This window comes from Amblyomma maculatum, chromosome 3 (genome assembly GCF_055883805.1).
Source record: "Amblyomma maculatum isolate TAMU_Amacu chromosome 3, ASM5588380v1, whole genome shotgun sequence".
NCBI classification, from domain to species: domain Eukaryota; kingdom Metazoa; phylum Arthropoda; class Arachnida; order Ixodida; family Ixodidae; genus Amblyomma; species Amblyomma maculatum.
The window spans coordinates 209,563,018-209,630,870 of record NC_139346.1 but is presented as its reverse complement, the minus strand read 5'-3'; the positions used below and the strand labels follow the sequence as shown (position 1 = coordinate 209,630,870).

General features: G+C 45.4%; 2 protein-coding genes across 4 annotated transcripts; one reads left to right on the top strand and one right to left on the bottom strand.

The window, feature by feature from the left end:
- Window positions 1-37,164: 37,164 nt before the first annotated feature.
- On the bottom strand, window positions 37,165-43,456 carry LOC146197592 (uncharacterized). Of its 3 annotated transcripts, XM_084599501.1 has the most exons (5): window positions 43,323-43,456; window positions 40,033-40,157; window positions 37,542-37,818; window positions 37,365-37,462; window positions 37,165-37,301 (listed from the first exon to the last, which is right to left on the bottom strand). In XM_084599501.1, the coding sequence occupies exons 3-4, from the start codon at window positions 37,716-37,718 to the stop codon at window positions 37,370-37,372; spliced, it is 270 nt and encodes an 89-aa protein (XP_084455627.1). In that variant the 5' UTR covers window positions 37,719-37,818; window positions 40,033-40,157; window positions 43,323-43,456; the 3' UTR covers window positions 37,165-37,301; window positions 37,365-37,369. The 3 variants fall into 3 exon arrangements, with proteins under 3 accessions (XP_084455627.1, XP_084455628.1, XP_084455629.1); XM_084599502.1 differs by lacking the exon at window positions 40,033-40,157; XM_084599503.1 differs by lacking the exon at window positions 40,033-40,157 and having other exon boundaries at window positions 43,310-43,454.
- Window positions 43,457-44,019: 563 nt separating this feature from the next.
- Window positions 44,020-67,381, top strand: LOC146197591 (chromatin assembly factor 1 subunit A-A-like). The gene is made up of 7 exons (XM_084599500.1): window positions 44,020-44,327; window positions 46,533-46,642; window positions 51,549-51,662; window positions 58,134-58,316; window positions 58,936-59,293; window positions 63,433-63,646; window positions 67,163-67,381. The coding sequence occupies exons 1-7, from the start codon at window positions 44,294-44,296 to the stop codon at window positions 67,236-67,238; spliced, it is 1,089 nt and encodes a 362-aa protein (XP_084455626.1). The 5' UTR covers window positions 44,020-44,293; the 3' UTR covers window positions 67,239-67,381.
- Window positions 67,382-67,853: the final 472 nt, after the last annotated feature.

The following is a 67,853-nucleotide window of genomic DNA, read 5'->3' as shown; positions in this document are numbered from 1 at the left end:
CATCAAAACACGCGGGGTGGCAGGCGTGGCAATCTAATGATGAAACAAAAATAGAAAAAAAAATCCGTAGTTACAAGGTTCCATGCTCGCTTCCCACAAGAAATTTCCGGGTTAGTACTCGCTCCACTACATCGTTTAGGATGGTGCTATATTCCTTTTGATATTTTTTATTTGTGGTTTTCCCCTTTTGCCGCACCCTTAAAATTGCGCCAATAAAATTCGCTTTTATTTCGGCTTGCTTTTGTGGCACATTTTCTGCATCTGTTATGCGAGTGAAAGTGAAGAAAGCATCTTCCTCTTGTGGTGATTGGGACGTGGATGACGGTTGGCGTTGAATTAATATTTAAGTGGCGTTACGGAGCAGCAATTGCCGGCAGAACCCGCAAGGCTAACCTCATCTGTAACCAGCAATAACTCAATCTCTGTAGGGCAGCTGGCTCTCCCATCTCGTCTTTGTTTTCCAATGAGCCGTGACTTGTTTGTTCCGCTGTTGCATGGGCTTCTGTTTAATGGAGCCCTTGTTGAGGGTGGAGGCGGGTGGACCGCTGGTGGTGGATGACGTTTGCTGGATGGTAGCGCTCACTGGCAGATAGTGGAAACCGCTTCGGGATAGGGAAGGGGTGCAGAGGTAACGCCAAAAGGTGGCTTCGGCATCCCAGGCCGGCGTTTTCGAGCAGTTAAAGTACTAGCATAGATGTATACCGGTTTACTGGACGCTTCCTGCGCGCGTGCACTAACGTAAGAGTGCGAACATGTCCATTAAGCGTGTGCAGCGGGCATCCGGCCAACCAGTGTGTACATCTACACTAGTACGTCTCTGGTTTCTTAAATGTATCTAATAGCACTTATTACACAGTAGCGTGGCTCCGAGAACCACCTGTGTTGAAATGCATAACTTTGGAAGTATTCGCAGGCGATAAAGTGAGCTCGCGTGTGCACACTACAAACGTTTGATAACTTTAAAACTCTATATTTTAGGAGTGTCTAATATTAGACAGTTTTAGTTTCACGTGCGTACAGAGTTACGTACGCAAACGTGAGAAGTCTACGTGCGCTGCGCGCATTTCGCCAGGACTACTTTTAGTTTCACGTACGTGGTGTACGTGAAGCAAAACGTATGGACCTTTCACACAAGCCTCGAAAAACTGTGCGTACGTGTTATGCCGCGCCATCTAGTACAGATGAACCAAACTAATTTTGTTTAGTCGAGCTGCCTTGAGCCGAGCCACGCTGCGGCCGTAGCCAAGAGTCGGTCGAATTGGAAATTGCTGTTCTCACCGTCGTTGCTCTACAGTGAACAATTAGCAAGACGCATACCTATATGCGTCCACCGCACAGCGTGTCGCATGCAGTCTTCGAATGGATTGCATTCTCTCACGTCGCGAAGCATATCCAGATCGTCGCTTTTGGAAAAGCGAATTCGCTGGGCAACAGAACCAACAGAACTCATGCTTACAACTTCACAACCTTCCCCCTACAACGGATTGGCTCTGGTTGGCTGCCGGCTTGCATCTGGCACTCTAGCCACTTCTCGCTCAACTCTGGTCTGGCGTGACCTCGCGAGATCGTTGCTATGACGACGACAAACGCTTCTGCGTCAGGCTTAGCAGCTGAAAAATCGTCCTTCTATCTAAAAAGAAAAGGCTATTTGTCACTTGAAACTTTACGCGAGGGTAAGATTGGGTAAGCTTAAAGCGAATACAACAGTTTAGAACACGATATCGTGCCGAGGAATTAGCGGCGAAGCTGTTATCGCTGTGAAGCGGGCGGGCAGGGCGTCGCCATGTTGTCAACTCTACGTACGCCAGCAACGTGAAGACGCCAACGTGAAAATCCGAATCTCACGTACGTCCGTAAAACTCCCGCGGACTCTTTACGTTCTGCGCATGCGCACTGGTCATACGTAGGCGCTTCACGTACGTGAAGCTCCCACGTACGTGAAACTAAAACTCTCTATTATAAACGCCGTAACGTAGCCTACAAGCCGTGGCAGTAACCAAACGCCCGCAGCGAAGGGCCTGAAAACGAAGTGCGACTACAGTAGGACATCGCATTGTGACCTTCTTTCAAGGCGTCGGTTCCTCGTGCTTTTCGGGAAAGAGGGGGGGGGGGGGGGGGCGATGCCTCGCAAATGCACTGCCGCTTCCGTTGGCAGCGACACCTCTCTATCGTCCGAGGCCCGTGACAGCTGTGTACTTCTCGTTATCTTCGACCGCTCGCCTTTGGGTCGGACCGGACAACCGCGCCGTGTGAAAGGGGAGTCCTAGTAGGGCTCCTCTCGGGATGGTTTTTACACCCGCAGAGAAAAGCGTGGAGAGCCCCTTCCGGGCGGCGACGCTCCTCGGCCGAGCGGTGGTGGCGGCGACTTGTGTCGCCTGCTGCGAGAGTCCGCCGAGCCCATTGGCACGTCCTGTATCTATCCTCTTTCTTTGTCCCTTTGTGCTACTCGCACTCTCTCAGGTCCTTCCGCCCCGCGAGCATCTCGCCTTTGATGTTGTTGTCCGGAGTCGACGCTCATGGTGCGCCCGCAACCCCCCGCCTGAAAAGACATCTTTAACAGATATCTCTTTTTCTTCCCTCTCTGGCACAGGGGAGCTACCTGCCATGCGTCTTGCGCGCACTTGGTATACCACCAGTGGTTTCTTGCGCTTTCATTTCCTTTCGCCTTTCTTACTTTTGCCTTCGCGCCTGTCCGCCTCTATCCCGCGTTCGTCAGTGGCTGAGTGAGTCGAATGCCTTCTCGAAGCCCTTCTTCTCCATACGACGTGTCGGCCTTCCTTCGTAGCTAACCCTGCGCGACTCCCCACCGCTCTCAGGAGCTTCGTTATAAGGTGCAGGGCAGCGTGAGCCCAATGACAAAGCCCTTCCATGTTGAGGTATCCGAGTTTGCTGGCCAAGAGAAAGTCCTTCAGAACAAAGGAGGGCTGCGCCACCTAGCTTCACACGCTTGCGCGTTCTGGCCAGCTGTAAAAAGGCGGCAGCAAATCCTCGCTATATATCCTTAGCTGCGCCAACGGTGAGTCGCTGAACGCGAATTTTTTCGCGAGCACACAGTGATCGTGCGTCACCGTGGCTCGTTACGCTTGTTCTCAAAGAGTGAACGGCAGATCTCCGCAGCGCTGCACATAACACGACACGGCAGCAGCGACGCGCGCGCGCTCGCTACCGCGGGTGGGGGCTTCGGCGGGCCGCGCGGTCGGCGACGAGGGCGGGAAAAAGAAAGGTGCCGCTTGGCAGGCGAGAAACAGTGTGCAAATGAAGCGACGTTTACGAGGCCGCACGTGCGGAGCCCCGCGCTTATTTACGGCGGCGCACCTGCTGCCGCCGCCGACGCTTCTCCGGCTTCTTCCCAACTCGCGCGTTGCCTGCTATCGCTCTTGCGCTGGGGCCACGCATAATCGCGGCAACAACCGGTTCGATCTCGACTCGAGTCCCGCCACGATAGCTGCGAAGACAGCGCAGAGGGAGAGAGCGGGATGCTCCCCTCCTTTGTCTTGGAGGTCCCGAGCGTCCAGTGCCGGCCGAAGCCGCTTTGGGGACGACGGCGACAAAGGGACGCTCGTCAATTACGGGGGCAGGTGAGCGGACAAAAGCGGGAGAGCGAAGCGCCATCTGTCCGGCGGTGGCGGCGCGATTGTGGCGCGGACGTCTCATTCTGCGCGGGGCGCTGATGAAGCGATCAAAGCGACGCTCCCCGCCGCCTTTTGCAAAAGGACGGATTATGGCGTCCTCGGCATCGGCGAGAGGGGAACACTGGGGTGTCCTCCCCTCCCCCCATGAAATGGATCTTCAATTGGATTCCGGCGCAGTCCGCTTGCTCAAAGGGCGCCAACCTTCGCGGCTCGGGACAATAGGGAAGCCCGGCGTGATGCGCCTCCGCCGGCCGCTTTTCAGGGCGCGCCCCCGGCGTTCCCACGAACTCCCTCTCCTCCTTTCGGTCTTTTCAATGGAGGGGACGACACCGCACGAGGAGCAGCCCAACGGACCCAGGAATGTCCGCGCCGTGAGGGCTTTTCCAGAGCACTCCGACAAGAAAGGGCTTAAGCGGAGGCGACGTCAACGTGACGACTCTATTCCTCGTCCCGCGGTGCGGGGAGAGGAGAAAGAAAGGACGCCCGTCCCGAATCGGGAGAACAACGGCGAACGTTATCATGTCAGTTGACGTATGGCGCAGTGCTTAAACGCAGCCTCTTCGCCGCGGCTTCGCATTATAATGCCCGCAGCCAAAGGTCGCCTACCAACTGACCGCGTGCGCCGCCGTTTGCGTGCTGGATCAGGTCGGTGACATGGGCCGCGCATCAGACCTCCCGACTGCAGATCTCGTCCGGAAGACACGCTGTCGCGATTGATTTGTGATTTTTACCGACCGCTCATCCCAGCTCATACAAAAACTGCATACAGTTAGTCTTCAATAACGGGAGAAATGTAAAGCATGTCTGCATAGTTAACTTCGCAAGTGACATGCCATGCTCTAGTAGCGAATGGGGATTTATGTGCACAAAAGTTTCGAGAGCACGGTATAACCTACACTGGATAAACTCGAAAGCCTGAGCGTTGTTGCTGCACACTGTATATCGCGCGCACCTTGCAGAAATTTCGCTAGCCGGGCCGCGGGGCTTATTTGTGCCGCACAGTGGAAATTTTCTTTCTTTGGCGCGCTTTAGTTTCAGTGCTACATACAATTATAATTGGTTTACAGGAAATAAAAGACGCAGTATATGTCACATTTTCTCTTAAAAGTGTGAGATTAGACCGTACACCGTCGATTTAGGTGCTCAATAACAAAGACAACACACAAATTACATGCCTGTAATTCCAAGCGCGTATAACACCTTGTCACACTCTTCGAGCGAGGATTTGATGCCGAGGTATACATACAGGCAGCTTTTTCAGCATTGCGCAGAGACAGAGAGAGACCTGGACGCGGGACAGCTCCTGAAGTGTGACACTTCTGAATGGAGGCAGCGGAGCTTTGAGTCGAGAGAAGATGCGATACTGCGCGAGGTGTATGTGGAGCAATCGACGATGAGCTGGCTAACAGATTCATAGACAACCGTTTTAACCCCTTGTGTAATATGTGCGAATGACTGTGGTTCAAGGTCTATATCTTCAGAAAGTCCCTGATCCCGCGACCCGTCGCCTTCTTTATTAAAGGAAGACACTGCAAACTCTTCGCGCAGACTGCTGACACTCACTGGCCGAACGCGAACGGCTCTCGAAGACAACTACGAGTACCCAAGAGCCATTGCCGTGACATAGGCTCCATCATTTGGAATTCCCCAGGCTGCTCTTCATGCATATTAGCCGACCACGCAACATCCTCAGAAATTTCAACATCCCCGTACACGTGACATGCACATCACCCCTGCCACCCTATCTCCTTATCAACATCTTGATAACAGAGATTCTCTATAATATTTCTATGGCTCAACATTCTCAACAAAGGACTTAAAAAGGATGCTACCGACGACAAAATCATCTAAGGCCTAAGCAGGAAATATTTGGAGACGCACAGAAAGCGCCTGTGTGTACAATTACGGCTCGCCCTTGTATTCACACGTACTCGGTTTAGGTTGAAAAGTTTAACGTGTCGAAGTGACTTATACCCTAGTCACACGGTCATTTTCAAAGGCGATTGAGTCGATAGCCTTCGAGATTTTCAATCGCGATCGAACTCGAAGGAGTTATGCCGCTGCTACATGGCAAAACTCGAAGTCTATTGAAATAGTTGTGGTGTTTGGCGCCAAACTTTTGTGGCGCCACTACCGTTGCTTTCGGTTTTGCTTAAAGAACTAAAATCTCTCTATAAATGCAAAATAAAATGTAACTGTTAACTTTTTTTTAGTAACTGCAGGTGTTTAGTTATCATTCAAAGACAACTTTGTTTTTTTGTTGTTGTTGTTGTTTTTTTTTTAACTCGCTGGCGTTTATACGGCTGTGCTTTTCATTGCGTTTGCATTTCTCGGAGGCGCATGTTACAGGGGTAGAGAGTACATAAATTATTTGCTTTAAAAAGAGCGATGTTTTTCTTTTTAATTATTACGAATATTAATATTTTACCGCGTAAATTAAAGATATAAAATAACGCTTGTTCACTTTTTTGTATCGTAAACGCACTGTGCACATGTGTGCGTGACGTTCTTCGGGTCAGCGCTAGCAACCTTGCGCACGTTCGAGGGCCTTCGAGATCTCGATAGAGTTCTGGGCTGCTCCGCTGACTCGATAGAATATCGACTCAATGGTCATTGAAAACGCCCGTGTGGCAGCTTTCGAAGGCCTTCAAGACGATAGGCAGTCGTTTCGGCCTTCGAAATGCCCGTGTCGAAGTGACTCAGACTATGCGGAACGCCGTAGAGGAAAGCTCCGGATGATTCGACTACCTGGGGTCATTTACTGTGCAGTGTGCACTGACATCGCACAACACACGGTACACGACTGCCTTGCGTTTCGCCTCCATCGATACGCGGCTGCCGCAGCAGAGATCGTATGCCCGTTCCTTCCGTCCCAGTTCATAACAATAGGGACACTGCGCGTTCCCTTCATTTAGGATGACAAGTTTTTCAATGTCATCTCTGTAGCATCCTGCGAACTGCAGGTCTCTTACTCGCCAGTGGGCATGGGTATCATTTTGTCTTGAATTGGAGTAATTTCATGCTGAAGTGTGAATCGCTTCGGGAGGGTGGCTGCGTCACCCTTTTGCTCTCACTCGCCAACGCTGGGATTTGAAGAAGTGAGCCTGTATATATTGCCAAATATTTCTTGCTTTTCTTTCCTTTTCGTTTTGGTGGGGGGGGGGGGGGGGGGGGGTTGCGCCCTCTTATGCCGCAGAAAACAACTTACGCGCTGGCATGTGGCATCTTTATCCACGCGAGATAGCACGAAATCTTTATAGCATGTTGGGGAGCGTTCAGTAAGAAGACAGTAGCAGCCAAATGAAAAGAGTGAGGGAAGAAAAGGGGCAACAAAGCCGTCAAAGCGAACCGACCAAATGCTCGTTTGAGCACTGGCGGCCATATATCGGCCCTGCCAAGCGTTAGTCTTTTTAGTCATGATGTCTCCTGCATGGGCTGCAGATTGATGACGCGCAGAGTGCACGTTGGGAAGAACGCGCCAGCGTGCGGCGCCGGCAGCAACGTGGCCAGGAGCACGTGCCGGCCGCGCCTGACTAGGCAGCGTCAGCGACCCTGGCAGCATACCCCGCGGAGTGGCCGTCGACTCGAACGTATCCCTGGCGCGCGCATATATGCCCTGCGATGCAGCGAGGGTGGCCCTTCTTCCGAGTCGGGCTTCCCGGGAGGCCCACCTGCCAGCGCGGCTAATGCACTTCCGCTGTCGCGACCCGATCGAGAAGCCGTGTTCGTGCCCATCCTTTCAGGCGGCGGGGAACCCGCGTGCATACTCGACGCTGTGCTCTAGTACCTGGCTCGGGCCCCGAGAGCCGCGTGTACCGGAAAGGCAGTAATTTCCGCCGCGCGATGACCATTGATCGCTTTCCACAGAGCCGCCGCCGCTCGCCGCAGGTGTCGATCATCGAACGGCGACTCCTCTTCTGCAAGCGGTCACGCGCTACTCGCTCTACGGGAGCTGATGGAAGAGGGCGCTTCGAGCGGAGACACCCTACGGCACCCCGGGGCACACGGGCACCCCTAACGTCGATTGGGGAGAGGGAGGGACCTTGCGGTCAGAAGTCCCGCGGGTCGTTGCCGGCTGCTGGTCACAACGCGGTGCTCGGTAACTGGTTCGTCGTGTCGAAAAAAAAAAAAAAAAAAAGCAAGGAAAAGAAAGCGAGGGAAGCGAATAAGAAAACAACATAACGGAACGTCTGCTCGTGAATCTTTGACAGAATTGCAGAGTCAACTGCCGAGTGAATGCAGAGCCTTTGTCGTAGCCGAAGTGGTTCCCTCTGAGCCGTGCAACGGGGACCCCATATAGCGACAGTGGCAGTTCGATGAGATGTGCAGGCGAGTAGCAGATTGCTTCTCTCTTCTTCAAGAGGTTTTCAACGATGGTTATTTTCAAAGAGGTTACTGCTCAGCCGATTCGAACAATCCGTGCACAGGGTCAATAGGAGACTTTAGATTTTCATGTTTAAATGAGCGGGGGTATTGTGCAATTGAATAGACCTCTTCGGTATTAGCTCATGTTCAAATTACTTGTCAGCTAACATAAAGAGCATGCTACGTCAAAAATAAGCCCAAACAAATGAGCCAGCGTATTTAATTCTAAATACGCTGGCTCATTTGCATAAAAGTGTTTTTTATGCACTAACACCAACTGTTGTGACACTAAAACCATTAGTGGTAGTCAGTGAGCCTCCAGAAGAGATACTGCGTAGAACGGAAGAAAATAATTAATTGGTTCCTATACACTCAAGATGTGTTTTCATGTGGCTGCATTGCAGTAAATTACAACACATTCCTCTCTGTCTAAGTTAGACGCTTATTTCTCGCTCGCACTTCGTATCTAGGTATAGATCGAAAACTGCTACAAACATGAAGAATTTTAAATCTGCACACTGAAAGTCACTTGTGCCTCTTGGTGAGTGAAAAGTAAATAGGTGGCATGTCCGAAATTGTAACAGTTTTGAGCAGCACAATAGATGAGCAGAGCACAGAAAAGTCCTGCTTTGCTTAACTGTCCTCCCTCTAAACGCGACAAATAGCACTCAATCTCTAAAATATGGCAGCTTTTAGCTTGTGTTCTTTACTGCCTTCAGCTTTCACGAATATCGTCACGTGGAAAGCATTTTTCCTCCTCTGTCACCGCGACCTACCACCACAACCACCCCTTGGCTGGGGAAACGGAAGCAGCGATGGGTGCGCCAAAACGTCTACACGGGGAGAGACGCAATGATCCGCTCTTAAGGATCCTGTCGGCAACGCAAGCAGTCGTCTCCCACCATCTCCCACAGCAGAGGCTGCGGGAAGGGTTCTAAAGGCCCGTTCACACTTGCGACTAGCAGCGGTCGCGCGACCGTTTTGGTCGAAAAGCGACAGTCGCAAATGGTCGCATCGGTCGAAAAGCGACTGCCACGGGCCGATCGGGCACTGCTCGAATTTTCAGTCGCGCGACTACTAGTCGCAAACCATTTCACCAATCAGCGAGGTCCCGGAGTACTCGATCGAGCACCTTCTCAATGCAATTAAAGAATACCCCTACCTTTTCAACAAACGGCACCCGGAATTCAAAGGCAGGGAGATATGATATAGCCTGGGAGGAGATTGGAAAGATATTCGGACTATCCGGTAAGTACCATGAACTTTTGACAAATGGATTTTTCACGCAGGTGCAACATTTTATATTGACACCACGGTGATTGACATCGTCTATTCGTCGTCGGCGTTCTCCTGGAAACACGAGAGCGCGGCATGCGTACCGGCTCGCCTGAAAAAGCTGAAGTGTCTGGCAGGCGGCAGCTACCGACGTTCACTGTCTTCGCCCAGCAGCTCTCCTACTTCCAACTCGTTCGGAACGAGAACTGAACGAGAAGGCGACTGTCGCAAGTGTGAACATCGGTAGTGGCGAGCTCCTCTCCTCTGGTCGCGCGACTGGCATTCGCGCGTCCTCATCTAGCCGCAAGTGTGAATAGGCCTTAAATATGCGGCGCGCATATAGTGCACGGCCGCCCGTCTTCTGGTTCCAAGCTTTATCCAAGCTGCGAAGCACTCGGAAATTACCGCAGACTCTCGCCGCCTCCCGCGGTAGACGCCGTGATATGGATTTGTCCGAAGAATGCGACGCGCACGGGAGATCCTGGCCGTCATTCCCGGCGTGTGCAAACGTTCAGCGCCGATGTCGCACGCGTCAGAAGCCCTTCTCGTTCCAAGGAAAACCTTGTTGATGTTGTATAGCTAGACGGCACGCTCTGCATTATTTTCGTGTGCAATAAATAACATTCGAGTGTTCACGTCGTCCTATTGTTCTCTCCGCGGGTCGCAAGCGAAGACGCTGCATTCGCAAGTGGCCGCGGAGAGGAAGGCCGCCCCGTGCTAACATCACTTGTGATAAGCTCTTGGGACACGGGACGATAGTTCGCGGCATAGAGTGCCTGCCCATTGAACAGCATTAGGCCTGACCCGACATCGGTGTGCTAGCAAGACTAAAATGATTTCACCCCCCCCCCCCCCCCCCACACACACACACACTTTTTTTTTTTTGTCGTTAGTAGATATAGCGAGCTTGGTATATCATGCCAGCTATGGCCATGTGGCGAGAACAAGCTAATCGCCCACAAAATGGGTTGTGGCTCGGAAGAAAGCTTCCAACTCTAGATAGCTTTTCTTAGAACCCAATCAGAAGAGCCTGTAAGTCCCTGCAGGGAAGACGAGATATACAAGTCCTAATTTTGCAGAATTCCATTACGACGGCTACTATATACGTGCGTAGATGTAAGGAACTGGTAGATTGAAAAGGGAAATTATTATTGCATTAAAGCAAATTAAATAACAAAATTATGTTAATTTGTGAACGTTCATAGACAATAGAACTGTGCATAAATGCTAAGGCCAAACATAGCTATGGACCAAACAAATAAATCGACAGCACAGTCAAAATATTTGTATTGCAGGAGGATGTATATATTGAAAGTGAAAGTTTAATAGCTTGAGCATATTTACACAGTGCATAAAAATACAGACGAGGGTCCCATAGTCAGAAGACTGCACCAGGACGCTCGATAATTGCAGAGTCGTTGAAAATATCGGTTTGTTTAGCCTGATTCGGAAGGTTAGCCTTTTCAAGCTTACAGCCTACATATCTTTCTTCTTTTTGTTTTCTTCTCTGACTGCTAATCGGTGATTTCGCATTGAGAACCGTCGCAGACTCGCAGTAATGCTGTGAGGATTTAAGGGGCTTAAGTAGAAACGAACGCATCTATATCTTGTGCAGTCACATTTGATGCGATATAGGCAGAGCTTCAGAGAGTAGTAGTAGCAGCAGCAGTAGTAGTAGTCGTAGCATTAGTAGTAGTAGTAGTAGTAGTGGTAGTAGTAGTAGTAGTAGTAGTAGTAGTAGTAGTAGTAGTAGTAGTAGTAGTAGTAGCAGTAGTAGTAGTAGTAGTAGTAGTAGTAGTAGTAGTAGTAGTAGTAGTAGTAGTAGTAGTAGTAGTAGTAGTAGCAGTAGTAGTAGCAGTAGTAGTAGTAGTAGTGGTGGTGGTGATAGTAGTAGTTGTAGTAGTAGTAGTAGTAGTAGTAGTAGTAGTAGTAGTAGTAGTAGTAGTAGTAGTAGTAGTAGTAGTAGTAGTAGTAGCTGCATCAGCGGCTGCTGCTACCAAAGAAAACTATAACCCGATATAAAGGTGGCCACTAAGACATTAACACTAGTTCTTGCTGCTTTTAGCTGCTGGCTTCTTGAGGATTTTGCAACGCGCTCCGTCGAACTAAGCATGGTCACTCGTTAAAGCTCAAGTACAACTTATCGACACACACGCAATCCTACAATCAAAACAGCTGAACTTTCTTAATCACCATGGTTCACCTAAAGAGCATTCGTATTAAAGAGAAATGTCTCTTTAGAATAGCTAAACTCACCAATAACGACGGTGCTTGAGCGAAATATTTTACATCTGAAAATGTGTTTGAATCAAAATCAGCGAAAGCCAAACGCGTATTCAACTCATTCACTTTGTCCGAAATGCCCCGCTCTAATCAACAAAAGTTCTGGAATGTTATTAACCCAAAGTATTTGAAACATTTATCCTTGTTTGACGCACACAAATGTCCAGTTCCTAATGACGAAGCGGCAAAATTGTTAAATCGTACTTTTGCCCACAGTGTTTACAAATGAACCGGATTACGACGCACCTGAAGTTAATTACCCCGACCATCTCACAATGCCTGACATTACGTTTGACCCTCATGACGTTATGGAGGTTACCGAGTCGTTCAAGCTCACTTCATCAGCTGGCATCTGTATAGAATTATTCTCACAATACTAAAAAATAAAAACGTCCAGGGTGTCATTTTCTTTTGCACATTTCAGCAATCCTTTTGATCTGCAGTGGCGCCAGCCGACTGGAAAGTGGGCAAGATCATTCCGGTTACAAAAATAAATAAATAAATAAATGTTCTCTTCTTCCACGTGTCAAAGCTAACGTCTCTTCTCGCTTACTTTGTCTCGAACTTAATAGAACATGTCATCTAATCTAGCACAATTAAATTATTGACGTCTATCAATTTTTCCATCCAAGTCAACATGGTTTATTAAAGGGCCTACTTGCGAAACACAAGTAGCACTATTTGTTAATAGCATTAACACTGATATTAACATTCCTCCCTCTTACGTAGAAGACATGAAATGGCAGCAGTTAGGGTTCAGGGTTGAGTCTGCAATTCGCTGAAGACACTGCCTTGCTAAGTAACTCAGGGGAACAGTTGCAAAGAATGATTAATGACCTAGACAGGTAAAGTAGAAAGGTAGGCTTGAAAATCAATATGCAAAAGACTAAGGTAATATTCAACAGCCTAGGGAAAGAACAGCAATTTACGTTAGGTAGCAAAGCACTAGAAGTAGTGGCGAATATGTCTACGCAGGTAGTAACCATAGATCCGGACCATGAAACGGAAATAACAAGGAGAATAAGATTGGGATGGAGAGCTTTTGGCAGGCACTCCCATATTATGACTAGCAGCTTACTGGTATCGCCCAAGAGGAAAGTGTATAACAGCTGCATCTTGCTGGTACTCACCTTTGGAGCTGAAACGTGGAGGCTGACGAAGTGTTCTACTTAAGCTGAGGACAACGCAGACAGCCATGCAACGGAAAATGGCAGGTGTAATGTTAAGAGATAAGAAACGGGCAGAGAGGGTAAGAGAATTAACTCAGGTTACTCATATTCTAGTCGAAATAAAGAAGAAATGGGCATGGGCAGGACATGTAGTGTGAAGAGAGGATAATTGGTGGTGGCTAAGAGTAACCAGTTGGATTCCAAGGGAAGGAAAGCGTAGTAGGGGGCGGCAGAAAATTAGGCAGGTGGATGAGTTTAAGAAGTTCGCAGGGGCCAAGTGGATGCAGATAGCATAGGACTGTGTTAATTGGAGGAAAATGGGAGAGGCCTTCTCCCTGCAGTATGGGTATAGTCTGGCTAATGGTGACGACGACGACGACGACGATGATGATGATGATGATGATGATGATGATGATATTCCTGTAGACGCAGTGTTCATTGACTTTGAGGAAGCATTCGACAAAGTTTCCCATGGAAGTCTTTTTTTTTTTTACTTTCTTGTCTAAATATTAATCATTCAGTTCTAACTTGGATCAATTCCTTTCTCACCAACCTTCAACAATTCGTATGCGTGAACATGTGTCCGTTGCAAATATCCCGTGCCGTCTCCAGGGTGCCTCAAGGTACTATTCTTGACCCCTTACTCTTCCTTATCTAATCCTTGTCGAATAACGCATCGCCTAGCATTCGTTCGCTCGTAGATGACTGCGTAATATATCGCCCCATCCGTAGTATACTACGGACATAACCACGTTACAAAATTTTCTAAATCTCATTGAATCCTAGTGCAACAAATGGTTAATGTCTACCAATAGTAATGAGAGATCCGACATATCTTTCCATCGAGAACACTCCTACCTACTACCCAATTACGTCACTTTCGGTTAAGTAATCTCCTGTGTTCTCTCATTCAGATACTTAGGAACCATAACCTGCGACTTTACGTCCTCATGACCTCATCTCTACAATAACAAGCGATGCTAACCGATGTTTTGGCTTCCTTCGCTGTCATTTTAAACTTGCCTTCCACTAGCTCTGTAAAGCTTATGTTCTATCTAACCCCCGTTCCGCAAGGATTAAAGTACGTATGCGCTTTATAGCCTATATAACCCCCCCCCCTCCCCCCCCCCCCCCCGCATGAGCTATTTGGGGTCTGCACTAATCATACCTTGTTAACATTCTCGGATCAGAGCAAGACCAAACTACTCGCTTTGTGTACTCTGACATAAGCTACTTCCCGTATCTAATCTAAAGTCGCATGCTAACCTGCCATTTCTCTTTCATTGATGGAAAATTTCTTGTCTGTCTTTTTTCATAAATGTTATCATTCACAGGTATTAAACTTTGTCATCCTGCCTTCTCCCTCGACTTTGGAGCGTGTCAGTCACAACAAAAGCGTTTATCCACCGCCTGCCCATACCTCCCTGCTCACATTTTATATTTATTTTTCATTCGGACTGCATGGAATGATCTTTCCCCTGGTGCCGCAGTCCACTTCTGTCCTCAGCATTTCAAGATTCTTCAAGAAAATAATTTACTTGTGCGTTAACTATCCTTCTAATTTCGTGTTGTACTACTATCCCTCATGCATCCCGCACCTGGGGCCTTTGAGATGTATTCTCAATGATGTTAATTAAGACAATTTAATGTGTGTAACTGATCAAATAATGAATATATATGAAAAAAAAAATGAAAAAGAAGGTTCAAGGGTGTAAACATTCTCTGAGTGAAAAGGCAATTCCTGAATATGAGAATAAATAACTTAGATGCCGTAATTAACTACTATCCCTCATGTACCCGCACCTGGGGCCTTCGAGGTGTATTCTAAATTATGCTAATTAAGACAATTTAATGTGTCACTGATCAATTAATGAATATGTTTGAAAAAATGAAAGAAGGTTCAAAGGCGTAAAAATTCTCTGAGTGAAAAGGCAATTCCTGAATATGAGAATAAATATCTTAGATGTAATTAATTAACCAATTAATTATTAATTAGAAGTGTAGACTTAAAAAATGAGTTCAAAGGTGAAACAATGCTCAGAATGAAAAGTCAATGTTTGATTATGCTAATTAGGAATTAGAGTATGAATAATTAAATGAATAAAATTAGAAAAAGAGGTTCAAAGGTGTCAAAATGCTAACAATGAAAAGGCAATGCTTGATGATGCCAGTTAAGAAAATTTAGAGTGTAATTTATCAGTGATTTAACTGTATTATTTAAAAAAATATCAAACTGTTCAGAATGGAAAAGTAATATTAAATTAGAAAAGAGAGAAACGTCCGCGTGAATGAAGAGCTATCGCGTCATGGCTTTAACGGCAGAGCTTGAGTGTCCCCCTAATTTTCCTAAGTGATTTCGCAAAATATGTAACAGTTTCCGACTGCTCGCTGATAACTATGACGTTTGCAAAACAATTAACTCCCCAAGTGACCATGAAGAACTTAACACTGAAGCACGAAAATGGAAAATCGGTGTACCACTGGCAAAACGTGCTAAATCCGGGCAAATATGTTATTACGTCTGTTACCAGAAATAAAGAGAATATGAATTATTCCTACGTCACTGCAGTAGGCAGGTTAATAGAGAGAAAGAGCGCAAATATATTGGCCTGACTGCGAGCTGCATGGGAATACGCACGTCTAATATTTATATATTATTTATATATTTAAATTTAGCTTCTTCCCTCGTGTCATTGAGAGCTGGAATTCTCTACCGGTGATGTACGCTCGTTGCCATTAGAACACTTTCTGAGCATTGTTGACAATTCCTGATTATGTTGTTTATTGTTATGCTGTATGACTTTAGCTGTTTTGGCTGTTGATCGTTTGATTGCTGCTAAACTCCTCACTCTGCCGCTAACTCATTTTACTGTTTATTGCTTTTGACAGCCGATTATGCTGTACTTTTCCCCACTCCTGCAATAGCCCCTGACAGGGCTGCAGTATATGTAAATAAATAAATAAATAAATAAATAAACAAATAAATAAATAAATAAATAAATAAATAAATAAATAAATAAATAATATCTGCTCGAAAGCATACACGGTATTTCGTGTTGTGGATTGATGACGTAAAAAGAAAAAAAAAAAGCTCTCTTACGGGACAAAAAATAAAGTCAGAAGAAAAACTGAACGAGTGCAAAGACTTGTTCTCGTTGTATTTAGAACAGATACTGCTTCACCCACTCATTAAAGGAGTAATGGAAACTATACCGGTCTTTGACACTCTGGAATGCAGAACAAAGGTCGATAGATAAAGCTTCCTTTCATACTAACTTATGGTCTTTATAAGAATTATTCATCGCATCATTTCTCAGACCACTCTGATGGAGAATCAATACATTGTCGTTGGTATGTACAGGGTGATCCACTCTAAGAGGGAACAGGTGAGTGTGCGACTGTGCTCATTGCAGCGCCACTGTGTGAGACATGGCAGCGCATCAACAAAAAAAAAATTTCACAGGCGTAGAATGGTCTGGACGCGCTGGCACTTCAAGAACATTGCCACGCGTTGCTGCGTCCACCATATCACCCTCTACATTTCTGACATATTTTCTGATGAGAATTTTCTTAAATGCCGCTTCTCTTCTTGCGCTGTCTAAATCTAGAAGTCGAATTAGACCCCTTAGAGCGATAACGCGGGGTAGAATAGTTTATTGTAGGGCTAGTTCTAACGTAGAGTTTTTGAGGCATACTTTGAGACAAATTTTTGGAGAGTCAGAAGTCCGCTGAGTACCACTTCCTTTTCGTTGTTGTTTACGTTTCAGACGCTTGCTGTCTGCAGCACGAGCCCGTTTAGTGTTAGAAGACATGTAAGTTTGTTTAGCACACGTGACGCATATGCTAGTTACCGCGTCCAGGGAGAAACTCCAGCACCCTATCATATCCTCCGCCAATGCGCAGTGGCGCCACCTACATTGCCATGGAAACGACAGGCTTGCCTTTACATGTGCCTCACGCGTGACTAGAGGGTCCGTAGTTGCTCACGACCGAAACACAACCTTGACCATTGACCTTGACCTCTGACTTTCACTACGGTGGACACTTGCTGCACACACTTTCTGCGCACAGGATCTAGTGACTCCACTTGTGAGTCAAGAAGGGCTTTTGCCTTTATAGTACAAGTTGTGTCTCATATTTTTGCATTCCACTTCGTTGTTGTGCTTGCTTCCTTCTGCTACGTTATAGAGCATTCGCTTGTACTCAGGACTCGTTTTCTCCTCGTTAATAAGTATTTATTCTCGAGTTATGCATTGCAATCAATTGTAATTAATTGCTATTCAATTATATTTACTCCGTCTGCAACGGTTGGCTATTGGCAAAGCGGTGAGAAAGAAATCTCCCTTTACAATTCCAAGAGAGAGGAGGCAGAGGCCGGAAGGTGATTAACCTAGACTCGGAAAGTACTGACACTGGCAGAAGAATGAATGGTCATCCTGAGGCTGGTTTCCGCGGCCCCAACAACCCGGCCAATGGCTAACGTGAAAAGTTGACGTACGTACTTCACGATGATGACGCTGAAGAAAGGCAGAACTGCAAGGAGCGAAAAAGCGCGCCATGCGAGTTAGCGATCACAAAGCTCTCTCGTCCATGCGCTGCGCCAAGTGCTTGTGAGAAATATGTACGGCTAAACGGCAAAGCCAATGCCGAAGCGTCTTTCGCTGATGAATTCACTAAGCCGATCACCTTAGATCTACAATTTCTTTCTGGGATGCTTTCCTGGCGGAACACGAACAAGCTTGGAATCAACTAAGTTTTGAGTCACGCACTCCCGAACACAGCTTTTGTACACACGAAGTGCAAATCGCACCCACGCTCAAGCTGGCCGGTACCTGTCAATGTTGCCGTCGGAAAATTTCGCGAATTTGTGTATTACTGTTAAAATTAGATTTGTAACGTTAATCTGTATTCATCATTTGTTGCTCCGCAGCATTCTTGCCTCAAACCACTGACATTTCTCTAACCCCCCTTGCCCCCCTTCCAAGCACTTCTTACACCACAGACGTCCTGGTCAAGCCTACGTCTTTTCTTTGATCTCAGCTATCAATGCTTTCTCTCGTGCTCTCAATGTCGCCCGTCATCAAGTACCGCCCTCATGAGCTTGAAAATGCAAAGTATAATCATCTCATATACTTATATGCGAAACTAAAAAAAAATTAAAGGTCAGTTTGACTTTTCCGCAATGACATCACACCTCGGGATTATCTGGTGCGTTCCTTTGGACGCTGGGGCTGACATCTATTTCGACAAAGGCCTGTTTTCAAACTTTCTAACAACGCCTATGACACTTTACGTTTTTCGCCTTGAATGCATATTAACGCGAAAAAGGGCAGGGCTTTACAGCGGGGATTAGAGCATAGCAAAACACCGCGTCCCAGTGAAATATAGATCCCTTCGCCTGCAGCGTCATGCCACGTCAAGCTTAAAGCGGCGGCCACCACAACCGACGTCAGTGCATGTTGTCGGCCTCGTGACGGAGATTGGCATGATTTAACTATAGGCCTTACCTTTTACGTACTTCAATATTTCTAGAAATTTGGGCAATAGCAGCAGCGTTGAAGCCAAGCTTTAATTATAGCGCGTGAAACACCATGGTTCTAGCGCCTTGGCGTGTGTGCTGTGGCATCGCGTTTTGGCGCGCTGTATATTAGACTGAAAATAATCAGGCTGGCATGCACCCAAGCCTGAGGCCATAGGTCAGATCGGGTTTTTTATGCACTGAACAAGTCACAATTTTTGCTCTTTTGCGAGCAGGGATATGGCGACAATATGCGAAACTTGAGGAGCAGAAGATGTAACTTGAAATAATTTCTGCCGCACTCCTGAGCCCCACCACAAAAGTAATGGGCGTGCCGTGAGGCACCTGGCAGCGACCGCTTTTGTTGCTTTTTGCTGAACGGCCGAAAACAGATTGAAAACTGTAGCACAAAGTCCCGGCAAGTTGTCACGAAGGAGCATTGGGCATGACAGGCTTTTTTAAGGTTAAGTACCAAACTTCACTGGTAGGCCAACAACTAAGACACCTTTTTTTCTTTCATCAAAAAATTTTGGTTCCTCTTGGTTACCCTGACCACGACCGGTCTCAAGCAGAGCGCTTCTTCTTTTACAGCATATACAGTGGGTGCGCTACTACCTCCTGCCGCACCTCTGTGGGTATCACTATACCACCCACTGATCCACTTCTGCTACCACAGCTCACGCGCAAGAACACGCATTCGCTCCCAGCCTCGTCCTCATTAGCTGCAACCGGCAGACCCTGTTATTTCACCGCTTAGTGTTCATACAAAGGCCGCCTAAGAAACATCTATGATTTGCCACCTGACAGAAGATTATATTAGCGCAAGCTCACCCTCAGTCTGATCATACGGTGCGCAAGAGGCTGCAGGTATACTGACATGAATACTTTCTGTGCCTAAATATTGCACAGAAATAAAGCTGTCAGCCTATACAGTTTGCGTTTTGACAGGTGATAACTGGTGGGTGAGGCATAATTATAGGCGACGTGAAGCGTTTGCTTAACAAACTTCTATGGAACGAAGATTCTGAAGCGCCGATAAAGCTTGTGAAATCTCATGCGCTGCCTTCTGTGTACGGGAACAACATTATCAACAATTCAACGCTGCACACATTCAGAGTAAAGAAGAAACATTTATTCACAGATTAAAATTTCAGCTGTCTCGTGCAATGCACTCTTCTGATTCACCCGAATCCGCTTGCATTCGGAACATATCAGTTGACTAATGACGGTCACATATGTGTAGTCTCGTAGCTGACGCGCATCTATATCAGATTTAGTCGGTTTAAAGTATGGGTAAGGAATGATAAAAAAATATAGGGGCGCACTTCAGCACCGTCGTTAAGGGTATGAAGCGATAGCGTTTCACACCGAGAGACGACGTTTCTCACTTTTTGGTTTTTGTACTTTTATTTGTTTATTTTTGTTATTTTTTTACACCGATACTGAGCATCAGCAAGCATTGGTTCTCTAATCTGAGCAGTTTGAAGCCATTGAACGCATTTTTCATTTTTAATTATGTCAATTAAATAGTTGATCACTTACACACTCTAAGATTTCTTTTTTAACATCATCAAGCATTGGCGTCCATTCTGAGGATTTTGACACCTTTGAACCCCTTTTTCCAATTCCTCTTTTCCAAGTATTTAAATAATTAATTGATCAATTACACACTGAAAATTTTCTTAACTAACCTAATCAAGCATTGGCTCTTCATTCCGAAGATTTTTTACATCTTTTGCCCCCTTTTTTCAAATTTTTCATTCTTCTGTTATTTCAATTATTACATTGATCAGTTGCACTACATTTTTTAATATTAGCACTGTCAAGCATTGCCGTTTCATTGTGACTATTCTGATACCTTTGAAGTTTCTTTTTCAATATTTTTATCGTTTTTTCAATTATTTCAATTAATTAATTCATTAGTTACACGCTCCACATTTCCTTAATTAGAAAGATCAACCCCTCGTTTTTCATTATGAGCATTTTCATGCTGTGAACCCACTTTTTACATTTTTTCATTTTTTATTACTTTAGTTCAACAATTAATTACAACGATTTCAATAACTCGTCATTACCATCACACCCCAATCAGTTATCAATCACTAGAACTGCCAATTGCCATGATAGTGTTTTTTTAGAGCGTAGCACCACTAGCCGCAGTCACAGATCTTGCCGATGTCTGTATGAAGCCGCTTTCTCTTTCTCTACGTAAAGTTAAAGTAGCGAAAGACAAGGAGGCGACGCGTGTCTCGCGGCTCAGGCGAACCCGACCGCCGGCGGCTGCGTTTCGATGGGGGTGTTGTTGTTGTTGTTGTGGCTGTAGGAAGAAGGAAAAGAAAATGCACGGGCCTGCTACTGGCTCTGTAGCTGAGCCACCTCCGCTACCTTTGATTCATTTATTTATAGGAAGGGAAAGGCGCGGTAACTGTCTCACTTGTTTTCTGTGGACACCGCAACCGCGCCGTAAGGGAAGGGAGGAAGGTGGGAGTGAAAGTGAAAGAGAGAAAGAGGAGCCGTAGTGGAGTACTACGGAGTAATTTCGACCACCTGGGGATCTTTAACGTGCGCTGACATCGCACAGCACACAGACGCCTCCCTCCGTGAGGACAGAAGACAGAAAGTAGAGAAGAAAGAAAAAGGAGAGAAAGACGCGCGCCGCAACAGCCGTAGCACACCACATAAGCGGTGGCGGGTGCAATGACGGCCTACAACAGATAAAAATTCGGTGGCAGGTTAGTCCCCGCCGCAAGCGGCGTTGACCTACTAGTCCCAGCCTCGTAGGGCCAGGAACATTACTCCGCAGCCTTTCACATCGGCACCTCTTTCTCTCTTTTCGCTTTCACTCACACCTTCGTCCCTTGTCTTATGGCGCGGTTCAGGCGTCCACAGAACAAGTGCGACAGATACAGCGCCTTTTCTCTCAATTTACAATTTTTCGCGCGCTTCAGGCGTGTTATCTAACGAGGAAGTGGGGCAGTCACAGATGCTCCTAGTGAGAAAGGTCGGGCGTGTCACAGTTGCGGACACAGGGGGCCAGATCACAAAACTATGTTCGTTCATCTGCGCTGAAATGTAAACAAAAATAAATTAATTTGGTTTGGTTTGGTTTGTGGGGTTTTAACGTCCCAAAGCGACTCAGGCTATGAGAGACGCCGTAGTGGAGGACTCCGGAAATTTCCACCACCTGAGGTTCTTTAACATGCACTGACATCGCACAGCACACGGGCGCCTCGCCTTTCGCCTCCATCGAAAAGCAGCCGCCAAGACCAGGATTCGATCCCGCACCCTTGGGAACAGTAGTCGAGCGCCGTAACCACTGCGCCACCCCGGTGGGTAAACAAAAATAAATTATGTTCGATAACCTGTGCTGAAATGGAAAAGAATGGTAATAAAATTTGTTCGTTCATCTGCATTAAAATGAAAAAAATGAAAATAAACAGTGGCCCCGCCGCAGTGGCGCAGTGGTTAAGACGCCCGACTGAACCCTAACAGGCTCTAAAATGAATAGAAAAGTATAAAAGGGGTGTACTCAAATCGACTGTAATATTTTTACGCAGCACCGATTATTTCCAACAAGCTGTGCCGAAAACTGCAATTCTGAAGCTGGCGGCTTTTCGACCGAACGAGTTGTATGAGCTATCGCTTAGACGTACAGAAACGACCCCTGTAGAAGGAAGGGGAGCGGTGAAAAATGGAACTACTTTCCTAATATCTTTCAAGAATCGAAATGAGCCTGAGATAATAGATCGCCCCGCATTTCAAATGAGGTTTAATGTCTGACACAAATAAGTTGCTACCTGGCTTGGCTAACATTATAAAGAAGAGAGAATGAGCTTCACGATGTGTGCATTATAACAAATTGAATTAAAGCAGGGAACATGGCCCCTCAACGGCATGATAGATTTTAGTGTGAACACGTGCAATGCAAAATAACAAAAAAACTAAATATTTTGCACCTAGTCTGAGGGCACGCAGCAATTAGATGTAAACAGAGGGCAATTGCCGATGCTATATACGTATAGCAGCTTGTAGGGTTTCTTTTACTCTATTTTTTTTTTTGGGGGGGGGGGGAAGGGGGGAGGGGCCCTCACTTTCTGAAGCTGTAGTAACTGTGCGTATTATTCTATGCATGCCAGCACACACAACTTGTATTTTATTTTTACTCTCTTCATCTGTCACTTGCCAATCGTTACAGGTAAAACTGGGGAGAAGGAAATCGACCCCCCTCCCCTCCCACACACACAAAAAAAAAAAAACAAGAAGAAGAAAGAAGAACTCTGCCACGGCTGGCAAGTGGACGCTTCGCACAGATGCCGCCTATGATACGCTGGACAGTTTTTGCCTTGATCATCGCCATCAGCCTGACGACGCCCACTGCTGGGCAAGAGTCTCTTATTAAGCCGGTCATGTGCCACCTTATCCATGCAAACTCCCTGATCTCATTCACCCACACAACTTTTCGTCAACCTCTGCCACGCTTGCCTTCTCTTGGTATCTACACCATGATCCTTAACGACCATCGGTTATCTTGCCTTCGCATGTGCCCTACGCACGCTCATTTCTTCTTAGTGATTTCGGCTAGAACATCACTGACTTTTGTTTGTTCCCTGATCCACTCTGTTTTCTTCTTGTCTCTTAACGTTAAAGCCATCTTTTCTTTTTCTTTTCCATGGCGTCGTTTGCCTCCGCGTTTCTGCTTCATGGATATGAATACCGACAAAATGCGGATATTATATACTTTTATATACATTTCCTTTGAGAAATAGTTGTACACTGTGATTCATTAACCGAGAGCGCCTGAGACGCGCTACCGTGACCCCATTCTTGTTCTTCAAGTTATTCAACTTCATAACTGAAATCGCGTTCAAGTGATGGCGAACTAGAATTCAAAAGCGCAGAGTTGGAAACCCAGCCGCATTTGTGAAAACAGAACTTTGCTCATCTGTTTAAATGTTTTGAATATTTTGAGTGCTCCTGCATAGATTAACACTTTACTTTCACACCCACTTTTCTTTTATGTAACGCTCCTCTTACAGTCTCTTTCATGACATTGTGGTAGGAGAAGTAGATGGTGATGCAGTGGATTCCGGTTATATAGAACCAGTATACATCAAATTATTTCTTATATAAAACTCTCAGAACATCCCATTCAAAATACCATTCAAAAGTATCGCAGTGGCACTCACATTTATCCAACTCCACTGGTCAGCAGAACATTCGTTATAGCAAATTTCGCACCGCGCCCCTGCATGCTGCGCTTCTACTAATGGTAAATCACGATCATTTGTCGCTCACAGAGCCGCTTTGGCTGCGCAGCCTTGAACGCCTGCTGACTACACTAACGCTCTGAAACCGCTTGACGAGGAGAACGTCGAGTCCGCTTGAAAGTAGGCTTCGGCCTGTCACGCCTGTTTCCAAAACGACACTTCTGTCATGCGGAAAAGCCAAGATTCAATGAACTGGCTGTCGTGCGGTGAAGCCAGCATAGCTGACCAAAGGATTGCGGCGGCTCTCACGTGGCCTGCTTCGCTGCTGAAAGAGACAGAGAAGTCAATTGTACGCTAGTAACTGAGTACTTATAGTATTTTAGTGCGCCAGTAACTTAATTACGCATCTTACGGTGAGCGGTGGCTTTTCCCAAAGCCCGTCTCATTTGCTTTGATTGAGCCCCAACAGGACTTGCTCTCACGTAGCGCCAAATGCGAGGAACAATCAGCATGAGCTTCGACGGCCATATCCAACTTTGTCAAATATTTAGAGCGCATGCTCGTGTCCACTGAGCGTCACGTCGGAACACGCCCAGAGCGTTCCTATTTTTGACTCCTGGCACAAGGCGACGCTCGGCGCGCGGGTGCGCGCAGGTCGCCATACTCGTGGCGAGCGGTGAACAGCCAGTATGCCGGCGGGCAGCATATAGCTGTAAGAAGCGTGCCGCTAGTGTGAATACACTGTATTCATGCTTCCGTGTTGTTACAGAGGAGCTCATCTCTTGCATGTTTTATATTTCGAATTATTGACATATCGAACTATCCCAGGTCCCCTTAGAGTTCGATATATGCGGGACCGGCTTTATGTTAGAAGAGCTGGACGTGCTGCGCTCTACAAATGTCAAGAATGGCGACATCTGCCACTGTCCCGTTACAAAGTGGGCGATCAATCCATCCATTCGTCCATCCATCCACCCATCCATCCGTCCACCTACCTATTCATCCATATATCCATCTGTTAGTACGTCCGTCCACCTACCTATCCATACATATATCCACCCGTCCGTCCGTATTAAGGCGATAGCCTTTAGAGGCTCATGCTCGAGGATCGTGTCCGTCTGTCCGAGACGATTTCGCTACGTGGGAGGCGGTAGCCGGCAGCTGACATGGCCGAGCACTAACTGGACGTAGGGCTTCCTGACATTACGTTTGGCAGGAGCTGCCAACTCGGGGCTCTCCTTTCATATGGGAGGGTGATATCACAATCAGCCTGCCAACACCCTTGCATTCACGTTATCCCTAGGCCACGCAGACACGTTCATGCGGTTAAAGCGAGGCTCTACATGTTGGCTGGTATCTTACGCTATCGCGTAATCGCGAAGGTGGGAGTGAAAACGGAAGAGGTGCCGTAGTGGAGTGCTTCGGACCACCGCGCGATAGAGGCTTTTGCCTCGTCGCAGTTTAGTGATCCAAAATGCCCCCTACAATGTTTGTTCTCTGCAAAGTGGCATCATAGCCAAATTTCGAATTGTGCGTGCAAATTTCCACGTGCTCTTACTTTCGAACTGACGCGCGCACGTATGGAAGTTCATAAAGGCAGCGACATTCAATGCGCAGTGAAAAGACTGGCAGTTTGTCACGAGGGATGTTAGGCTGTAGCGTTGGAGCAGTGGTTCACTGCAGCGGCCAGCTTAGCTGATCTGTTCGCTCTGCTGCAGGTTCGAATTAAGCTCGCGACCTTAACGTAATTAATTCGTTATATGCCTTCAGTGAGAGAGTATTATAGGGAGCATCGGAAAGGAAACTAAAGGTGCTGTTATGAAAAAAAAAGGACGTCCAGAAACCAGATGACGTCACCGATTCTCATCAGATAATCAAGGGATAATCATTAGGGATAATTAAAGGGGATATGAAACGCTATTTACTACAGCGCCTGAACGATCGGCATCCCATCAGTCTTCTCCACAACGCAACAAATTTTAAGCTAGCTTCACTAACACTGATGATATCAGCGATCAAAAACGACACTCTTGGAGTTGTTTCAACCCCAACACACAAAGATGTTAGGGCACAGAGATGCACTCGTCGTCGACGAAAACTTTAGAGGAACGTAGTCACAGCTTTCTTAAAAGATATGCAAACCCTTGTAGAGCCGTCTAGTGACAGGCTAAAAGCACATAATTTGCACTGCGAAGGCAGCTTTGATTTCCATCGAAGGAGGCATTGGAAAGAGCTAATCTTGGAAGAGCTCAAATGCGCTGAAGTAATACACTCTGAAGAGATAGTTGGTTCATACTAAGTTGGTTTGTACTGCGCCTTGTTTGTGCCTGTGTGTTTCTTGCGTCCCGTCTTTTTCGCGCAGTTTTCCTCGTTCACTCAAATGCGCATCTTGTAATTAATTAAATCAGCGATATTTTACCGCGATTTGGTCTCATCAAGGGATACATCGATAAAAGCAAATTTTCAACCGCAAGATGACACGATTGTTTATTAATATTTCCAATACCAAATTAAGATTATAAAGACAGTCTTCTTGGACATTGGAGTGCTCAGTCTGTACAGAGGCAAGGTCTCTTCAATCCAGCCATAAACACATGGAACGTTCTGGTCAGTGTTTGGTTCTTTTGGAAAAAACAGAAGAGAGCACAAAGATGGAAGCGCCCATGCAGATTCGAAATCTGAAAAGACAGGAAGGGGGACAGTGAAGAAACAAATTAATGATAGAGGTTTGCACCATCACACACTGTCGGAATATTTTTCCTACGTTCGTGATTTAGATAAGCCGAACCTATGCTCAGACATTTAATGTTATTTTCGCCATTGACGAAAATGTCACTTTTTTAATTAGACTACGAGACTCTGATCAACTAGAGAGATGGTGTAAATCACAAAAATCTCTCTGGAAAATTGCGGCCCTTCAAAACCAATCTTCTATCTTTTTTCTACTCATAATGAGTAAACATTTTCGCCTTTCTTTGCCATAAAAAGCGCTATAGTGACCCTTGACACAAATTGAAAGCAGAGATGTGTTCGCAGTGTTTTTTTCCATGCGAGCATGTTAGTGAAGGGACACGTACCGGACGTGCCTTGCGCAAAAGTGTACGTATTGAAATCTCCTGTGGTTTTGCCATGTTGACCGTCAAGGAAAAACACATTATAGCCGGAGCGTAAATGCACAGTAAATGTAGATCAAGGCAGAGAGAGATACAATTAAAATGAAGTCAGACCCGTCTTACGTAACCTGGTGGTCTACGTAAAAGGACTCTGTCGAGAACACTTGCTCCAACCCCTCAAATGTGTGGTCGCTTATGAGAAGGAACATCCCAAATTGAAACGTCATTTGGATGCTATTACATCCTATAAGGCGTCAAAATCACTTTCCCGAGTTCATATTAGATCAAAGCGGAATGCGGGTTAGATCAATAACTAGAGTTTGCTTACTTACCCTGCGAAAACACGAGACGTTTAACGAATATATTCTAAATGTCGACGCAGTTTCTTTCCTTTTTTTTTTTTTTTTTTTTTTTGTCATCAGAAAAAGAGCTGGTGAGGATCAGTGTCTTTCGACGGCACCGCTAGGGCACCGTAGACTTACGTTATTCTGTACCATCGGACCCTCTGATGAATGCCCGGGGCTTGTTGGGAAGCCGCTCTTACGAATATCTCCATCCGAGACCGACGACGATGTGAGGCCTCGTTTTACGTCACGCGAAAACCCCATTACTACGTCGCACTCACTAAGTTTGGAGGAGCAACTTGGACAGTTGTCCAGGTCAAAGTTAAATGTATCGCTCGAGGTGTCTTTGTCACTGTCAGGATCACGCTGCTCTGAGGTGAGACGGGGACCTGGAGAAGTATCCCAAACACCGGCATCAGACATCTGCAAATATTTCCAAAGCGCCGAAAGCTTCTAGACGCGTCCAGAGCGGACTTGAGAGAGGCCAGCTGCTTCATGCGCCGGCGTCTCGCGGGTAGTCGCTGCAATGTCAGTAGCAGTTGTACTCGCAGCAATCAAAGGCGCCGTCATATCATCCACAAGTATGTAGGACTACAGCAAGCGTGCGCGGGACACCCGTGGGAGCGGCCGCCGCAGCTAAAGCTCCAGCCGCTGCCTCACGCGTGAGCAAAACCGGCGAAGGAGCCGAGCTCTGCGCACCACTTGGCAAACCCCCCTCAGGTGCCTTAGGTGCCTCTCGGCGACTATTCTGCGCCTTAGCAGGTTGCGTAGGCGGACTAGTTACTGTTGTTGTTGTCACTGAAGGAAAAAGGAAAAGAAAACGCACGGGCCTGCAAATTGTCTATGGCTGAATCGGCTGAGGTGCCCACGCGGTCGGCTGAGGTGCTCACGCTGAGAGCGGGTCGATCGTTCCATGCAGCGGCGACACGGCCGCCGTATTTGAAGCACGGTGTATGCTTCTTTGAGGCAAATGACATAGACTGTGACCACAAAAAGCCAGAAACGTTCTGCAGCGTTTGTTGCCCCGCAACGTATATGCTATTGTTCGTTCCCTTTTTTTCTCCGGACGCACCATCAGCGGTGGTCTACGAAGAGAGGCTCGATAAGGCGTCTTTCGAACCACTTCTCGCCGTGTCCGTCGGTGGAAATACAGTAGTATTTCAAGTTTGGCACACGTGAGCAGAGGCTTCGGGGGTCCATTGCGGACTACATCGCGAAACTTCGTCGCCTCTGAGAGCAATGCGATTTCTACGCGTCGCTGCACGACACATTGTGCGGCCGGCTTTTGTGCGGGGTGCGAAGAGAAACTTGGCTGCATCGGCTACAGGTAGACCCGGCCAGAGTTTACGTTTGCGACACCTCAAGAGCAAGCAATGAAATCTGCTCACCGACAGAGCGATCGACATCGCCAGAAGTTTGCAATGTGAGCGGAAAACGTTTCGACCCGTATACTTTTAAGGCCTGTGCGCAAGTGACAACAGTGGAGGGTACACGGAAGCAGCATGGTTCGTCTGGAAACCGCGGCAGTTGTTTCTGCTTCAAGGACGTGCTTTCACTCTACAGATGCCCATTCATAAATGTGCAATGCCGCTTCTACAAGCAACAAGGTCACATCGTGAAAGCATGTAAGAGGAAATCTACGCCTTGCTTTGCTACTGAACCTAACTCGCTAATTACACTGCAGGTCAAAGAAGGCCGCCACAGGTAGGCTGCGTCGGACGTTTAGGACGTGTTAGTGCTCTCGGGTGACGAGCCGTGAGAGTATACCTGCACGTCAACGGAATCCCCCTTTAGATATGGAAATCGGCTCAGGTGCGGCGTGTTCAGTCATCAACGACCGGACTATGCGGAAAGAACACATAGCGAAATAGGCTTTGAGTTTAAATAATCTTCACCTCCGAGCCTACAACAAGGAACTAGTTGGAATTCAAAAAGCGTGAGCATCGCCCGCGATTGGTTGTGGTGAAAAGCGTGGATACTGGGCCTTTCGGTCGTTATTGGCTGAAGTCCTTGGTTGTAGTTCATCTGTGAGCGAACCGTGTCGAGACGGTGGTCAGGGAACAGCAGTCTTGTTCAAGAAGTACTTATCAGTATTCGAGCCCGGGTTTGGAACAAGCAACTACCTCCTGTTCGCATAAGGGGGTGGGCCAGGCAGTTCAATCACAATTTCTGAACGCACGGCAAGTACCGTTTACGTTAATATTGAAGTAAATGAGGCATTGAATACGTTTGTACAGTCAAGGCATCTTCTAGCCTGTACGTCACTCGAAGTGAGCAGCGCCTGTTGTTCCACTAGTCAGGACAGATTGATCAATATTGAGTTTTAAAATAAGGTGACCCTATCGGTTAAGAAAATACCTAGGGTAATAGCGGGGCGCGAGTGCGCTTACGCACAATGCTGTGCTGGAAAAGCGAAAGGTGCGGCTTTCATTCCCCTATTCCTTAACCAATAGGGCCACCTTAATTGTGTACCAACTGGCAGTGGGTATTTTCAAAGGTACAACTGAAGAACTGCTGAGTGGTTTGGATGGAATAGTAGTGTTCTTGGATGACATTTTGGTCGCCGGGAAAGACAACACGCAGCAGAACGATAGTCTACAAGGAGTGCTTAAGAGAATCCGTGGAGATGGTCTACGAGTGAAGTTTGGCAAATGTAGTTTTGTGTCGAGCGAGTTAATTACTCTGCAGCATGCAACCGACAAAAGACAGGTACGTGCAATTCATGATGCGCCAGCGCCGGCTTGTAGAAGGAAACTTCAAGCCTTTTTAGAAGTTCTGATCCTCTATACATGTTTCTTAAGAATGCAGCTTATGCCTTGGAACCACTATACAAACAGTTAGACAAGGGCCGCTGGCACTGGACTGAGACCGAGGCAGCAGCATTTCGTGGAGGGAAGTATCTACTATAATCACGAACAGGCGCAGCAAGCGGAGACAGCCGAGTGAGTTGAAGCTGCAAAGAGAAAGTCCACCCTGGCACTGCACGTCCAATGGAAGCAGTCCATCGCGAAGATGGACTTCTATGTCCTGGTGGAGGCACACTGTGGTGCTCTACGCGGACGAGAGCATGGCGAGCACGTTTTACGGCGAATCTACCGACAGACTGCGCCAGTCGTGGTGAAGAAGAAACACTGCAACATGTGGTGATAAGCTGCAACGCAATTCGACCTCAGGCCAGCACGGATTCACTGTCGGCTGCGCTTGGCTTTTAAGAGTCTTGAACATTGGTGGAGTGGGGCATCAGTGTGGAGGTCTGCTCCCGTTGAACCTCAAGCGTGTCTGCGAGGATCCAAACTTTGTGTACATCTATTTCTTTTTCTTTTTTTTTTTTTTTGAAAGCGGGAACTTCACTACGGCAGCCAGCTCGAGCCTTCAGCGTTAGTGTCGGTGGGTTCCTTAAAGAGCGCCAACTCGGGTCTCTCCTTTTCATGTGGGAGGCTGATATCAGAATCAGGCTGCCAGAACCCTTTGCATTCCCGTTACCACTAGAACACGCAGGCACGTTTATACGGCTTGGTTAAGCGGGACTTTATACATGGGCTGGTGAGTTTAAGTGTCCCCAATATTGTAGCACCCTACACCGCTAGGGCGTGATAGGGGAATAACGTAGCAGGCAAAAGAGCTTCCGCTTCCATCCATGTTTAACCAGAGCTAAACCACAGCTAATTTTGTCTTGGCCGTGCGGATTACGCCCAGTCTCCCCTTTAAAAAGGATACAGGCTACAGCCAGTATCACCATCACATGTGTTAATTCACTACGATGCCAACAAGCCCCTAGTGCTTGCCTTGACGCATCTCCGTATGGACTATAGGCCCCGTGCTAAGTCATTTAAGTGAAGAGTTGCATACGCGTCAAGAACCATGAGCACAGCGGAAAGAAACGGCTCATACAGACCAGGAAACACTCGTCATATCTTTGTCGAGAAGTTTATTCCTTTCCTATATGGCAGGCGTCTCAAAGTTGCACTGCGCCAAGCCCAATCCTCAGGTGCTATCGCAAAACTTGCTGAACTAGTTCTGTATGTTGTCTGCGTACAACTGTGGAATTGAGTACTGATCAATGGAGAACACTGTTATGATGACGCATTCAGCTGTTTACCGCAAAGGGCAATGCACGTCTCTGTGTATTGGGAATTCTGCAAATGGCACCTGAAGCGACGTGGAACTCGAGGAAGGTGGCAAGTTTTACGTCAAAAGAAAATGTGTTAGCTAGAGTCTGCAAATGGTTGCAGCATATGGGTGGCCAGAGCAAAAACTGTCTGAAAAGTCTGCGCTATTTGTGAGCTGCAAGAATGAACTGTCTGTATACCAAGGTTAAGGTTATCTGCTGTGGTGTGGCCATGTTGTCATTCCAGACCCAGCCGGACAGCATGTCATGGAAATTCTTCTCACTACTACAAAGTTGTCAAGATGAAGGGGCTTGCGCGAGGAGCATTTAATGAGACTATACATTGGATTCATTGGGGTCCTTCCAAGACAAACATCTTTCTTTCTGTGGAGGATTCATATTCAAAGAGTCTGGAAGTGTGCCGAATGAATTTCATGTCAACAGCTGAAGTTGACAAGCTCCGTTTTCTTCTTGCTAGCCATGGCATTCCTGGAACTGATGTTTCCGAGTCCCGACAGCGAAACAGCCTTTTCTTTGGAGGAGTTCACAATCATGTCCGGAAATCGGAAACATGCGACCGTTGCATCGTATCGCTCACTTCTAACAATCAAGCAGAACAAAAGGTGCGTGAAACCAAGGAAGTGCTCAAGCACATGGTTGGAGGGAACATTAACACCCGTTTCACTTTTTTTATGACCCAGCGCAGCCTGCCCTCGCTACAACACGCAAAAGCCCAGCCGAACTGCTAATGGGTATAGGAAACTAGAAATGGTGCTGGAACGTCTGCATCATGATCTATACGTGCAGCATAATAAGCATGAACGCACAGCACCACAACCAGGGCTGTGCGATTTTTCGATGGCCGAGTGTTCGTGCGCAACTATGCAAGTGATTACCCGCAATATTTCACGGGACCAATGGCCTACTTGGCCATCACAAACGTTGACAGTCGATAGCGATGTCACGTCGACGAACTCAGTAGCCGTTCTGCCAGCTGTGCATTTGAAAACTTAATTTACAAGGTGTCGCAAATAGTTGGTTGTTTTTTCAACAAGGAGTCCCACATCCAGCGTTCCTTCAGTAAGTCCTATGGACCCGGAAGGACGGGACCTATAAAGAAGCACCGGAAGACAGTCCCGAATCAGGTTACAGAGGTATGGACTGTGAAATAAGCAGTGCATCCGCCCACTCCCCTTCCCTTTCGAACGTCCTAGGAATCAACGAAGCCAGTCCTGCTCATCTAAAGGAAGACGTAAGGTAGGGGAGAAGTTGCGACGAGGGAATGCTATAGTGGGGCATTTTTAGGGGTAAGCAACCCTGTTAAATGCGAGGTCACATGATATATAGCGGTCTTGCCTTCAGCATTCAGACCATACCCTGCTGCTACCAGTAAAAGATGTAAAACATTTTTCTCTCTACATACGCTTTTAGCTCTGTAAATTTCCATTTACAAACGCCCAGTGACATGTTGGTGTTTTCTATATGCTGGCTAAAATCAGTTTTTTTATTAATGAATATCTACCTCCTAGCATTATTAGTCGAAATTTGTACTATATATATCGCCAACGTTGAACAGTAAACGCCATTGCTAGCTGCTTCCCGGTTTCCATGCTTGTTCACGGACGCCCCTTCTCGGGGGCCGGAAAGTGAAGATGCGCGGTGGAAGGCCTGCGCATCTTCACTTTCCGGCCCTCAGCCATACGCTCAATCCGCCACTGCCACAGCCAATCCACCCGCGGGACATCTTGTCTTCCAGCCGACGCCAATCCCTTCGCGCTTTTCGAAACTGCGCCCTGTGGCAAGGCCCCGAGCCAATGATGGCGCGGGATGGGCCAGGGTCGATAAACGCCTGGGACTGGCACTCGCAAGAGGAAGGGAAAAAAGGAGGGAGAAGGGGTCCGTCCGTGGTATCAGCTAGGCGGGAAACGAGGGATCGATTTCTGAAACGGCCTGGCCCACAGCCCTGCCCAGTCCTGCTTGGCCACACAGAACAAGCAGCAAAATAGCTAGCACATATGAGCAAAAAATATGCAAAATCTTTGTTCTGTAACAGCGTTACTGTCTTCGTAACATTTCCACTTGTTCTGCCCTTACTACTTCCAAAGCTCTGAACCCCTCCCGGACCAATATTTCAGTGTTTCCCGTTGGTCAGCTTTAGAGCAGTGCTACTTCTTAAGCGCTATGTCATAAAATGTATTTAATTTTCCCCTCTATTCTATTACAAAGTTTAAGATATAAAGTGCCAGCTGCTATGCAGACAGTAATAAGTAATCCCCACCGCTCCGAGGTGTAGCCAAGCGCAGCGATCAAGCCCTGTCCACCCTGTCAACAGCGATACTCGATTGTTTGAGCGAGGATGGCGCCATCTCTCTCGCTTCAAGGAAAGTGAGGCCGAGCTCTCAGCGCCTGCCGAATTCACCCGGAAAATGCCCTCGGATTACGAGAGTATCTTAGGTGCGGAAAATGAGAGACACCTCAAGGAGCAGCAGTTCCACCCCGTACGCTTTGTTTGCCACAAGGACTTGACAGCGCCGACTCATTTAAAATGAAAAGCGGGAAATTTGAATGTAGAATACCGCACCAACTGGATTCTAATACGCACTCTTTTTCACGAAAGTCAAGCCGCGAAACATGTGCCTTATAGTGGGATGCAAAACTGGAATCAATGATGCGATCAACCCTAGCATCATTTCTATGTCGCAGGATGCCGGTTAAGCCTTTTTGCGTTGACAGTTGGCGGGCAGGAATTTGGAAGCGAATACAAATGGCAGCAAAGAAAACAACGACACCGAGGAGATGAGGTGAAATTTAAAGGAGTATAGACACGTACATTTTCTGTTCCGGTATTTTTGCTTTAATTGATCCACAGTGGTCCAAAACAGAGGGACTGCGACCCAAAAAGCCCCAGCACCGATCAATTAATTTGTTATCAGTGCATTTATCAGGGCCAGTTTCGGTTTCGATCTCTCCGGACACGAGCGCGCGATGACGTCAAAGATACGAGAACGCCACACGAGTGCTCCCTACTGGCAAGGTTGGTGATCGCGTAAACACAAAATCTGGTGACGCATTCGGGTCGCGTTTTTCGTCTGCTTGCTGTCGCACGTGCACGAAAATATCGTCGTCGAGCAGCGCTTCAGCATGGCATAATTAGTACTGCGACGTTGTTTTGCCCAGTAGCATGGATGTTACTAACATTGCCGGGCACTTTAATCCCGATCCGCTCGCCTGCGACTCATGCGACGAAGCAGGAATCAGCAGCAGCCACGAAAGCTTGGTGGGTTGACGCGCAGGAAATGTCAACTGGTAGGAATGTTGAACAAAGGAACCGTGAAGATGCTGCTTTATCACTCCGGTTGGCCAACGCTGTGAGCAAAGCTGATCAGCCACCGTAACCCGTAAGCTCTCCCGATGGCTCCCGTGCTCACGCCTGTTCACGCGCTGATTGGTCCCGACGCGGCAGGCCTGCGTGCCGCCGTCCAAGCATGTAGCGCCATCTGGCGCAGTCAAGGCAATCTGGGTGCGTAAAGCCATGGCCTCCGAGATCACCTCAGCGCACGGTTCTCTCCGGCCGTTCCATTCGGCCGGAGTGAGCATAAGTTGGCGTGGCAGCGTCTTTCGCCGCACCGCGGCGCTCGCCACCTATGCATCAATAAGGCTTCTCTATTTCGACGCATAGGCGCGCACTGCCACCTGGTGGCGCCTGGAGGAACTGACAAACTTAAAACATTTGGCTGGGGCGCGTGCCGATTGGAACGGCCGGAGAGAAACACGCGCGCGGAGATGATCTCGGAGGCCATGGTAAAGTCGTGGCCGCCGCGATCGGCTCCCAAGTCATAGCTGCCTCAGCATCCGCTATTGGTAATCTAGCTATCGCAGATCGCTGTTCATTCGCTTACATAGCTATTTGTACAAAGGACTATCAGCCACGATTAAGAGGATTATTCGGCCAATACGGAGGTCCTGGTAGAAATATTTACAGTGATACAAGCGAACTTTTTTTTTTTTTCGACAGCTGCTACCCAGTGCGACGCACCTGATGTCAGCTAGCTCCGCTGCTGAAGGCGTCGCGCAAAGCAAGAAATTATTTTACGAGATGGGCTTGCCAGTAAAGCGGCGCTAAACTCCGACGTTTTTTACAGCGTTAGCTCGTTCCGAAGCGCCTTTCGCTGGCGGTTCGATGTGAAACCAGCTAGGGCTAGCGACGTCTAGGGTAGGCGGGGAGCTGCGCAGTATGTTCCCGGGGCGCCATCGACCGGCACCGTTGCCGTAAGCCCTGCACTTGTGCAGGCATACTGTTGGGGCCTGAGTTTAGCAGGCAGTCTCCATACGTACACCGGTGAGGTAATTGTAACATGCACCAACGAAGAAGCCATCGAGTAAAGCGAGCAGAAGCGGATTTCTTTCGCAGGGCACGGCCGGAAGCGGCGGCGGCGCTGTTCTAGTCCGGCCAGTGTCGTCACTGCTCTTTGCTTTGCCGAATGAATGAATGAATGAATGAATGAATGAATGAATGAAAACTTTATTTCCACCGAAAAGGAGCCCTTCATCTCCCGCCCCCGGCACGCAGGCCGGGGAGCGGGTCAGGAGGGCCCCGCAGGCTGAGGTCAGGTGAGGTTATACAAGCACTCTTCACGGCCTCAGCCGCCAGGCGGGTCGCGTGCCGCTGAACGGTGGGATCTCCGCTCCGCAGCCAAACCTCCCAGGCTTCTCTACTATCAATGTTAATGCCGGCGCCTGGGGAATCGGCGCATTGCTATATTATATGATCTAGCATGCCTTTTTGTCCGCAATTTTTACATTTAGAATCTTCTTCCTCCCCGGTCTGTGTTGAAAAAACCCAGACAGGGCAGATGTATTTATCGGCTTGTAATCGCCTCCAGATGCGTGCTTCATTGTTAGTGAGAGACCGATCTGGGGGAGGGTATACTTTTCGATCTAATTTGCAAAATTCTGTGATCTCATTGTATGTGACAGCGCAATCTTTAATTCCCTTGCATTCCGGCTGTTCTACCGCTGCCCGGTGGTAGAGATCTCGGGCCAGCAGGTGCGCAGCTTCGTTGCCAGGGACAGATTCGTGTGCTGGTATCCATATGATGGATATGGTTCTAGTAATGGGATTTGTGAGAAGAATCTTTTTGGCCTCCTCGGAGATCCGTCCTTTTGCAAAATTCCAGACAGCTGTTTTGCTGTCGCTGATTATAGTTTTGGCCTGTGTACCAGTGCATGCGAGCGCTATTGCGACCTCTTCAGCTGTACTAACGTCACGGGTGCGTGTTGAGGCCGCAATTTTAGGTGCACCTTCTCCATTTACTACTGCCGAGACAGCTGCTCCGTGTCGTCCGCATAATGCGTCTATATAAGCAACTTCATCGACTGCTTTGCGTTTCATTCTTTTAGCGATGGCTTTGACTCTGTGTTCTCTGCGTTCTTTGTTGTAGTCTGGGTGCATGTTTCGAGGTAAAGGTGGTACCAGTATGTGTTCCCTTATGTTGGGTGGGATAGATGTTTTCGTCTGTGGGCCTCTGTCTGATTGGAGTCCGACCCAGTCTAGGATGGCTCTGCCTGTCTCCGTCTGACTTTCCAGTTGAGAGATTCTGACAGCTGCAGACTCCACGTCACAGTTGTTTGATGACGCCATGTTGTTTACCTATGTACACGTTTTCGTCACAGAGATGTCGATGCCAATGGGTTTTGAAAAACGGAGTACTTGCCTGGCTTGTTTTTAAAATCAAATTAAAATATCTTCGCGGAAACATGCGAGGTTGGGATTGCTTGGGGAGCATCTCTGTATAACCAGGAAAGCAATCGTATTCCTTCCGACGCTTCAAAAAATGGTGTCTATACTCCTTTAATCAAGAAAACGGGGAATGAGAAATGGGAAAGTGACGAGCGGATTGGTCGGCTCGGCTCCCAGGGCTCCGCTGGTTTTTGATATTTCACGGACCAGGTGGATGATTCTTAGATGTGACCTCCAAGGCCTCGCTGGACTGCGCCATCTCCCCCTGCTTGTATGTGTGCTCTGTCATAGTCTCCTATATAGCACACTTGCGGACATCCACAGCCTTTTAACGCTACATGGTGATCACTACAGCGTTTTTTTTTAATAACGTTGTTATTGCCTTATATTCCAAGTGACGTACAAGAAGCTTTTCCGATTAATACCTTTTATTTACACCCATCAAGGAATCTTCCTTCCCTATCCGAACAATTTTTCTCGGTCCGCGATCTCCATTTCTCGATTAACCCTGCATGTGGTGTGGCTTGGATGAGCTTCTTCGACGTTCCTACAAGCACAGGAGTAAAACCTACTGTTCACTAGGTTCAAAATTATAACGTCGTTATCTTACAGTTTCTATGGCTGCCCCGTTCGAAGACGCCGCCCATTAGCTGCCTCTTTGTCCCGAGTAGGAAGAGCTTCAACTGCCTCAGCCACTGCAGGAGCAACCTGGCACGACAGAAGTATACACATGGTATACATTTACACACGTGAACATAAGCACTCAAAAAGCCGACAGCCGACTTACCCTTGCATTGTTTGTTTGCCCCGGACTTGCACTTTGCAGTTGCTCTTCCCGAAGTGCGTTTAGTATATTCATCTCTTCGACTTTCAGCTTGCTCGACTGGTCTCTGAAAGCCTGTATGCTCGCCAGAAGCGCCTTTTCTTCCTTCTTCAAATACACAATATACCGCAACTCCGCCATGTTTCAGATGGATAGGACCGGATGCCAGAGACACACCACTTCAATGTCTTCAGGTAGTTTACTATACTTCAGGAGTTTTCAATATGTTGCGCAGCGCCACCTGTGTGTAGATTGTTGCGTAATTTTAGTACCGTGTAGTCATAGGTTATTCCGTGGCCTCCGTTGCGGCGCGCTGCCGGAGCTGATCACGGAGAACACAGGCTATTTCTTTTTCCATACACTTTCTACGCTAGGCTAGAGTAGTAACATTATAGTAGTCATTGTAGCATCTTTTTTTTTTTTTTGCCAGTGTATAAAGAGTGTATTCCGCCAACCTAAAAGAAAGCATTTCATTTATATAACAGTACACTTTTACTCCGCTTTTCTATGGTTTTAACGAGCGAAAGCTCTGTCACGTTTCCTACGCTTAGCGAGAGCTACTTGACGACGCGCATTGCAGCCTGGCGCGATATCCGCGGGATAATCAGAGAAGAGAACGTTTCCGCCACTCACTCCTGTGCAATAGAAGTCCGGACTAAAACCCCTGAATAGGCCTATGGACGACAGCTCGGCGCCCTCTACTTCCATGGCCAATTTGAACGCATCCCCAGGCCATGAGGGAGTGATCACACGATAACGAAGGAAAGTGCACGGCCTTATGACTGGCGAGGGCCACAGAGAAAAAGAATATACGTGACGTGCTTTTATATATGTATATCACGTAATCAACCTCCGTGGTATGTCAGTGTCACGTCATTACGGGTCGACTTCGACAGATTATGTTGAAGATTTAGGTTTACGAAGCCTTAGGTTTACAGAATAGGTGAAGCTTTTGCTCTAAACAAGACAGGAGCGACATTTTCTGGTCGCAGACGCACTTGCCAGCAGCAAGTTCTCTACTCTGCAAGTTTTCGTCCGTCTTTAATAACACTTCTTTGTTTAAGACGATGCCTGCCATACAGTGTGTGCATATAGCCCTGTTATTTTGTTATAAAGCTTTGCTTACTATGCATTTGCCACTATCACTTATGGGACACCCCTCAGTGACTGATATAAAAGATTTTATGCTCTCTGATCAAAGGTGAATGAAGGGGTTGTGCTCTTTTTGTGGTCTTTGCAAAGCATGCAATGTTTTGCACCATCACGAGTGGTGGGCCTATACATGCTCGTGCAGGGTTGCTTCATTTTCAAGATTATTGCATTTATGTTGCATACATGTTAGATTTATGCCGTTTGAAAGTTTAATGAAACATTATATGAACGTTTATATGTAACTGCTAAAATGCTATTAGGAACATAAAAATAATGTTAGACTGAAACAAAAATATAACATTGCTGTAATGTTTCAGTGCTACAAGGGCACATCCATTGCAAGTTGCCCACTACATCACAGAATGACGGTTGCAACGTGACATAAAATGCTGTTCCACTAGTCGCGATAGATTCAGGGATAAGGGTGCTTCATGCTTCACATGAGGGTTAACGTCAGACCCTTCATTCAAAAAGAATACTGTGCAAGAAATTTAGCAACAATCACATAAGCCTGCTCCATGTGTCCACTAAGCAAATGATACAAGCTTGAGGGGACCGAGCCAAGGCGACCATGTGAGTGCGACAGACGTCCTTCCAACGTCCCTTTTCGAAGGTTTGGATGTCCACAGGAGATCCGTTTAAGTTCGACAAACAAATACATTGGACTATCATTTGTGACTCCGAATCATGTCTCACGTAGGTCCCCCAAATGTCTAAAACCTGACATTTGGACGTTTCCCAAAGCCTGTTCACAGGGCCTCCTAATGGGGTAAAAAATTACCAACAGCATCTGTGTATAGCTCAGCTAGCATGAGTGCCACTCATGGAAATTTCAATTTCACACTAGTGCTCAGTGCCTTTGTTGTGAAAGAGCAAAGCAGGCTAACGAAGTATGTATATCAGCTGTTAAGTTTTCTGTTGTCTGTTTTGCTTTCATGAATGCAATGAGGCATTGAACAGTAATGCACAATTAAAATTTCCATCAAAGTGGCTAACATGCTAGCCAAGTTCTGCACCAATGCACTGGCTCTGAAAGCACGCCAGGTGCATAAGCACACCATGGAAAGATGCCTGCTTTTAAGCACATCAATCTCAATTCCTTTTATCTTTACTGTAAAAACTGCATAAACAAATGAATTTGCTCATATTAAAAATGAATGCAAATTTAGACAAAACGGCACGATAAAAAGCAGGCCAACTGGAGTAGTAAGAATCTACTTAAACAATTTTTCCTTGGGTATGACAGCTATTTTCTTGATGAGCCTCTTGGATGCAAAAGAAGGGAGAATAAAATCTAAGTTACCTATGCTGAACTTTGATAGTATCAAAGGGTATAGCCACCACTTTCTCGATCGCCTTTTCGAGACGGCACTGCACATGTGTGCATCTCCATGCAGAGAGGTCATTAAAGTAACTTTGCAGCAAAACCTGTAAAGAATACCGAAAGATACAAAGCTTAACCAGAATCTGACATTTAATTGTTTAAGGTTTGCATTTGGTCTTTTTCAGGATGCCACTGTGACCAGACATAGCAGTTTTATACATTTGCTGCTATGAGCCCACAGCAAAGCTCAATATATTAAGTGTGCATGTAGAGGAATTAAGCATAAGTGTGCCTAATATTAGCACAAAGCCCAGTCAGATTACTGTAGCATTGTCCAGGTAGACATTGGTGACAGAGACCTGTATTTCAAATGGCAGTACAGTCATACTTTGCCTGTCATTGTTACCGCTCTGAAAAGAAGTGAGCAATAAAAAAATATTGTTTAAAAATTATTTCACCCTTATGTTCTGTACACTTAATAGAGTTTTCTGGTTTCCATGTACCTTTCCCAAAGACACGCTCAGGGGTATGTCAGCAGCATATCAACTTAATCTTGTAAGCTAGCAGGAAAGCGTCTCCTTACAACAGCATTGAGGAAGTAACAACTTATGTTACTTTAACTGATTAATCTGCAAGTTTCAATAGCTGAATAAAGGTAGAGATCTTATATTTGGCTAAATCTGAATGTGGAAACACAGCCCACTGCAGTAACTGCACAGTTTTCATGCTTCTACAAAGGTTAAAAGCAATGTTATTTGTTTATCTATAGTGCTATATGTGTCACTACAATGGCAAGGGTTAGGTTAAACAAGAAAATAAAAATGCTGACAGCTATGAGCTCCTTATATATTATCTGGAATATATGAAACAATAAATGTTGAATGTAGTTACAGGAATACTTTTTCATAATTTTGGCGTACCAACTATGCCTGCATGCTATGGATTTCTTTATGTTGCGCCACAAATAAGAAAGAAAAAAATATATAATTTCTATTTGCACATGGTGACGGTATGTATGGATACTGATAGCTGTTCAGAAGATACACTGTGCAAGCAGGGAAGATTTAAGGTGGAGGAGAGAAGGGGAAGGGGGCAGTGAGGGCCACCTAAACTGCCCCTGCTTAAGAACAACATTAATTCGCCCATGTGTACAAAGTACCTCTCAGGCAATGGAATGAGTGACAAAAAGTTCATAAAAGGCATTACTACTGTGCCGCAACCACAGCAATAACCATGGTATTAGTGTTTGCTGTGCCTCATTTGAAGAGAAAAAAGAGGCCATGGTATAAAGCTACCTCAAGTGATAGTATTACATATTTTCCTTGATATCAAGCCTCAGTTAGCATTAAAGATATCACTTAGTTTTGTGGAAGATTTGGGAGCCCTTTGTCACTTTTCGAAGAAAACAGCTCACCATGGCACCTAGCAAGCATACATGAACGAAAATCACTATTTGAATAAAAAAAATACAAGAAATTGCTACTGTCTCAAAGTGAGAAGTCTACCACTTCAAGTCATATAAGTTTGCATACATCTGTCCTCATCAACTAGATAGTAACAATGCAGAGTAAATTAATACTTCAATCTCTGCTAGCATTTTTAGAATGGGATAAGGTTGCAGCTATTGCCATTTGACCTTCAAGCTACAATACCATGCATGTTGCATATTTATAACCCCAAGGTTCATGTCTGTGCCACCTATGACATAATGGCACACACATTCGACCTAAGATAAAGAATGTATGCTAGACTAACACGGATGCATTCTTCTTTCTTCTTTGTCTTTTCTGAGGCAGACTTTCTTTGCTGGACAGGTATGACATGCATTAAAATATATCCAACTTTGTCTAGCTTCGTGCTATAAGTATACAAAAGCAAAGCATGTGCACTTAAATACTACTTATGTAATTCAAGGGGCAGTGGAAAAAAGTAGCATGGCAAATAACATGAAAAGAATTTGCTCTATACAAATCGGTTTACTCAGTGCTACATGTGAAGCTAGAAACATCACTGAGCAGGGGAAGTCCTGTGTGTGCTTGAAATTTGATCATGCTCAAGAAACTTCAGAACACTTGCAATCATGTTTGAATATAATACTATTAATTATAACAGTTATGCAATGTTCACTTTGTCATACCAAAGAGCTCAGAATGAAAAGAGTTGTTTCTTTTTTTCACTATGGATGGCAGTTTAGCGATGGCTGCTCAAGGGAGCGCACTACCAAGTGCACCTCCACTGAGCGGCCACCGTTTAACCAACGGAACATAATGCCCGCGTGCTCACACTTGGCTACTGCGAATGGTATCTGAAACAACATCATGAAGCCAGATATGTTAATCTTCAGTGAGCAAATTTAAGTATTGCCAATGCACGAACACTTCTGTCTCTAGTACGACCAGATGTTCTACACTGTAGTCCATATCATAAAAATTCTTGCATTTATATGGTCCATAAATGGAGTCAATTTTAATAAGGTCATCACTAAGCAAGGGTTGAAAAGGTTGTAGAGGTTACTCTTGAACCAATAGCTTCACGCGCAAAAGCCGTCGGCCGCGGCCACAGTCTGACTTCTCATTGTTCGACGGTCTCGGCATTCTGTCTGGCATGGCTGCGATCTTTTATCTTTAGCGATCGTGTATTTACCAAATGAAGGAACGGCGCAGATATGGAACTTCATGAAGACGACGATGTTCACAACACGTACAGCGCGATTGTTGCGCTGTTGGAACTTAATTGATGAAGAACGATGTCTACTTCACAGCGCGTGAGTTCTTTAGTTTTACGCAAGGCCTGATCGGCTACGATGAAGACCACGATGTTCGCTGAGCTTGGTCAGCATGCATTACACCATGGAATCCATGGTGCTTTTTTTCTCCACTCATTGCACCTCCGCTGGCCTGTAGGCGAAAATTCTTAACTGATATAACTGGTTTAAGAAACAAAATCAAGTTCGTATACCAGTGCACCAGTTGGACAACAATAGATCCCCAACTTGAATTCAACTGGAATCAACTGCGCGCGCCGCGGCACGTGAGGAGTAGAGCTAAAACTCTCAAAACCCCTTTAGGAGTACAATTTGAGAGCACGATATAAGGCCTGCATAAATGGTGGTAGTAATGGGCGAACATTGTGCTTAGAATAAAAATAGATGAAAACGTGTTGTATCAGCTCGTAAGAACGTGCGTCATCAATCGTATGCCACACATACACTTCTCCATTCTAGTAGTGAACGAAACATAGATGGAACTAACGGAACCTTTCAACCTCACCAGGTAGTCTCAAAAGCTTCACCGCTTCATGGTTCAAAAAGCAAAGGGCATATTGTTTGTGCAAATCGTGCAACTGCATTTGGCAACTCTCTCTTCTTTTTTTAAGCGCAGCCGACTGCGCCGCTTGTGGTCGCTAATAGATTATTTAGTGCCGCAAACCTCCACAAGGGCCGCGTATGGCTATGGCCTCAGTTTAAAGACGGCGCTAGCGGTGCAACCCAAAGATATCGCAGTTGGGTTCTGGATAGATGATGGGTTCTGAGGGTTCTGAGCATGGAGAAAGGAAAAGTGCACACTGCTTGCTTTCGGAATGATGGGGAATATAACGAAAAGATGCGATTCGATAGCGCGACAACCAAAAGTTATTTGCCATAAACTGAATATGGTCGACCGTACGGCCTAAACTCTGTCAACAGAGCTTGAAGAATTTCACCTTAAGCCATGGTCCCGATGTCTATGGCTGTGGTCACTGTGGTCATGTAGCACATTGCGCAGTTATAGTATTGTTATAGTGCCTAGAATACGCTATAAGTTTACAATGCTGTTTTAGGGAGCCTACACGCCGCGGTTTATGAACGCAGCGCTCCCAGTGTACAATTCCGTATTTAGCGCCGACGTGTTGCCAACGCTACCACCTATGTTTAAGAGTTTATGTGACGCACTACTACTCTTGGCCAATCAGCGTAGTGCCCGCCAAATGTAGTGCCCGCTGTTATGAGCGTGTGTTAGCGCTCTCGCGTGCATAGTTGGTCTAGTTGTCTAGTTGCGTGAAATCACGGTGCGAAAATTTCAAGCGGGTACATTAGTGAGTTGTGCATCGCATGATCGTTCTCTCGACGAGGCAAGGAGGGTGCAAAAACACGACCAGCCATTAGAAATGTCTGTGCTGACTTAGGTTGCTGTGCTTCGATATTGCACCGCCGTGCTCTGTGCAGTGTTTTTCCGGAGAGGCAGAAGGAGCAGCTGGCGCGATGCCCGGCACACCGACCAAGAAGATGAAGCAGTGTGAGTTGCAGGCTTCAGGATGCCCCCATTCCGAATGTGTAGGGGTGGAAATTCTCGGTAGTGAAGTTAGCCTGTTGCAGTAAAAAAGCGCGTTGTACGAACAGGCGCCTATGTGATTTCTCCTTCTGCAATCACGTTTGCTGTCCATATAGTCCGTTATAGTCTACAAGTCATTTTTCGCTACGATTGCTTACATGTTGACTTATCGAACTATAAGTTATAATCTCCAAAGTCATGCGAGTAACTGAAATATTTGGTTGACCGATCCTTGACCAAGTGTTCTGAACGTAGAAACGATGGCGTCCTAGCATGCTACATAGGAGCTCGTCTAGGAAGGCTCACGATAGTGCGAAGGTTCCTGTGAGCATTACGCGAATACAGACACAGCTGCTCCCACTAGTCTGTGTAGAGGTGTTTTGTTTCTTAACACTGGCTAAAAATCAAAAAAGAACTAAGAGGACATTTATCCTTTTACTGCTTACCTGAACTCAACATTTTATTTCAGGTGGAATAATATATAACTAGTAAGTGTTAAAATATATTTTCTTGCTAATTGCCTTTTTACAGTTACGATGGAAGTAAAATAATGTTCACCTATCAGTCAAGTCATGGTCTTGTCTTGTAATCGTTAACATCAGCATAATCATCGAGTAAGCCAGACAGTCATTTGCATCTAGACATCTGGGGCATGGTCACATCAGAGCGTACTATAGCTTTAGTTTATAGATAAAGATTGAGACAACTAATTCATAGCATGTTGTCTTCACCTTTCTCTCGGTGGCAAGAGAAAGAAATGTCAAAGTGATAAATTTCTCACTCACTCAAAAACATGTTCTGTGGTATGTACCGAAACCCACAAACTTAATACGAATGTGCTGGAATCAGCACTTAGAAGCACTGACCACTGGGATTGATACCATGCCAGCACCCACTATGTCAGCTGTTGGAAACACCGTACAACATGGGCCAACACTCTGAAGTGCTGCCAGTCCAGGCCATGCACTCAAGCATTTGTGTTAATTTTGTGGGCAGTGGCAGACATCAGTAGCTAGAACAATCATGCAAGAGCATGACACATTCTTGGTAATTTCTGTAACAAATCGTTGTAAGTTAAACTTGTCCTCTGCATTTGAAAGTTAAAGTGCACAGAGCCTCTGTGTGCAAAGCTGCTATACAAACAGTAAGCTTGTCCAAGTTTCACTAAGCTGTGTGACATGGTGATCCCTGCCTGTAATTATCTTTATGATCCTAATGACTGCACATTTGATTTACCGCTGAATGTAAAAACTGTTTTTTTTAGTCCATTTTGCAGCGGGGCAGGGTTTTGCAATCACATTTTTGAGGTCAGATGACGTTGCCACTGTGCATAGGCAGACAAGAAGGCCACCCACATGAGTACAGAGCTGTGCCAGCCGACAGCTGTACATTTACACTGAATACAGTGCAGATATGAAACACAAGAACGACAGCGATGTGTGTTATTTTGCAATAGCAGCATGAACGTCTGAATCAGAGAATTTGTAACTGCAGCTGTTGCTGGTCGCCGCTTGTTCCTGATGTTCGTGCATCCCATATGGGCACTGTTTGCCGATAATGTGTATGATGTGTGCCAATAACCAACTAGCTCAGTACATTAAGGTCTGCTTTTGATGGACACCGATGCTGTCCATCATACCCTGTTTACTCCATGCTAATACTTGCTTGCATATATACACTTTGCTATGTGCTTAATCATTTTTTCCTTAATTTTTTACTCTATTATCTCACACATACTCATAAACATACACTCGTAAGTGTTCATTCTCCTATGTCACCCACTCAAAGGAGCTACCCTAGTTGGCACCTGCTGCTAACTCAGCCATGTCCTGTGGTCTTGAGTCATCGCACAAACCTGGCCATGTTACCTTCCAACTACCACCTCGCAGAGGTATGCTCCTGACATTTCCACGATGCCGACAAACCTCACTGTGGATTTTCTAGGGAGCGGAGCCTTTAACACCATTGTCAACTGCACATGACCCTTGCTGTCTTTCTGGTCAGTGGACGTTAAAAGGGTCCCTTCAAGAAATCTTCTGAACCTCTTGGGATCTTGTTTTTCTAAATGCAGTAAAGATCCAACTCTAACGGTGATTGCAGCAAGAATATTTGTGAGCTTGCCAGCGCTAGTGGGCATGGGAATGACGCCAATCGTTCTTTGCCTTGCAGCGCGACTACCATTCCAAGCACTTGGGGGCAGTGCCCAGAAGCGGAAGGCCGCTGCTGACCAAGAACCTGTGTGCAAGCAACCACGGCCAGATCAGCCAAACCCTGTCCAGGTGGGCGTGTGTTCCAGCCTTTGGCGCTACCTAAACACGCACAGCTGCATTCTTCCTGACAGCTTATATAGCATAGCTGTTTTCTAACTCTTCTTAGTGATAAAGATGGGGGCAGTATGGTTTGTTTTTTTTTTTGTTTTTTTCAGGAAAAATTTATCATTTGAGCAATGGATCTGCCCTCCGCACCCTTTTAAATTTTCCTGTCACTTGGAGTGTCCAATTCAATTATTTTCTGGTACTGATCAGAGCAACAGCATTAGAGGAAAATTTCTGCCTAGATTATTGTTGGCAAATTGATGTTTTCAATTAACCAGAAAATTGACTTAACAGGAAATATGCTGATATTTTAATGACAGCTTCTTGCTTTTCGTTGCTGCAGGTATTAAATTCGTTAATGAGGGTCACATCGGACTGTGTCCTCTCTACAAGTGAAGCCGATATAGACTGTGCCTTGCCCTGATAAAGAATGAGGCCCTTTGATGAACCGTTGGCAATAGGCTGAGTACGCTTACATGTAGTCATCATCTTTCACTGTCCTCTCCCATATAAACTAAAGTCATTAGCTGTCAAGTGTGCATAGGCATTGGGCCATTGCATCAATTTTAATGCTTGACAGTAATGCAGCAATGCAAAAACAACAACAAAATTCTTAAAAAGTACAAAGTCTTTTATTGTGACTGAGAACAGCAGAGCAGGCTCTTGGACATGCTGCTATAGTAGTTCAGAGTAGTGTTGCAACTAGCAGAATCGATCATAAAGGATTTGAGGCATCAAATCTTCATTCTGCATTATGTCTGTGGAAGGATGCCTAGCAAATTATTAAATATAAATAGCAATTTGGACAGCACAAGAAAGCAGTAAATAGTTCATAATTAAATTTTTGTTTTGCCCATGCAGATTCGGTTTCAATGTTGAATGACGGCTGCAACGTCATGGGCGTATTGAGATTACATGAGGCATGCAAAAAATTGCAGTATGGTTACTGCTTTGTGCATTTTAATTTGCGCCAATTCTTATGCAAGCTTTTAGTCGCAGAAAAAGAAAGTAAGTAAGCAACTACTCTATCATATTTTTTTTTTTCATGTCTCACGAGACCAAAGCACATCTGTAAAATTACAGCTGTCGTCCAGTGGCTGAAACTGAACAAGAAAACATGGTAACTTATTCTGCGTTTACCGCCTGTTTTTATTGATTTTAAAAGGGAGATTGACTATCATAATTTGTCTAACATCCTCACCTTCCATCACCCTGAACAAACCACAGGTGTGGAAACTTCACTTAGCTGAGTGGTCACTGTTCGAAACTAGCGCCTGCCATGGTGGTGCTATGGTTAGGGCACTCAACTGCTGAACCCAAGGATGGATAGATCAAATCCCGGCCATAGAACCCACGTTTTCAGTGGAGCCAAACTACAAGACACCTGTGTACAATGCAGTGTCAATGCTCATTAAAGGGCCCCAGGTATAATCTGAACGAAAAGTTTACAGCTTGAATTACCACGGCAGTACACTTGGCTATCCCAGAGTCCTCAGTAGTTGTGCAAAAAAAAATCACCAGGTCTTGTATTCTTGGAAATGCAAGAAAGCAAATAGGAAACAAAAAAAAAGCCTGGGGAATTTTTGTAGGCACACAATGAATGAATACCTTATAAACTTCATAGAGGCGAAAGGCAATGCACAATATATCTGTCGCGGTACCGAGAAGGCTTCCTGGAAAAATTATATATCATCCGTAAACAGTTCGGTCACGTCAAGAGAAAAATGTGAGAACAAGTTTGTAAATTAAATAGCAGCTTCCTTTCTTTCACATTTTCATTTTCACATTTTCATTGTACACCCCCTGGTGCACAAGCAAGTATAGAGGAACAGGCAGACATTTTGGCAAATATTTTTACATCATTTCAAGCTCTTTACATTACATAAATTCTCTTATAATATACTAACACACTGACAAAAAACAAACTTGCAACAAGTGGGGGATGCAAATGAACCGTACAGTAATTTAATTACAATTCAAGAAACTATATTCCAATAAAAAGACAGCAGCCGAGCCTGAAGATGTACTTTTTTATGCTCACACATCTTTCCATACCCCACTCGTGGTGAAATTTTTCTACCAAATGTGGATATCTAAAAATGTTCCTAAGGCCTGGAAGAGAGCTGCTATTATGCCATTCCCAAAACCAAGAAACCAACTTCCCATGGTAGTTATAGGCCCATAGCTCTCACCACCTGTCTTATAAAACCTTTTGAAAATGTTTCAAATATCAGATTTACTTAGATTTCTAGACATTCACCTGAGTTTTCATCTAAGACAGTAAACTCTAGACATTAACCATTTTATATAGTTTCAGTTAGAAAAGGACATCAACCAATATGAAAAAAAAAAAAAAAGACATGATGTTTAAGAACCTACTCGGTTCCTTCATAGGTGTGACTGCAGGTGAGTTGCAGCTTGCCTTTTTATGCCGTCGTTTAGTCATCCATTGTGTCACTTACTGTAGACCATAGATATAAGAGGGGGCAAGGATTCCTAGGTAGCTTTTGACATTCCTCCATCTCTGATGAATACACCATGACTAAAGTAAGATCCCTCCGCGTGGGTGCAATTGAAGTTAATCTCGTGGTCACATGTCTCACAGTGCTCGGCCATTGCACTTCAATCCATGTTCATTTGTTTGAAATCCACTTTGCGCTGCTTCATTCTTTTGGGTTGATTTCATCAGTGTATGATGCCAAGCACTTCGAGCAAGGAACCTGATATACCACACTTTGAGGCTTTTCTTTCGAGTGATGGTCTTCTGGGTGACGAGAGAAGGCTTTCAATGGTTGAAGTCGGTTTGTGTGTTGTTTGTACCCCTTCCTTTTATAGAATACAGGCCAAGAATTCGCTGACACCTTTTACGTAAGGAATTGAAACATGTTTTTGCTGATGGCGCATACTTGGTACAGAGGTGGAATTGTTTTGTTTTATTTTTTTTTTTATTTTTTTTTCCCCCTTCTGCTTTTGGACGATGCACCAAATGAAGGAGCTGGAATATCCGTTTTTGTAAAGGTACAAGCAACTCGGTTCTTTTCACTTCTTTTTCCTGAAATAGAACAGATGTCATCTGCTCTCTGCAGTAAGTTTTAAACAGATGCCTTGTGGGGAGTGGTGTGGTTGGAGCCGAACTGGAGGTACCATCCCATGTTGGTTGGCTTTCTGTACACCAAGAACTGTAAACATTTATTGTGCTTTGTGAGTAGAACATTGAGAAAGGGAAGGCTACTTTGCTGTTCATGCTTGATGGTAAACTACATGGATAGTTTGGTGGAATTGAGGTGAGACAAAAGTTTTCTATTCAAGAAGTCCTTACCAAACAGAAACAATCCTCTGCGTAATGTAGGAACAACTGTCAAGCAGGGCGGCCATTCATTTCTCAATGTTCAACTCACAAGGCACAAAAAAGGCTGACACAAAAGCATTTTTTGCAATTTTATAATGAACAGATCCCATTACTCCATAGCTTATGCTGAGGAGAAAAGTAACTCATTGAAATTTCCTGCTTTTTTTCTCTCCTAAAAGAAGCAAAACCTTAATACTAGCTATAGTATTAAAAAAAAAAAAAATAACTTTCACATTCCTCCCATTAAGCAGACATTATAAACCTAGTTTTTGGGCACATAATTGTCTTAGGTGCTTCATAAAAACATGCAATGAATTTAGAGGTGATTTAGGAAATGCAAAAGATGACTCGTGTGAGAAGGTATCAGTATCCACACAGCAGAAGTTGTTACTTATACTTTGTAGTGGCACTGAAAGCAGCTGACGGGCATTTCCTACAACCGCAAAGCAGAGATGTGTGATAAGAAGTAGCCATGTACTCACAAGTGCTCGATAGAAGTCTGTTAGAACAAGTTTGCATGCTCTATTTTCACGAGGTGCTCGCCTTGAGTGCGTTGTGAGGAAAGCGGCTGATTAGCTGGCTGCTAATAGCCCACAGCAAAGGCTATTTGTACTTAACAGCATTGCCTCTATCAGCGAGCTCCTTCGTTTTTGGCGCCTTCGCAGAACAGGCCATGTGTTGCAGCGCTGACTTTGGCAGCATGCCAGTTTGTGATGACTTGCCCGGCAAACTTGGTAGCTTGCTAAGACTTTGTGAGCCAGTAGCAGCATGCCATGTTTCTGAAAAATTATCTGCTTTCACACCATAGGAAACACTCAGACATTCTCGTTATGCACTCACAACTTTCCAGGGAGTTTTTTAAAGGAGCCTTGCCGCTCTGATGCAGGTACGCTCCCTGTGCCGAAAATGCTCATTTATCACGGGCTGTTTTTTAGTGTCAAAGCCTCTTCATATGGGCAGCACCGTTAATGATGGGACTCCGCCTCAACTGCATCATCACACCTATCATCACACTTACTATTTTAAAGCAATTCCTCTTTGATATTCCCTACAATGGGCAAGCAGTATATCAAGTTAGAAGTGCAAAAAAGGCATCACTTCTACGTTGTTTTGGCTCAAAAGCAGATGGCCTTTTTTTTTTTTTTTTTTTTTTTTTTTTTTTTTTTTTTTTTTTCCCTCATCGATAATTTGCTGTGGGGCAAAGTTTTTTCGTTTGGTTTTTTTCCAAACCTTCTTAGCCACTTGGCTATTGGGCCTCCAAATAATTTGGCCTTTTTTTTTTTTTTTTTTTCCATTTTCTTGTGGTCCTGATTAAAGTGGTTTCATATTCCTAAACAACGCATGATTCAGGCAGACATCTCTGGTCCCTTGTTTGAATCAGTGAAAGTCTAGTGTAATTTGTACTTTAGCTTTTCATTTATTTGTTAAGCTACATACTGTTACAGTGGCATTTCAGGATAAGAGAAAAGAAAGTTTCATTTACATTATGAGAGCATAACAGCTGTTTGTGGTCTCGTGCAGGCAGCATTCCGACCTTTCGAGCTGAAGGAAGGCATGACCCTGGCACCAGTCGTGCCTCCTTGTGCCAAGGACCGCTTTGACCGACTGCTCCTTGACCAGCTGCTTCAATCTGAGGTGAGCCGTGAGGACTGATTACATGGTTGTTAACATAGAGTTGCACATACCTTAAAAACACTCTATTTGAATGGTAAGCATTATGGCTCTGAAAATTTGATTCCATTTTTTTTTTTTAATATAGTTCTTGTGCAGCACCTATCATGTGTTAGGCCTTTTCACTACCCTTCGAGATACACGGTTTGACTGGGCTGTTAAGGTGGGCAGTTGTCAAATCTTTCCTCTGCTACAAGAGCAACCCAGTGCCCATTATACAGTGCTTTTCACACCTTTGTGAAGTTCTTTATAGGATGTAGCAGTTTCATGTGGCTCCTGTTCAATCTGTGCTTTTCAAGATGTTTTGTGTCTGGTTGAATTTGTTTTGCCATCTTTTGTGTACCCATTCAGTGCATATTCTTATTAAAACAATCTGTAACCACCCCGCCGGGGTGGCGCGGTGGTTATGGCGCTCAACTACTGTGCCCAAGGATGTGGGATCGAATCCCGGCCTCGGCGGCAGCTTTTTTGATGGAGGCAAAAAAGCAAGGCGCTCGTGTGCTGTGCGATGTCGGTGCACGGTAAGGAACACCAGGTGGTCGAAATTTGGAGTCCTCCACTACGGCGTCTCTCATAGCCTGAGTCGCTTTGGGACGCTAAACTCCACAAACCAAACCAAATTATCTGTAACAATAGTCAACATACTAGGTTGTACTGGTATTCCCTACCACCCTGCATAGTGGCAAATGTGCTCACAGTCTTTGCTAAGACAGTTGTACGAGTCAAGTGATGCTAAATTCAATGCATACTGCCCTAGTGAGTTCTCTGGTTGCTGTACTGTTCTGTAAATCTTGCACACTGCTGTGACTATATACTGATATCACTTTAGGATGCTGTTGCCTTTGCTTCTTAATTTCTGAGAAAAAGTGTCTCCCATCCCTCAGGAGGAAATGATTTATATACAGTAGTTCGCTAACATGTTCATATTACTGGAGCCTCGTTTTTTTTATTTATTTATTTATTTATTACTAAAGTACTCTGGTATCCATTTTATTCTCAGACTGCAGGGCACATATTTTTGGCTAACATAAAGAAAGCGGGTTGCTTATTTAAAGGAACTGGCAGCTAATCAAGTTGGATGAGGTTATGGAATAAACGTGAGTTCGACATTGAAAATCACATAAAACAAGCTGGTCTGGCATCTTGCGGTCAAACTTTCCCTTAATGCATGTATCCCATGATTTGATAACATCTGTGCGAAATACGACTTCTGTGTTCTTAAGTCCAAAGTGTTTCTTCCTTATTTCTTTTTCCAAGAGTGGTCGTTATACAGTCGTGCCCCGTTAATATGACCCCCGTTAATATGGACGACCCGAATTATGGACAGTTTTTCTGGGGACGAAACCTTTTCAATGTATTTATGTCTCGTTAATATGGAAACTTGCTGTCCAGACAATGGACAGGGGAAGAATGCACGCGCCCCACTTGGGCCCATGTATTTTTGTCTCGTTAATATGTACAGTGCTTGAAAAAAAGCAGAGTAGTCCGAACGCAAGTTAAAGAAGGGCGCGCCGCCCGCGAACCTACGCGACAGCCGATACGGCGGGATGCCTGAACGAGTCCTGTGGGGTTGGAAAGAACCAAAGCCTGCGTGTCGCCGTACTAAGGGAGGGGTGGGGATGGGGGGGGGGGGGAGCGCAAGAGCGGAGCGGAACGTACACAGAAAACCGAGGGTCAGCGTAAGAAAGACCCTGAAAGGGGGGAACCAGGAGATTTTTGGGTGCAGCGGAAGTGCTGCCGCAGTCGGGAAAACAGCAACATGTGGTTGCAATAAATTCTGCTGAACGTGAACAGAGAGGCCGGTAAAAGCGTAAGAAAGAAATGACAGGAAGAAAGACAAGTGCCTACAGTGGCTGTGGGAACTGAAGTTTTCTTTCCCAAAGCGCAATGTGTGTTCCATGAAGCCGCTAACGCTTTTCGGTGAGTTGTGAGTTAAGACACACTCACAAAGTAGAGCGACAAAAGAAAGGCGACGTACGAACACGCAACCGGGACCGGGCGTCCCGTCCTGGACACGCTTCCCTCCCATCTGGTTTTCGTCCCCGTTGTGCTGCTGAACTGACAAACTTTGCACACTAGGCGGTCCGTATGTCAGCTTCGCTTTGAGTCAACGATGCGGCCTTGACAAGGTCTGAGCCCGTCGTAGTCGGCTAGCCGTCGTTCTGAACTGTACTTCAGCTTGCAGTGTTTGTTTTATGGGAACACATAAAAACGGCGCCAAAAAGATGGGATGTTCGATAGCCCTCTGCATAACAGCTTGCCAACTTGAGTCCCTTGCTTCCTTACAGAAACAGTACAAGGCAAAAAAAAAAAAAAGAAAGAATCAGAACGGAAAGGCAGAAAGGTTAAAAAAGTGCACAGCATCTGGAGCCTGTAGCCCCCAACTTGAGTCTGGCTTTTGGCAAGGCGGGAGTTAAACGCTAAAGAACAGAGCTGAACGTAGACGCGAAGAAATCTGTGAATACAAGCGGCAAAAGCCGTCTCAGTCAATCCAAGCTGCGAGGGACTAGTATCGACAGCTCAGCTGTTTTCTCGCCTCAAGAGAATTTCAAGCAGCTACTTAGCGGCTACTTTGCTCAGTGAAGAGGCCATTTTGGAAGTGGCGGTGAGTAGAAAATGAGACGCCGATTCATCGGCCAGTGAGGAGTTCGTGCTCGAAAGTTCGACCAACACAAAGCCCAACATCACGGGTGTCATGGTAAGCGGGTCGCTTCAGACTGCACTAAAATTTTACTGCTAAAACAATGACAAGGATAATGCACTCAAAATTGCCGGCGTTCTGTGGAATTTTGAGTCCAGTGCACCCCGTTATGTACAAAAGCATTCGTTAATTACAATTCTCTTTTCTCAATAAAATCCTTTTTGTTTTTATTCATGACTCGTTATTATGGATGACTCGCTTTATGGACACTTTTGGTCGGAAACCAAAGTGTCCATATTAACGAGGCACGACTGTAATCTGTTCCATTTTTCTCTTTCTCATGAGTATGTCCTTCGATAAAAAAAAAACTATGCCCTTGGGCACTGCCGAAGAAATGCTTTGTGCTTTTGTAAGTGGTTGATTCGACAGCAATTTGCATTCCTTAGTTGAAGCGCTGACTGCAATCCATTGAAACTGTCAACAAGGCACACACTGCTGTGCAATTACAGTTCAGTATGTGGAAACTCAAATGCATGCGACGCTATACTAAAGCTGCCTATTTCTCTTTCGTGGCTGGAGCTATACTACTTTTCTGTTCATCGCTTTTTCTGACGAGCTGTTGTTACTACGCTTGCTGATCATGTTTTCTAGCATCAAGATTACATAAACGGATCATATACATTGATTCAAAAATTCTAAGGGAAAATCTCCTACATGGAATGTCGTGTATTCAATAAAGGTGTGCGAATATTCGGAATTTTGAATATGAATCGAGTATGTTTGTTACTTTGTTCATGTTCATATATAAGAACGAAATTTTCGAATTTACTTCTTTTTCACTGCAGTGAAGCATCCCCAAAAAGCGACGGGGTCGTTTTATGAAGTGGGACCTTTCCAACAGTACGCACAAAGTGAAGCGCTTGATGAAACCATAAAGAAGCATTGTTCTCACTGCAGTGTTATCTCGGATGCAGGCAACCGTCGTGCGAGTGCTCATCAGATAAAATTGCTTTGATGCAAATGGGTTTGGCTGCTTTTTTGAGGCCCTTTCGATTAATTCGGACATTTTTTTTCTGGTCTTTTGAAGGCTGAATTAACTACAGTTTAATCTATTCAGCAAAAATTTGACAGCTCCACCCCATTTCATGCAGGTTCTTGTACAAAAACTGGTGTACGGAACCTTGTATAGAATTATACTGGATTTTTCAGTAGGGTATACATTTCTGTGCAACTCTACTTTAATTTTAATCAAAAATGCCATGTGAATTGTGAAATAAGCAAGGTGAACAATGTTTCCTATTTTTTCATACATTATATTAAAAAAAATTTTTACTGATCGCATATTCAGCATTCGATTCATGTTTGAAAATTTCAGTATTCTCACGCCCTTTGTAATCAGAACACCTTGAGCCCCAATCTTTCTGTCCAACTAAACAAATTGTCTCCTGGAAATCCATTCTCTCTCCCATTAATACAGTAGAACCGCATTATAGTAAACTCAGATGTAGTAAAAGCCCTGATATAGTAAATTAGGGAAGCTGCAGTCAGTGTTCATCTTTCATAAATGGCAATATATATATATATATATATATATATATATATATATATATATATTTTTTTTTTTTTTTTACTTGTATAGTAAAAACATCTGTGTTTTTGCTTCGCCGCTGTGGTGCAGTGGTTAGAACGCTCGACTACGGTACCCCCCTCCCTTAAGAAAGCTCCTTCAATTTTTTACGTCGCAAAGCTGGCCCAAAGTGCTGCACATCCCTTTTAGAACTCTTGAATATTCCTTCTTCCATTCTCGTTCTCGAAAAATTGGCAGGCCACTTCGTTTCTTGGAAAGTAGTGTTTGCTGCACAGACATCCGCCGCTTTCCACTTGGCTCAGCAGGGCCTACCTATGTGGCATAAAGTTTCAAGAGGGGCACATTTTGCTCTAGCTAAGAATATGGACTCTGCAGTGTTTCCATATTTTAAAGAAAACAGATGCTAGGGAAAGGTGTTCAAACTCCACAGCTGGGTCTCTGAAGAAAGGAAAAATGCAAGAAAATGCGAAGAACAGGGACAGAAAGCATTAAAACACCCTTGCCACTGTTGTCAAAGGAACATGAGCCGCCGACTATGGCACCATACAGCTGTGAGTGGGAGTTCATGCCGAACCCATTGCATGGCCCGAAGAGTTAACAATATACATGGTGACCAGGCACCCATATGGGGGCTTCAGAAGTGGAGGGAGACAGCACGGAGAGACTACGATGAAAACCTCTTTGGAATCTCTCTTCACTTGTTATTTTCAGCTCTAGCAGCGCACTGCCTTTTACAAAAAACAAATATGCCGAGGATGAGAAACATGAACGAAGGGCTGAGTAGCTTGTGTGAGAAACAGGAGGGGAAAATAAGCTGCTTTCCCTACTTCCATGAAGTCCTTGGCTTTTGTCGTCCACACTGACAATCATGCTCACACGTCCTTAAGAATCCTCGGTTACAGCAGTAACTATTTTCACAGCCGGTCAAGATGCTGTAAGAGAACCTGAAGGAGGAAAAACAATAGGAAAACTGACACAGCTGTCTCGTAACGGCACCAAATGGTCCAGAGAGGAGCATAAGGTTGACTCGCTTCCCCACTTGAATCAGCCTGCGACATGACAGAAAGTGGAACATTCCTTGGTGTAAAAAGAAATTTCAATGAGCAGGAGGGCTGAAACGGGCCTGGAGGAAACCTGCGCTGTTGAAACTGTGGGCCAAGCCAGGCATGGCTTTTCATTATCAATCAATCGATCAATCAGTAGGTTTATTTTCCAGATACAGCTGGACGGTTTCCTGGCTAAAAGCTGTCTGTGCAGTTTGGCTGGGCCCAGTGGTATAGAAAATGGGCACGTCAATCAATCACACATACAATAGGCACATAGAATACAAAATAAATATCCTGCCCTGGCCCATCCCAGGCACAAAGGCTATCTATGTTGCCCGATACTAGCCCATGCTTTTTTGTAAGTCAGGGTCCGTGCAGTGCTCTAGAGTGACATACCCGCTGCCTGTGCTAAAGCTATCTGCAGGAGCAGCCATAGTGCCTGGAAAAGAATTTCTCTCCCACTCTGTCCTTGCTTTAATTTCACTGCACGGATCCAACCTGCTCGGCTGTCTAACTCGCCAAGAGGAGGTGGCATTGAGAAGGATCCGGGTGGATGTTGTGCTGACTCTTGCAGTCAACTACTCCTGGCCACACATCCTCTCCTGACCTACCCCTCCTGCCTTGCTTCTGCTACAGGAGCAATGATACATAATTATTTAACAACTTGCCACAGACTTCAGACGGCACGCAAGCTGTACCTTGGCAGCTAGGACTACCGCAGTAAAAGACCACCTGACATGAGATTCTGGACTCATGGGCCTCATCACCGGGTCTTGTTGACATTTATTACCGACGCGTCATTTATGCCAAAGTGCACATTTGCTCAATAAAAAAAATTACCAGGCACCTTCAGGGCAACACTTGATATAGTAAAGACTTAATGTTAAATATGGACCAAAGAGTGGAAGGATGTGTCACGTGAAATACTTAGTGATAACAGCAACATTCATTTTCATTTCATTTATTCAATTTTTAGGCAACACATTATTGCCAGCGAGTCAAGGCTAAAGGAGGCTACTCGTCTCCTGACTAGGTCTTGACCTCGCCGGGCACAGCAGAAAAAATTACATTGACAAAAAATTACAACATTGACTGGTTGAAAATCATTATCATTTAAAGGTTAGTTGTCATGGTACATGAATGGTGTGGTGCATCTGTAGTGCAATGCAGACATAAGCCAGAGTCTGCTAGGGAAGCGACGACCCCGGTATATCCGAGCACCTCGCACCGCACCTCGGGCCAAGCTGCTCCAGTTCTGCGAGAATGTCCGGCCGGCATACTGGGGCACGTGGCGCAAGCGCAGCTGTTCTGTCTCTGGACGCAGGCCATGGGCAAAGGACCAGGTGAGCATCCGCTTCTTCCTTAACATGTTAAATGCGACTGCTAGTGACATCAAATGGAGCTTTCTATTGCCTGTGACCTAGTAATGGTTTCCTCTGTAAACCAATCCATTGTTCAAACTTTACTTGCAATGGATTAAAAGCTTTTCCTGCTTTAGCACAGAGCATCAATTTCTGAATCACTATTTTGACACTTAGAGGGGCTGCATGCACGCGGGTGTTACTAGAGTGTCTGCTCATATTAACTACGGGCTGTTATGTTGCGCTTTATCATGCTGTACTATTGTGTTTTTTTTTTTCTCTCTCTTTTCTGACTTTACACACATGTATGCCATGCTTTCAAATGTTGCCTTTTTACGGCCTGTTTTTAAGTATTGCTAGGCTCATCTTTTTCTTGTTTTCTTTCTGCACTCGATGGTGTGCAACGTAGAAATATATTTGAAATGCCTTTCAACTTGCAGTGCTATGACATGCATCGTTGTCTATGAAACGTTTTACTCTTCCACACTACTGCACAATGCACACTTAGGCACTATTTCATTTGCTGTCTTGTTGTATTTGTGCTTCTGCACCGCATGGGGGTGCTGCTTTGTACACCAGCTGTGAAACTTGTGTTGTACAGGCCTTGGACTATGAAGTGGACAGTGAAGCAGAGTGGGACGAGGAGCCCGGTGAGAGCCTGACGGGCAGCGAGCCGGAGAGTGAGCCTGACGACTACGAGGTGGACAATGAGGTCTTTGTGCCGCATGGCTACTTGTCCGAGGATGAGGAGGAAGGCGGAGGTCCCTCGGCTGCTGCACTCCAGGTTCGGCAGCTGGAACTACAGGATGAGCTGCGCGAGAATGCTAAGGCACCAAGGCTGCAACCCCTGGTGGTTGTCACTGGGCAGGACAATGGTCTTCTGGCACGCTTCGCAGCTGTGCGACTGCGGCCAGGTCCTTTGCACCCCAGTTGGAAGGAGGAATGCCTACCAGATGATGGTCAGTGGTGGTTGATCTGCTGGAGATTTATGCAATTTGATTTTTTTTTTATGCAGTAGCATTAAAAACCCCGTTGCACAGAAAGTCCAGCATTGTTGGCATTGTCAATGTCATAAGTGAAAAATCACAATCATGCCTGTGGAAGGGGCATGGCCAAGGTCTGATTGGTTGGCAGGAGCCGCCAACTCTGAAAGCTCCTTTGAGATCTAGGGTGAGATGGGAATCAAACTCACCAAGACCCTAAACACAGCACCGAGTTGAGCACACTACTCCTAGGCCATGCAGGCATGTTCGTATGACTTGTTTAAACTGGCGCGTTATAGCTATGTCACATAGTCTTTTACTTAATGGGATGGTTCATGACTACATGCTGTTGGGGCCCCCGCAGAGCCACAGCGATAACAGAAGTTAGTGACTAAGTGAGGAGCAAAATGCATATTTGTGAACAAAGATCCACTAGGAGACCCACATAGGGAGCCATTAATGTTGCCACGTCATGTTTTTAAAGGCAGATCTTAAATGTCCTTTAAATTTTTTTATCCCGTTAAGCTTTTGAACTCACCTTAACAAGGCACTGAGGACAAATTGAAGCTGGCTTTGGTCAGGGTTTGTCATTCAGGCTTCAGGGTAACCAAAATGTTTTAAAAAGTTTTGAGCAACCTGACTGCGCCTTGTCCATGTCCATTTCTTTTTTCTTCTGTACCATATCGTGCTTTGTTTTAAAACGTCATAAAACAACTCAGTCAATTCTCTTGAATCAAACATGTTCTTGTACATGTGCACAAAAATGGGGTTTTTACAGGCATGGACATAAGTAAATGGCGCACATTTTTGCATTCCAGTTGCAATCGTACCTTCCCTAATGGACATACAAAAACATTACTTGTCCACGAGACAGCCCACTGGCGTCTGCTACCTATTTACACATGCCACAACTGCCAATATAAAATGAGGCAGCACATAATGAATGTTAGAGGGCAACAGCGCTCTTTTTTTTTTTTTTTTTTCATACACACCTGTACAGTAAAGCCTCGTTACAAGAGACACTCAAGGGACCCAAAAAGGATGTCTCTTGTAAGCAAGTTCTCTTGTAACCAAAAATTTTAAAAGCACTGTGTTGATCAGTTTATTGCACATCAGCATATAAATGCATTCACACGCATTAACAGGGAATTGTCCAGAAAAGCTTAAAGAAGTTATTCATACTAGTATGTATTTTTGTAAGTGCAGAGTGTGTTCCTTCCCAAATTCTGGTAGTAAAGCACTTCACTTTGCAAGCCCTCCTGTTGCTCTAATACCTTTGAAGCACTCTTACATGCTCGTCACCTTCAGATGTTGACACTTTTTCTCCGAAATGTCCTCGTAGTCATCCTCTATGGCACATGTGCCATTTACTTGGGTGAGAATTGCACAGTTTGTAAGCGCTTCGGAAGCACACAAGATCCACATCTGCAGATACAAATTCCTCAATAGATTCTGGTACATCAGCAGTCTCTTGGATGCTCGCCCAAGCTTCACTTTCAAGGAAGCTTTCCATAGTATCCATATATGGGCCCTCTTACATCATGTCATCACATTTAAAGCCTGCTTGTATGAAACGGTTTTTCAAAGCTTCACTTCTCAGGCCATTTCAGACACCTGAAATCACCTGCACAACAAACTTCGTATCAATTACTATTGTACAGTCCTGCTGCCCGTCGAGTTACAGGCATTCTACCAACCTTGTTTTGTACAGCAACTTTACAGAGTGCATAATGCTTTTGTCTATTGGTTGAAAGTAGGGTGTGGAGTTTGGAGGGAAAAATTAACTTCGGTGGCTTTGAGCACGAGAACTTTGGTGCTGCAAGAAGTATTGTCCACAAAGAGAAAGGCATCGGGATTCTGAGCTTTCATCTTGTGATCAAATTTTAACAGCGAGGAGTTAAATATGCTGGATGTCATTCATGCATTTTGATTTGCTTCGAAGGTGACAGTAATGCGATGCCAGTGGCTGAAACAATGGGGTCGTTTTGACTTGACTTCCCAATACTGGGAAAGCACTCACTCTCAGTTCTCAGTTCCTGACATATACAACAAAAAGGATGCTGATATGGAACAGAATTTAGCTAAAGGAATCTGAAGTGCATCATTTATGAGTTGGTACGCTTCAGCTGCATTGTATGAGCACACCTGGGTTGTGTCTCTTCTAAATAGTCAAGAATTTATTCCAGGGACCTGAAAAAAGTTGTCCTTAGTAACCGAGTGTCTCTTGTAACCATGTCTCTTGCATGCAATGTTGTTAACATGGCAGACATAGGAAAACCAACCAAACCATTTTCAAGTGTCTTATAACTGGGTGACTCTTGTAACAGTGTCTCTTGTTACGAGATTTAACTGTATATGCATGGCCTCTCAAGAAACATCAAGATTCAGTTAGTAATGACTGGCTGTTAAAACAGTCGGCTAAGAGCAGTTGTAGAATGGTCCCTCCTAGAATATAACTGGCAAAAGGCAGGTAGCAATAGAGGCATGCATTGATTTGGGTGCTCATGGAAACCAAAAAAAAAAAAAAAAAGGATCATCACTTTCAAATGTTGAAGAGGCTACTTTCACAGGCAGGGGAGCCGTTGAAAGCTAGAAAGGACAAAAATATTACTGGGTGGTTTAGCTTAGGACTAATCACTAATTATCGTATGCTATCATGGTTAGCCCTGGTTTTGCATGGCTTATCTTGACTTTTCGTAGTTTTGCTTTTGTTTGGTTTTAACTGGCTTACCTCTGTTAACATATCATAGGATGTATGCTGCTCAAGCTTGCAGGAGCGACACAGATAAAAAGCACCACTTTAGCCAAGCTGTACAAATATGCATGTATGGAGTAGCGTGCCTGACTCTTCTCAAAAAGTTGTCCAAGTTGGCTGCCAATTCGGCCATGACATGTGGTGTCATGCAAATCATTGACACAGGCACGAGCGTCGCTGCAGCACAAGCCTGGAGGCGTCAGACGAACACACAAACGGCTTGTAGTTAGATCGAGATTCCTAGTGTTAACGGACTAAAATAAAAGACAGGTACCGCAATAAACAGCTGTTTCCGCAAGTGCTGTTTGTTGTTGTTTAACAGAGGAGAAAATTAAGGATAGCAAAAATAAACACTAATTTAACTTTTGTATTAGTGCTGTTTTCGAGTTTTTATTGCACAAGGAAGTTTAAAAGAAAAACTAAAGGCAGGAAATCAGTTAAGCAAACCCATTGCAGTCTACATCATCACCAAAGTCGCAGGTGTAAATTGGTGTACTATTCCAACTTCACCATGTCACCAATGAAAATTTCTTGTTCTGTAGAACAAATGTCGACAACCTTGAAAAATCCAGATGATGTTGTCTGTATTGTGACACGTGACCCTGTCTGGTCTGCCCATGTTTTCTCCACCCATATAATAGTAACGACCATAACAGTTGTGCATTTGTTGCACCTCAACCTGTATCTATCGTTCCTTCTGTCTTTGTATTGAAGCTTAATGCAATGATTTGCCAGCCAGGGTAGTGCTTGCCAGAGTTACTAAACTAACAGTTATATAATAAATCAAAATCTAACTTTGCCAAGACTAAAGGTATTGGTTAAATATTTTAAATGCTTACATAATTGAGGTGCTCTGATAGTGGACGCACCCACTGTTCTGTTTGTCAGCTTATAAATTCTTGCTTATGTATTTCCCCACATTAGGATTGCACCCCAAAATTTTCAAAAACGTTTTGGGAAAAAGTTGCACATATTATACAAGTAAATATGGCCGACCTAAATAAAACAAAGAGCATCATTTGAATTTGTACTCAACTCTTACCCTTGTTGTAATGGTATGATATGTGCAGTTTAATGTTTCAAAGCTACACATACATCTTGAATGATGCTCTAGTAGAGGGACACAGCTTAATTTGATCCACCTGGAAGTTTTTTTTTTTTTTTTTTTCTTAATATGCTTTGATATTGCATAGCATTGCCTTCATAGAAGTGCATATGGTCGTCTTGACTTGTGTTTGATCTTGTGAATTACGGCTCAGAATATGAACGCTACCGCCACTTGGCCACCGTTGTTGTAACCTAAATACCAAGTTGATGGTCAGAAGCAAGACTGAGAAGTATGCTCTGGATTTGTTTACAGCACTACAGCTCTTGGGTCGACTTGTGCATGGACGACTCTGCTGCAGCCAGGGTGAGCTTGTACGGCAGTTTCAGGCCAAGTGGGAAGGTGCTCCTGTGGCGCGGAAGCAGTTGCTCGATGCCCTACAATCCTTGGGGCCTGAGCGCCCACGCGGTGGCAACCGCTGGTGCCTGCCGCCTCCTGCCCTGCTGCGACTTGGCATGCCTCTTTCACGGTCAGTCTAATGCACTGCAGACCGTTGTCAACTAGGGTTCTTTAAACCAGATGTTCTCATCTTTTTTGCCTTGAGGAACCCCATTAGCTTTCAGAAAGCATCGAGTACCTTTTCCTTTGTACCTCCTTGTCTAACATGGATGCAAAAAGAAAAAAAAAAGAGAGATAGGGAGAACGGGAAGATGCACAGGCCCTAAAAAATACCATAATCCAATTAGTGACTGGTTGCAGAGTGAGGATTGAATCCTGCATGGAACAGCTTGAGCTCAACGCTTGATAACTGCCTCTTTAGTGCTCCCTGTAATATCTCTTATCAAATTTAACAAAATAAGCAGGTAAATAGGTTTTGAGGCAAGAAACGGATGCAGTAACTGTATCACCTCTCAGCGGACACTTCAACCGCACCGTAGGAGAAGGGATGAAAAAGAAGTGGAAGAAGAGGGGAAGAAAGAAAAGTCTTAGTGAAGGGCTCTGGATAAATTCCAACCACCTGGGCATCTTGAATACGCACTGATAGCACAGAGAACACTGGTGCCATTTTGCCTCCATCAAAACATGGCCACTGTGACATGGATTTGAGGCAAAATACCAAAGATACCGGTGTGCGGTGCAATGTCAGTGCACAATAAAGGTCTCCAGGTGGTTGAAATTATTCTGGGATCCTTATTATAGGAGCGGTCGCGCCCCAATTGGTCGCATCCGCTCGTGGCCGATTGGGGCGACACGCCCCCACGTGCACCATGCGCAAACCTACCATGTCACGTCGCAGGGGCTTGCTGGGTGCTCCTGCTCATTCGGTGCTTCCAAGTTACGCAGGCAGGACGGGGCATGATTGGACGCTGTCGCGACTTGTTTATCTCTCTCTCTTTCTCCCCCCCTCTTCCTCTTGCGTGCCAGCGCGAGATGAGTTGATGCAGGAGAAGAACAGCATCATTTTCGATCACCAATATCTTCAGTGCTAATACGCTAGCTTAACATTTTTTGCATTGCGGTAAGAATTGATGGGAAACTCTTGCATAGGCACAGCAGCAACACTTTATTCTTACTCAAAGCCTTCAAAGGATTTATTCTAGGGACGCGCTATGAAAGAGCTCGCCAATATTTGTGGCGGTCATACTGCTAAAACCATTTTCTTCATACTCAGAATTACCGCTCTGATCGTCATCGTGCTTAGGCACCGATGAAGCTAGCAGGCCAGACTGCAGTTATGAGAGGTGCGAATGTTGCCATCTTTTGTAATTTCATATTACACACTATTGCTTAGGGCATCTATATTGTGTGTTAGATTGTGTAATCATGGAAGTGGCTACTGCCACTATTTCACAATAATGTGCATGGGGTGGCTGTACTGTTGGTGCCGCTGTAATTTCAGTCCCTGCTTCATCTGCTGCATTCTCAAGTAAAATGAAACTGTTGACAATTGAAAGTCTGAAAAGCCAGAAAAGATCTTTCTCCACTATATCGTGGGCTTGCGGTGAAATGTATAGCTCCCACAACAGTTATGGGTCGCGTATATCATCAGAGCCTCTGCCCCCAGCGCAATCTTCTTTGTTAGTGCTGGCACTCGATTCGCTAGAATAATTACCATCATCATCTGGGGGAGGCACAATGTTCTTTCCTTGCTAAAAGAGTCTTTGTTGTCACTAGTAGCACCTGAATTCTTGCCACAGAAAGCGCTCTGTGAGAATGCTGCCAAGCTTTGCTGTCAGCGATATGGATGTGCAAAAGCTGTGAGAAAGAAAAAAGTTTGCGAGGTCTGCCTCGCGGTGTAAAAAAAGTTGTGGAGATTTGTACTGGTTAAGCCTAGTTATATGAGCAAAAGCTCTGTCAGTGAATGCACTCGGACCAGCCCGCACCTCATTTATGGCGAGACTGAAGGACCAAGTGCCGGCGAAGCAGCTGTTATACCCCCGCATACTCGTGTGGTGCACAGTGGCGAGGCTCTGAACAAGCGCAGCTGCAGCTCTGCTCCACAGCTGATCACGTGACATGGCGTCATGCAGACACACCCCCGCTCCGCCATCTTAGTCAAATTTGTGGTGCTGAATGACCTTGTGAGTTGCAGTGCGAACAATAGAGCTCCCGCTCTAAAGAAACAAACCACCCATGAGAAAAACAGTTTATTTACTCTTCAAGAGATGGCACTTCATGCACAGCTTGAAAAACACATGCAATCTAATCACAGGAAGGCTTGTCAGCAATGGTGGACAGCAACCTGAAGCGGTCACATTGCATTAGTGAGAGGGGCCCAACAAGGAACCGCAAAGGGTTAGCTACTATGTTATTTTAATGCATGACCGTTAGTAACCCCATGTCGAAAAAATTGCCTTTTGGCATCAGTGGCATTGATGCTTCGAAGCTTTGAAGCCTCACAGCCTTGAAAAATCACAAGCATGCCTCTAGCAGCCTTTTAAGGCAAGAGCATCAGTACCTCTTTGTCTGCAAAAAATGTGTAGCAGTGTCGATGAGCATGGCAGTCATGAGCACTCACAGAACATCCATGTGGCACTGTCAAGGGAAGAAAAATATGCATATGTGCATAAAATGATTACAAGCAAGAAAGCGCACTTCTACAAGATGGCTTCTGCGCACCTTCGCACAAGATTGCGGAGAAGCCATCTCGAGGAAGCACGATTCTTGGGAAGCTTTCTTGCTAGTGTTAGAAAGACAGGGCACCATCGTGCACGCATCACATACTGCGCTTTGCCACCCATAGACTATAAAGTGCCTGTGCACTCTGGTTCACTTGAAGTTGCGTTTTTCACAGACGCAGTGTCACAACAGGCATTATCGCTATGCAAAGATGGCCAGATATTGGCACCGCACACATTACGTACAGTGTACGGAAAGGCGTATGACTTGCCTGCTTGTGGCACTCAGCTATGCTGTAGAAGACGCAAGATAAGAGACACATAGGTAACTGGCTGAGCACCTTTGAAACACTCTGAGGAAGAGAGGAAGCAAAAATAATTTTAAAAATCGACTAGTAGCCACCGGAGGATAGAGTGAGAAAAATGAAACTATAGAAGGAAAACGACTGAAAAGGCAGCTTTGAAATAGGGACATGTGTGCTTTTTTTTATGCTCTGCCTTCAGCTCACTTCATGCACGGGGCAATAAATTCTGTATTTGCAATTATTCTCTGCCTGAAAGATAATTTTATTAACTTGGATGGATATATTTTACAGACATAAGAGAGTGTAAATGTAGGCATATAGTGCATTCCTTTATTAATTACTTTTTGGTGATAAACTAGGTAGTATTCATCAAGGGTTAGCAGCGAGAGCACATGACTCAAAGGTTTGTGGCCTCACTGTTCCAGTGCAATGAAGAAGCATGGTAGTAAGTCATACTGCAGTATCTAGTGTACAGCTTGATCCTTGGTCAGCTGTACACAAGTATAGAAGAACCTGGCTCTGGCTTGTGCTCTGGGGCTGGTGCACTGTCTGGCAACAGTGAGAGGCAGCGATTTTATTATGTTGTGTCAGCTACTCTCAGCTAAGCGGAATGTCCTGCAGGCCTTCGGGACCCCTGGATCGTCTTTGGAGCCGCGAGGCTGGGAACCCTGCCACACCGGTTGAGTCAAGGCAATGAAAACGATTTCCAGGATGGTGCGTGGTTGCCGAGTGCACGCTTTCTGCTCACATTCATATCATCGGACACAGTTCGAAGCAAGCCTGCCAACCTTTCTTTAACATGGCCTTGTGGTGGACCCTGGAAGACACCTGCAGTTGCAGTGTGCCTGCCTGTTTGTTGTACTGTGTGAAGCTTGTGCTCTTCATGTTAGAAAAGCTGGTCGTCATGACTGCGTTAGCTGCCTTCACATAGATGAAAAGACCAAATTAGTGGCACTATGGAGCTAGTCGTGTCTAGCAGCCCCCTTCTCCGAAGAATCTGTTCTTTGGTTTGAGCCATAGAAGGCTGACACGTGGGCCTCTAATCGGAATATGCTTCAGCAGTAGCCATAGCAGACCTTTCAGTATAGCTAGGTATTTCTGCAGCCTCTTTCTGACAGCCATCCTACTCGGTGTCCTCTACAACTACCTCTGTCACTCAAAAGTTCAGCGCAAGAGCTCAGTAGTTACTTGAACGGTGACAGAAAAAATATTCTGTGCTGGTTGGGCCCACGATTCAGTTCACATGAAATACGAGAAGTGCTTGTGCAAAAGAAGCTACGCAGTCCTTTTCCAAATGTGCCATCACGCTTTT

Coding starts and splice junctions, on each gene's coding strand:
- LOC146197592 (XM_084599501.1), bottom strand. CDS start 37,718: ATGGCGGAGTTGCGGTATATTGTGTATTTGAAGAAGGAAGAAAAGGCG. Junction 37,463..37,541: donor GGCAAACAAACAATGCAAGG/GTAAGTCGGCTG, acceptor CTGTCGTGCCAG/GTTGCTCCTGCAGTGGCTGA.
- LOC146197591 (XM_084599500.1), top strand. CDS start 44,294: ATGCCCGGCACACCGACCAAGAAGATGAAGCAGT. Junction 44,328..46,532: donor GACCAAGAAGATGAAGCAGT/GTGAGTTGCAGG, acceptor TTTGCCTTGCAG/CGCGACTACCATTCCAAGCA. Junction 59,294..63,432: donor GGAATGCCTACCAGATGATG/GTCAGTGGTGGT, acceptor ATTTGTTTACAG/CACTACAGCTCTTGGGTCGA.